The sequence below is a fragment of the Xenopus laevis genome, chromosome 1L (assembly GCF_017654675.1).
Source record: "Xenopus laevis strain J_2021 chromosome 1L, Xenopus_laevis_v10.1, whole genome shotgun sequence".
In the NCBI taxonomy this organism is placed as follows: domain Eukaryota; kingdom Metazoa; phylum Chordata; class Amphibia; order Anura; family Pipidae; genus Xenopus; species Xenopus laevis.
The window spans coordinates 18,744,560-18,805,011 of NC_054371.1; the positions used below are offsets into that span (position 1 = coordinate 18,744,560).

General features: G+C 39.7%; 3 protein-coding genes across 5 annotated transcripts in view; all 3 read left to right on the forward strand.

Moving 5' to 3' along the window:
* The first annotated feature begins 307 nt into the window (after positions 1–307).
* On the forward strand, positions 308–35,980 carry rnf103.L (ring finger protein 103 L homeolog). 2 transcript variants are annotated; one of them, XM_041571981.1, is made up of 7 exons: positions 308–2,355; positions 7,173–7,312; positions 25,985–26,045; positions 28,306–28,485; positions 29,894–30,015; positions 30,640–30,754; positions 35,720–35,980. In XM_041571981.1, exons 1-7 carry the CDS (start codon positions 2,130–2,132, stop codon positions 35,857–35,859), a joined length of 984 nt encoding a protein of 327 aa, XP_041427915.1. In that variant the 5' UTR covers positions 308–2,129; the 3' UTR covers positions 35,860–35,980.
* LOC121402011 (charged multivesicular body protein 3-like) lies at positions 23,908–35,980 on the forward strand. Its single transcript, XM_041587490.1, has 6 exons — positions 23,908–24,064; positions 25,985–26,045; positions 28,306–28,485; positions 29,894–30,015; positions 30,640–30,754; positions 35,720–35,980. Exons 1-6 carry the CDS (start codon positions 24,020–24,022, stop codon positions 35,857–35,859), a joined length of 663 nt encoding a protein of 220 aa, XP_041443424.1. The 5' UTR covers positions 23,908–24,019; the 3' UTR covers positions 35,860–35,980.
* A 24,329-nt stretch (positions 35,981–60,309) lies between these two features.
* Positions 60,310–60,452, forward strand: part of kdm3a.L (lysine (K)-specific demethylase 3A L homeolog) — a 38,619-nt gene continuing 38,476 nt past the window's right edge. The window contains exon 1 of one of the 2 annotated variants that reach the window (XM_041579697.1): positions 60,310–60,452. This exon is cut by the window's right edge and continues 398 nt beyond it. The gene's annotated coding sequence lies outside the window, so the exon portion shown is untranslated. The other variant, XM_041579694.1, reaches the window with a different exon arrangement.

Here is a 60,452-nt window from a genome sequence, read left to right on the forward strand (position 1 = left end):
CCACAGCAACCAATCAGTGATGAGCTTTCTTTAGACAGCTACATGAAGTAAAGTAAAAATGTCATTGGCTGTCATATCATATTGCGTCTGCACTATGGGAAAGATTTGCTCGCTGTAAATAAATAAACCCTTTATCCACAGCCCAGTCTATACCGCTGCCCCGTGAGCTTGCTTACACCATATATATAGCCAGTCATCTCTATGATTTCCTAGTTCTGTCTATCCCTCTTTCTCTCTATGACCTACTTAGTCTTCCGCGTTGCCCTGTCTATTCCACGCCCCTCTCTATGGTCACACCCCCAACCTATTGGCAACACACACATCTGGGATCAGAGCTCAGGTGACGTCACTGCCGCCCTGTTGCACAGCTGATCGCTCCCCGGTAATCAGGACAGTGCCGCTCAGCGCATCCGACATTGTTTGGGGCGAGGCAGAGCCGTAAAGCAGGGCCGGGAATGGAGACAGACCCAACTTGTCTGGGTGAAAGCGGAACGTCACAGGCCCTGGCGGGACTCCCCTGTCTCTGTCACCCGGAGAAGGCAGGTTGGGGGGAGCCCCCGAGGTGTTAGAGGGGTCCCTGTTGTTGTGTCACTCCCGGATCTCTCTGTGTCATTAGAGTATTAGGGTTACAATCATTTCCCTATTCAGATACATAAAGGTTTCCCTAGGCAACCACACAGGACTCCCTGCAACACTTTCCCCTATACATTTCTACACTCAGTGCCCCAGTACTTCCCCCCTATACATTTCTATAGTCAGTGACCCAAGTACTTTCCCCTATACATTTCTATAGTCACTGTCAGTGACCCCAGTACTTTCCTCTATACATTTCTATAGTCAGTGACCCCAGCACTTTCCCATATACATTTCTATAGTCAGTGACCCCAGCGCATTCCTCTATACATTGTTTTAGTCTGTGACCCCAGCACTTTCACCTATAGAACAGCCAGTCACCCCAGCACTTTCCCCTACACATTACTATAAAACAAGCCAGTGACCCCAGCACTTAACCCTATAGAACAGCCAGTCACTCCAGCACTTTCCCCTACACATTACTATAAAACAAGCCAGTGACCCCAGCACTTAACCCTATAGAACAGCCAGTGACCCCAGCACTTTCCCCTACACATTACTATAAAACAAGCCAGTGACCCCAGCACTTTCCTCTATACATTACTATAAAACAAGCCAGTGACCCCAGCACGTTCCCCTATAGAACAGCCAGTGACCCCAGCACTTTCCCCTATACATTTCTAAAGTCAGTGACCCCAGCACTTCCCCTATAGAACAGCCAGTGACCCCAGCACTTTCCCCTACACATTACTATAAAACAAGCCAGTGACCCCAGCACTTTCCCATATAGAACAGTCAGTGACCCCAGCACTTCCCCCTATACATTTTATAGAGCAAACCAGTGACCCCAGCACTTTCCCTGTACAGTTGTATTGGACTTCTAGTTCTACCGTTACCTTTGGCCCTTTTCAATACTCCCTGAGATCTGCAGTACTGTCCCCATTTAACTATTCTTCCAGTACTTCAGTATAAACACTCTCCCATGTGTAACTAGTAAAAACTTATGTAAACGGTACTTTCTTTTTATATCTCTACCACTTCTCTCCCCTATATGTCTCGGGCACCCAGTTATTCTAGAACATTGTGTACTAATCCATAACGAGAGCCCAAGTTTCTCTGAGCAACTTCAACATCCAGTTAATTCTGTTCTTTCCTTGTAAATCAACACTGGATCCCTCAGTTCCACAGATAATCTATTGAGGCCAGTATATTTCCATTTCTCTCTAATACCTCATACCTGCTCATAAGAGATCTACTTCTATGGACAATACAAAAGCAGTTGCCTAAATGCCCTTCTGTGTGGTTTCTGTGTGTGACTACCATGTTCTTCGTCGCTTCCTTTCATATGAAACAATCCGCTTAATGATAAGTTTCAATAAGTGTCTGGAAACATGAGAGACTGAGAAAAAAAAGAAACAAACCGATATTTGAAACCCTTGAACACTGTTTATACAGGTCCGTTCATTTTGCTCAGGGATCCTGCTTGAGGTTACACCCATCTCTGCCTTGGCAGGGGAAGCATTGAAAAGAACCTTTTCCTCAACACAGCGGGGAAGATGTGGCTGAAGCTGTTTTTCCTCCTGCTGTACTTCTCAATCCTGTTTGTCCTGGCGAGATTCTTTGAGACGATTGTGTGGTACGAAACGGGCATCTTTGCCAGCCAGCTGGTGGACCCTGTGACTCTGAGCTTTCACCAGCTGAAGACTATATTGGAATGCAGGGGTCTGGGATACTCGGGATTGCCGGAGAAGAAAGATGTCAGGGAGCTGGTGGAAAAATCAGGTAATAAAGGGAGATTTTTGGTGGGGGGAGTTTGCTTTGTGTTAATATGTTTGTGTAACATGCTAAGTTACTTTCTATGAAGATGTCAGTGCCGTATAAAAGGAATTGTTCACCTTTGCTTTATCTTTTAGTATGATGTAGAGAACATCTGGATAGAGTTCTGTTTTAAGGGGGTTGTTCACCTTAAATTAACTGTTAGTATGATGTAGAGAGTGATATTCGGAGACAATTTGCAATTGATTTTCATTTTTTATTATTTGTGGCGTTTGAGTTATTTAGCTTTTTATTCAGCAGCTTTCCAGTTTGCAATGTCAGCAATCTGATGGCTAGGGTCCAAAATTCCCCTAACAACCATGCATAGATTTGAATAAGAGACTGGAATAGGAGAGGCCTGAATAGAAAGATGAGTTATAACAAGTAGCAATAACAATACATTTGTAGCCTTTGTTGCCACCTTTTCTGGGATAAAAATACCGGCCTTCCTATATTTTCTTATTAATAAGATTGGCATCAAGCATCATCATTTTTACCGCCAGGTGGCAACCCTACTTACAGAGCATTTGTTTTTTAGATGGGATGAGGTGACCCCCCCCCCCATTTGAAAGTTGGAAAGAGTCAAAAGAAAAAGGCAAATAATAATAAAAAAAAAAAAACTATAAAAAAATAAATCACGAAGACCAGTTGAAAAGTTGCTTAGTATTGGCCATTCTATAACATGCTAAAAGTTAACTTAAAGGTGAACCACCCCGTAAAGGATTAGAAGGATAATTGATCTTGATAACATTACATGACTGCATATTTTTTAAACCTCTGATCTGTTTTTTGATGGCTCACTTGAGTTACCAAACGTGGATCTGTCAAGTGGTGATTGTATGTAATTTGCCCCATGCATATGTGTATATAAATCAATATATTTTATATCAATATATTTTGTATATATATCAATATATTTTAATACAATGTATTCTAACTTTAGCATCTGCGTGTGTTTGCATGTAAGGGCCATACAGAATTTTTTTTTTTTTTTTGGTTAGGGGTCTGTCACTGCTCTGTGTCCCAGACATAACACTTTCCATTGAATAACATTAGAATTGGTGACAGGTGGGCAAGGTGTTTCACTGCAGCTCTTGTTTACTGTATGGCAGCCATAACCAGGAGTATAATGAAGGGTTTATCTGGCTGGGGTATTTTAGCTTGGCTGTGCCACCACAAGGTTCCTGTCTTTCACCCCAGGGCAGATTAATTATGGGTCGAATTGAAAATTCTTACAGACGAGCATTTATAGCTACGCTCCCCTGCATTCCGTTTTAATGCGTTCAGCCGCAGGGGGAGCGCAGGAGTAGATGCACTGAAATCTTTTCAATGGGGCTGTACTCACACAGATGCATGGAAGCGCCGAACGCAGGTTGGGATGCAACATGTTGCATTTTTCCTGCATTCTGCGCTTTCAGTGCGTCTACTCTTGCGCTTCCCTGCGGCTGAACGCATGAAACCTGAACTCAGGGGATCACAGCTAAAAACACGCGTCTGTAAGAGCCCTTACTCGAATTTTCAATTCTTTTTTTTATGGTCAAAACTCTCAAATTCGAATTGTGAAGTATCCACACTTGATTCAAGTTTTAATTCAAATTTGAATTTTGAGATTTATCATACTCTAGCCCTTTAAGAGCTCAAATTCAACTAGTCGCCACCTAAAACTGGGCGAGTTCATGTATAAGTCAATGGGAGAGGTCCAGGGACCAATTAGGACATGTTGGTAATCTTCCTAACATTCGAGTTTTTTTTCGGAGAAATTTAGTCTAATTCAATTCGAGTTTTTGAGTCTGTAAAATTTGTGCGAGTTTTAGATTATTTTATTAAATATTGAATTTCGAGTTTATTCAAATTTATTCAAATTTAAAGAGATTAAAAAAAAAACTCACATGAATTCAAAATTCGACCTTTGATAAATGAGCCTCAGGAAGTTTCTCTACTGCCTGAAATGCGCCGGCAGACAAGCGTTAAATGGACTTTATAAATGCCTAAGCCAGGGAGCTTGCAATCAGCAGAAGAGTTGAGTAACCCTGTAAGTAGCAGAAATCTTGAAGGGGAGATTAGTGCTGGTAGTCAGAATTTACAGAGATAAGCGACTGTTCTGCTGAAGGGAGATTGCTGTTAGTCGGAACTGACTTGCCTGGTTTGCAAACTGTTCTGGTACCTCCAAGTTGTAATAAACAAGCATAACATATATACACACATGCTGAATCCACAATTTATTTTTAATACAGGTATGGAATCCATTATCAGGTAACCTGTTTTACAGAACGCTCCGAATTACAGAAAGGCCTTCTCCCATAGACTCCATTTTATCCAAATAATCCAAATTTTTTTTATATAATTTCCTTTTTCTCATTAATAATAAAACAGTAGCTTGTACTTGATCCCAACTAAGATATAATTAATCCTTATTGGAAGCAAAACCAGCCTATTGGGTTTATTTAAAGAGATTGTTCACCTTCCAACACTTTTTTCAGTTCAGTTGGTTTCAGATAGATCACCAGAAATAAAGACTTTTTCCAATTGCTTTCTATTTTCTATGTGTGACTGTTTTTCTAATATTAAAGTGTAAAGTTTAATTTCTCGCCTTTTACAGGGTCACCGACCCTGTAAACTGTTCTAAATTGATACATTTAATTGATACATTTCTTATCTTTGTCCCTGCTGAGCAGAATCTCTGGGTTTCATTAAAGGCAGCTGTTAAGCTGGCCATAGACTCCAAGATCCGCTCGTTTGGCGACATCGCCAAACGAGCGGATCTTTCCCCGATATGCCACTAAACAGCGTGGCTATATCGGGGGTAATTCGAACGTTCGGCCGCATGGCCGAACGATCGAATTACGATGCACCAAGCGGCTCAGACGGGTCGGTCGGGTAAAAATCGTGTCCAGATATCGATCGGGAAGACCCGTCGGAAGCCCCCATACACGGGCAGATAAGCTGTCAAATCGGTCCAAACGACCGATATCGGCAGCTTTATCTGCCCGTGAATGGCCACCTTTAGACTTGATACAATCTTCACTATTCCTCTCTCAGCATCTGTTTCTCTTCATTCTCTCTTCATGCAGCAGTTGGGTGTCAGATATTCATTGACAGTTAGATCCAATATATCTTATAGGGGGGCTTCCTTTGCCTAGAAGATGTATTAGAGGTCACTCTATTAAAATCATCAGACATCATGTCTCTCTACATGCAGAATTTGTGCAAAAGGCAGGTATTTTGTTAGATTTTGTTTGTACTGAAATCAGTTATTTGAGTGAGCTCTAATACATCTGCTAGGAAAGGGAGCTCCCCCTATAAGATATATTGGATCTAACTGTCAATGAATTTTATAGACCGGGTCAGTGACCCCCCTCCCCATTTGAAAACTGGAAAGAGTTAGAAGAAAAGGTAAATAATTAAAAAACTATAAAAAATAGATGAAAACCAATTGAAAATTTGGTTAGAATTGGCCATTTTATACTAAAAGTTAAACTAAAGGGGAACTACCCCTTTAGGGCTTTAGCACACGGGCAGATTCGGGGAGATTTAGTTGCCTGGCAACTAATCGCACCTTCTTCGGGGCAACACTCTCCCTGAACTGCCTTCCGCCTGCTAAAATTAAAAATCGCCTGCAGCAATGCACTTGCGGCGCTTCGATTTCCGAAGTCGCCCAAAGTTTCCTTGTAAGTGAATTATCACAAACCAGTTTTTTTTAACACTATTGGGTGCCATGAAATTTGCCCTAGCTACTCCCCGGGAAAGCATGGGTTACACTCTGACACCTGTCCATGTTTGCTTGTTATCAGGGCAAGGCTCTTTGTGTTTGTTTAGTTCACTGCACTGCCCTTTGGCCTCTGTTTGCAATTGAATTGGACTCTTCATTGTGTCAGGTTACAGTGAATGGGATTATATGTATATGGGGTCATGGCAGAAAAGAAAGAAAAAACATTGCCTTTTGGATTTTTATCTCCCCTCCCCCGTGAGTCACGTTGCTAACACAGCTATAGATTGCACGTTAAAAGCATAATTTACATACAGTTTGTGTAGCCCAGGGGTGGCCAAATCATGTGGCATCTGATGGTAGCACCCAGGAAGATAATGTAATGGACTGTGGTCTTAACTACAGCCCTTTAGCAGTAAAGATCTGGGTCTCCAAAGATGCCCCAGTAGCTCCCCATCTTCTTTTCTGTTGATTCACTGCACATGCTCTGTGCTGCTGTCACTTACTGAGCTTAGGGACCCACTCACAATATACAGTACACATAGAATAGAAATGTCACAATATAAGGCTGATTAGTAATTAATACAGATAATTACTACATGGCAGCACAGAAACCAGTGCAATTAGCATCAGAATTTAATAATCAGCAAACCTGTAGCATCAGCTTATATTACAGGGGAAGCTCATTTTCTGCTGGATAATTAGTGACGAGCCCTAAGCTTAGCTTCTCAACAGCCAATCAGAGCCCACTGAGCATGTGAGTGTCACAGACACTTTCCAAGATGGTGACCCCCTGTGACAAGTTTGAAGTCCTGGATCATTGCTGCTATTGACAAGCTGAAACTTTAGCCTTGTGCAATACAGCATTATATAAAATATGGCATTTTTAACCATATTCAGTTTTAGGGTTTAGTTCTCCTTTAATTGTTGCAGAGCATTAAACAGGAGTGTAGGCAGCATACATGGTGGGGCGGATAAGTGGGCTCTGTGTTGATGAGCAGTTGAATGGATTTCAGTTATGGAGACTGTCTTGCGATTAAATGCAGACGCCTAATGACTTTATCATCCCAATTGGCAGGTGACCTGATGGAAGGGGAATTGTATTCTGCCATGAAGGAAGAAGAAGCCTCAGAGACTGTGTCCAGCACTAACTTCAGTGGGGAAATGCACTTTTATGAACTGGTGGAAGACACAAAAGATGGCATCTGGTTGGTGCAGGTAGGCATTTCTTGACTTCCATTTCTCCATGGCGAGGATCTTCATTCACTCTCTCTCTCTCTCCCATAGCCGCTTCAATGGGAAATACACCCTTTAGCCTTTTGTGGTCTTGTATTTTTAATATTGCCTTTTATACCTAAAATTAAAAAAATGCTTTTAGGTTGCTAGGGTGACGAGTCTCTCACCTTAGCAACTATAAAGCATATTTTTTATCTTGTCCTTTAGAGCATATGAAAGGTTATACTTTCCCTTTAATTCCAACTCCCAGCATCCTCCAACAGCCATTGCCACTGGTTACAGGTTTTTGTTTTGAGGTATTTATTGTGGGGTCACCCAGTGCACAATGGCCGACTGCATCTGACCAGGGCCGGAACTAGGGGTAGGCAGAGTAGGCACATGCCTAGGGCGCAAAGCTGTAGGGCACCAGGCACGTACCTCCTCTGTCGCCTACCCCAAGTCTGGTTCCCTTCTCTGCCCGACTCTCTGCGTTTCTTCGAGCTTCTACGCATGCTGCGAACTTCAATTCACGCATGCGCACTATATCGCGCATGCGCACGCGAGTGCGAATTCGCGCATGCACATGCTAAACAGACATCGCGACTGCCAGGCCTGCCTAGAGCGCCTGCCCAGCGTGGCACTGCATCTGACGCATTACTACATAAATCCAACTCTGTCTTTTCAGGATCAGCCACAAATGAAACCTCCTATAACTGAATGGAAGAAGTTGTTCCTAACAATGTGTTTGTGTGGCACCAACTAGTACAGAGTCAGACTCGTGTAGTTAAAGGGATACTGTCCTGGAAAAACATGTTTTTTTTTAAACGCATCAGTTAATAGTGCTGCTCCAGCAGAATTCTGCACTGAAATCCATTTCTCAAAAGAGCAAGCAGTTTTTTTATATTTAATTTTGAAAACTTACATGGGGCTTGACATTTTGTCACTTTACCAGGTGCCCCCAGTCATATGACTTGTGCTCTGATAAACTTCAGTCACTCTTTACTGCTGTACTGCAAGTGATGTCACCCCCCTCCCTTCCCCCCCAGCAGCCCATCATCAGAACAATGGGCAGGTAACCAGATAGCAGCTCCCTAACACAAGATAACAGCTGCCTGGTAGATCTAAGAACAACACTTAATAGTAAAATCCAGGTCCCACTGTGACACATTCAGTTACATTGAGTGTGCAGAACTTTTAACTGCGTGTGTTTTTCCTAATGTTTTCCTGTGACAGATTATTTTTAATCTTCTATCAAACACAGCGTTACATGGGTCTAACACTTCCTTGTCTTCTGTAGATTGTTCCAAGGAAGCAAACGCTAGTGGGTACAGGGTGCGAGTCATAGTCAGGGGGTGTTGCCAGTTAGTGAGCCCCCGCGCCATCAATTCTGAGTTCCTTGGAAGCCACGATAATGTCTACAAAGAAAATCTTACCTGCCCTGGAATGTAGCTCTTGTTTAAAAAAAAAATTGGTCATTTTAAGTTGCATTTTAATCAGGGTGGGTGAGTTTTCCAAGGGTGCAGGTTTTTCTGTCCTGTGTTCTTCGACCATATATAGTATTAAATCTGATTACTAGGCATAATACTTCTGTAGCGGTGTATGGCATCTGCTAAACAATAAACCAAATGTAAACAAGAAGACAATACAGAACTACTTTATGAGGGACACCCACGTGTTTAATATTTAAGTGATATTGTGCATATTCCGGTGTCTGTGCTGGGACTTGAATAATAAAGAGCAAACTTTACAGCAACGTGTATGGCCTGCGGCAGTTACAGTGTATTTACCCAGAACCGGTCTGTCTAGTTCCGGCACGGTGACGGCAGTTTGCGCCTTAGGAACCAAATCACAAAGCCCTGAAGTGAAAGGCTTGTCCCACATTTTCACGTAAACACACATTCGTTTATTCACTTTGATTTGCTTATGAATTGAATATGAAGCCAAAATAATGAGACTTTCTCCTCTCACAGGTAATTGCAAACGAACGAAGTCCCCTTGTAAGTAGAACCCACTGGGAAAAGATGGTCAAAAAAGTGACAAAATTCGGCATTCGCACCGGGACCTTTAACTGCTCCAGTGATCCCAGGTGGGTAAGACTGCGGTACTGGCACCACAATGGCATATTATTAGGGATTACGCCTTGTTTCGCTGTGAAAATGACCCCATAGACTTGTATGGTGACGTGCATCAAAAAAAAATGACGCGCGTCAAAAAAATTCACCACCAAACAAAAAATTTTTGATGTCCATAGACTTTAATGGCGACATTTCGCTGACGGTGAATTTTTGGCCAAACAGGTCAAATTCACCCAACCCTACATATTATCAGTCTGAAACTCTACTAACTAAATAATGAGGAGTGCTGGGGTTAATGGGGATAGATTTGACTCTTCTCTGCACTCATCCCTAACTTTCTGTGGTACAATTCTTATGCAGTTTAATAAAGAATTACATGAAGGCAGCAGCATGTTCATTAGAAAAGCTGTAATTGGAATGTTTGCATATAAGGGGGTGATAGTTAGGCAACCCCTAACTGGGTATTTAAAGGAAAAACAAACCCTTTACCAAAAAAACCCTACCCCCCACCCCATGTAGACCCTCCTCCCCACCAGCATATCTGCTCCCCGGGGGAAATGCCCCTAACTTTATACTTACCCCTCAGTGCAGAGTCAGAGCAACGCAGTTCGCGGCAGCCATCTTTCGGGTCTTCCATAAGATGAGACAGAGACCGGCAAATTGGCACATGCGCAGTTGGAGCAATTTCCCGGTTTGCGACAACTGCGCATGCGCCAAAATGGATGGAAATTGCCGAAGCCCTGCAGAAGGCAAACATGGGGGATTTCAGTGCAAAAATGCAAACACTAGCATTTCGGTACTGAAGTATGGCACGTATGCCCGCACCTGGGCCGACACAATAGTTCTGGATGCATGTAAAGAAGAAAGTTAATGTAAGCATTGGGTCTGATTTTGGACTGCACCTTCCAGCAAGCCGAGATTAGCCCTGTGTGGCATTGGCTTAAAGGAGAACTAAAGCCTAACTAAAGAAGTAGCTAGAAATGTTGTAGATGATGTTTTGTGCTTCTGTACCAGCCCAAGGCAACTACAGTCCTTTAGCAGTAAAGATCTGTGTCTCCAAAGATGCCCCAGTAGCTCCCCATCTTCTTTTCTGCTGATTCACTGCACATGCTCTGTGCTGCTGTCACTTACTGAGCTTAGGGACCCACTCACAATATACAGTACACATAGAATAGAAATGTCACAATATAAGGCTGATTAGTAATTAATACAGATAATTATTACATGGCAGCACAGAAACCAGTGCAATTAGCATCAGAATTTAATAATCGGCAAACCTGTAGCATCAGCTTATATTACAGACCAACCTCATTTTCTGCTGGATAATTAGTGACGAGCCCTAAGCTTAGCTTCTCAACAGCCAATCAGAGCCCACTGAGCATGTGAGTGTCACAGACACTTTCCAAGATGGTGACCCCCTGTGACAAGTTTGAAGTCCTGGATCATTGCTGCTATTGACAAGCTGAAACTTTAGCCTCGTGCAATAAGTTCTGTATATAAAATATGGCATTTTTAGCCATATTCATTTTTAGGGTTTAGTTCTCCTTTACGGCTGAGAGCAAATGGAGCATCGGCTCCGCTGCTCTTAGACTGCATTTTTATTTTCATGAATGAGAGAAGTGGATCAGCTCCCTTCTGTAGTTCCATTTATCTGAGCTGAAGTACAACTTCTACATGAGTTCAGGTACATGGAGTAGAGGTGCAGACACAGGCATTGTGGGGTCGATCTCCACCATGTACACCAGCACTCAAGTGGAAGCTGTAACCGTGCAATGAAGTGCACTAAAAGCATATTTACAGTCAACAAATGTGATTTTTTTTAAAAAAAAAATTCGTATAACTATTGATATTTTTATTTAAACATATGTATAATTTTTCTTATGAAGCAGGAGCAGGTTGTGAGATTTTCATTAGGCACTAAATGGAGCATCTGTGGGAGAAAGGCAGTGGGATTGTGAACGTGGGGCTGCATTTATTACAGGGGTCTTGCACTTCAGAACTCTCTGGTGCTTACGCTGGTGGCGTTTTCTTTACTGCTCCAGGGGCAGACACAAGTACAAGTTACAGGTATATGCTGGCACCTCCCACTCAGTGATTCTATATACTTAATTAAAAAAAGAAGCCGAATATAGTACTATAGCACGTAAATTTGTGCTATAGGATCCCTTATGCAGAAAGCTCAGAATTTCAGGAAGGCAATCTTAATTAAATAATTCAAATTTGTGAAAATTCTTTCCTTTTTCTCTGTAATAATAAACCAGTACCTTGTACAGGTATGGGATACATTATCCGGAAACTCTTATCCAGAAAGCTCTACATTACTGAAAGGCCGTCTCCCATAGACTCCATTTTATCCAAATAATCCAATTTTTTCTCTGTAATAATAAAGCAGTAACTTGTACAGGTATGGCGTCTGTTATCTGGAAATCCATTATCTAGAAAGCTCCAAATTATGGAATGGTCGTCTCCCATGGACTCCATTATAATGAAATATTCAAAAAATTTTAAAAATAATTCTTGTTTCTCTATAATAATAAAACAGTAACTTGTACTTGATCCCAACTAAGATATAATTAATCCTTATTGGAGGCAAAACCAGCCTATTGGGTTTATTTAATGTTTATATGATTTTCTAGTAGACTCAAGGTATGGAGATCCGAATTCTGGAAAGAAACGTTATCCGGTAAACTCCAGGTCCAGATCAGTCTGGATAACAGGTCCCATACCTGTACTTGGTCCAAATATAGACATAATTAATCCTTATTGGAAGCAAAACCAGCCTATTAGGTTTATTTAATGTTTAAATTATTTTCTAATAGACTTAAGGTATGAAGATCCAAATTATAGAAAGATATGTTATCCGGAAAACCCCAGGTCCCAAGCATTCTGGATGTCCGGTCCCATACCTGTACTTGATCCCAACTAAGATATAATTAATCCTTGTTGGAGGCAAAACAATCCTATTGGGTTTATTTAATGTTTAAATGATTTTGAACAGATTAAGGGATGGTTATTCTCCTGATTCAACCTGATATTTTATAACACATTTATGGAAATCGTTATAATTGCAGCATTGCTGGACATGGGTCTTGCGCATTTTTGTATTAGAAGCCACAAGCTATGGGTCTTGTACAATATATAAGAAGCCAGTGCACTCACATCCCTCTAATTTGTATCTCATGTATCTTTGCTCCCAGGTACTGCAGAAAGAGAGGGTGGATGAGATCAACGCTTATCATATCCGTGCCTCAGACCAGCACTTCTAAAGGCAAAGTGATGCTGAAGGAGTACAGTGGGCGCAAGATAGAAACCGAGCACATTTTCAAGTGGATAACCGCACACGCTGCCTCGCGGATTAAAACCATATACAATTCTGAGCACCTGAAAGACGAATGGAACAACAGCGACCAATACGGGGTCAAGCTTTACCTTTTCGCCGACCTCGATCAGCCTCCAGCTTTTTTCTCTGCGCTCAGCGTTAAGTTTACAGGGAGGGTCGAGTTCATATTTGTTAATGTTGGCGACTGGGATAACACAAGTTGCATGGCGGAAATTGGCGTCTTCACGAACCCTTCTTATGTTTTGAAAACCCCAGAGGGAATTTACAAGTATGGAAATAATACCGGGGAATATATATCCCTGAGAGCCATGGATGCGTTTTTACGTTCACTGCAGCCGGAAGTGAACGACTTGTTTGTGTTGAGCTTAGTTTTAGTTAATCTCATGGCATGGATGGACTTGTTCATCACACAAGGGGCCACCATCAAACGATTTGTTGTCCTAATAAGCACTTTAGGGACGTACAACTCCCTGCTGATCATCTCTTGGTTGCCTGTACTGGGATTTCTGCAACTTCCTTATCTTGACAGTTTCTATGATTATAGTTTAAAGCTTCTTCGCTACTCTAATTCAACCACCCTGGCCTCGTGGGTCAGGGCCGATTGGATGTTCTACTCCTCGCACCCTGCGCTGTTTCTCGGTACTTACCTTGGTCACGGGCTGCTCATCGATTACTTTGAGAAGAAAAGGCGACGTAACAGCAATGCAGAAGAAGTGAATGCCAACAATCTGGAGTGGTTGTCCAGCCTTTGGGACTGGTATAGCAGCTACCTGTTCCACCCCATCGCTTCGATCAACCATTTTCCCATGGACTCCGATTGGGATGAAGACCCAGACCTGTTTCTCGAGAGGTTAGCGTTTCCCGATTTATGGCTTCGTCCTCTGATCCCAACAGATTACATAAAAAATCTACCAACATGGCAGTTCCAATGTCATTCAGATGAAGAAACCTCAGAAGGATCCCAGGAGAGCGACTGCGACTCGGAACTGGAAAACAATGGTGATAAACACTTATGTGAACAGGATGCTCCTGCCACGTTCCACCAGGCAGATTCTGCAGTAGAATGCGCCGATCACAGTTGCTCGTGTGCCTGTAACACACCAAAATCCAGCCCAAATGGTAGCAAAACCAGGTTGTCCTATGGATCCAGATGCACTAAGAACTACATGGAGCCTAACTGGGCCACGTGGCCTGGGAACATGTTGCATTGCACAGAGTGTGTTGTTTGCTTAGAGAATTTTGAAAATCGCTCTTTGCTTATGGGTTTGCCCTGCGGTCACGTATTTCATCAAAATTGCATTGTGATGTGGCTGGCTGGAGGGAGACACTGCTGCCCAGTTTGCCGCTGGGCATCCTATAAAAAGAAACATTTTGCACGTCCTCAGTCTTCTACCAGTGAAACCCCTTCCTAGCACCATATGTGACCGCCCGTGCGCTTCCTTTGGTTGTAGCTGCTTCCGTATCAGTTAGAAACGTCATCAAATCGGCGTTTTAGTAAAGTGGCCATATGCACATTGCATCTGTTGAGAGAATCCATGTCGTCGCCTTGTGTGTTACGTGTCGTTGCCTGTGTAAGCAGAAAAAAAAACATTTTTGGGTTTCCATTTTGAGTCTATTGCTATTCGAGTGTATATTTCTCAGATCGGTTACTTCTAAATAAGAATTTCGTTCACATTTTCAAATGTTAATTTTTAACACCTAAACTTTAGATATACTGTAGACCTTACAGTATTCTGAGACGTGTGGGAAGGTACGTTTGTTTAATTGGACTGAAACCTATATGAAGGAATTAATGCAAATGATAGTTGTTCAGTTTGTTTTTATTGTTATTTTCTAATGGGCCTTCTGCTAAATGTGCAAAAAAAAAAAAAAAAATACCCTTCTACTACTATCCCCCTTCCCAATCAAAGATTCTTCTCAAATTACAATCCTTGCTTATTGGGTGTATCCTTTATCCAGCTCTATGGGAATGCACCTCTAGAAGTTCAAGTGTCCTACATGTTTTGCCCTGGCCCCTCTACTACTCTGTACACATATAATATGGCACACATGTACTGACACCCAATATATCATGTATTATTTGCCATTAATGGGGACCTGGGACTAACCAGATTAAATTGGTAGGATTAGAGGGCCATATCCAAATATAAACATAAGGATGTTGTTCCCCTTGTACACAGATATTGTTACACATTGCCCCGTTTAAGGACAAATCTAGTATAGAAGTGTTGTCTAACTGTGACTTACCACACCTTCCTTTTGTACCACCTGATTCAGTGCTAATCGATACTCCAGAAAAAGAATAAAAATATGCACCAATCTCATTCAAGATGACCTTTCATGTCTGCTCTGATAGGATCAGCACATTTGGAAAGCTGCAGTTTGTTTGTATTCAAAACTACAGGAACGAAGCCAAGTTCTTTTCCTAAACAGAACAGCTCAAGTTCATTGGAGCATTCCGTTTGTGCTTTATGATTATGTATTTACCTTCTCATTTCTTTAGGGCTGGAGCAAAATTCAGATGTTAAATATTTCCCTCAGCCTGCAACTGTAGGGTGGCCATACATAGGCCAACTATGAGGCTTTTTAAACAATGGGCCCGCAGACTAAATGCTCATATGTAGCCTAGATTTTCTATCCAAGCCCAAAAGCCTGAATGAGTGGATTTGAAAGGAACTGGGAAAGAACCGTGTCCCTTTCACTTCCAAAGCAATCCCTTCTGCCATCTGAGGTGCAGAGCCTGCCCCCCTACTTCTCCCAAACCCAATAGCTGTCCTTTTTGCTTGTGTTCTTAGGGTTTCAGGAATCTCTAGTGAAGGGATGGTTGCTGAGCTCTCCTACACTAGAGGAACCAAAGGGGGAGTTTGCTGTGTAGGAACAGAGGTGACTGCATGTTAGCCCTCCACCTCCCCAGCAAGACTTCTATGTATGCGGAGGTTCTTGCCTCACCCCATGACAATAACAGCCCTGAGACGTAGAACGGGGGTCCCCCAACCTTTTTGTAATGTGAGCCATATTCAAATGTAAAAAGAGTTGGGGAGCAACACCAGTCCCTGGGTGCCAAAAAAAGAGCTGTGATTGCCTATTTAGTAGCCCCTATGTGGAATGACAGCCTACAGGAGGTTCTGTTTGGCAGTACACTTGGTTTATATGCAACCAAAACTTGCCTGGAATTCAAAAATAAGCACCTGCTTTGAGGCCAATGGGAGCAACATCCAAGGGGTCGGTGAACAACTTGTTCCTCATGAGCCACTGGTTGGGGATCGTTAAAGTAGAAGCTTCAGCCTGGCAGTGTTCCCGACACGGAGACGTTATTTTTCTCCCTGCCAAAAATAAATAAAAAGAAAAGGAGGGGGAAGCATTATTAAAGTGCAGCCAAATGAAACATTTACAATTGTCAAGTGTAGGTTGCACTGCCCCAGAGTAACACATTGATCAGTTCCATGGACAATGGCAACAGAATAAAAAGAGCACACTACTGTATTTCCTCCTATTATCAGCTGTTCATGCTCCTTTCTAAGCAATGTTTATGGGGTTGGTGTGGGTGTTTCACCTTGTCCACATAGTTGGCTGTTCTCAAGTTGTATCAATATTGAGCTGTATGTTCGTTCCAAGCACTCCTATCCAGATATATGCAGCATCATTAATAGACTCTATGCACATAGCTAAAATAGAAACAACTGCGCTCACCCAGGACTCCCTTACATAAACATACCTATGTCTAACTGAGGCTTTCTTTGAATTTTAATAAGCTGTCAACGCTTCCCATAGAGTAGCATGAGACTTGCTCTGTCTATGGTAAACACTGGTAGTGAGATCACTTAGAATCTCATACTTCTTTATGGGAAGCAGTGCCAATGCATTAAGGGTATTCTAATTGTCACAGTCTAAAGGCACAGCAGAGGCTCCAACACCACTTTTGCCGTAGCTCTAACACCTCCATAGGAAATAAGGGCTTGGAAATAAACCAGTTATACTCCCAACACCTTGATATTTCCGTTAGACGAAGGATAAATAAAAACAAAAGTATAGAGAACCTTTTAACCCTTTATCTCCCACAGTTCCAACACTGTTGATTCAGCATTTCCAGGTGGCCTTTTGATCTATGTTGTGCCACGTGCTTAGTGCCAGATTGAAAGGCGTCGTCATGCAAAGGAATAAAGTATTTTCCTAATTATAGTATGCATTTCACTGGAATTTGCTTTCAGCTAAAAACTCAACTGAAACTAAAGCAAAAGGAACAGTAACATCAAAAAATTAAATTGTTTAAAGCTGGCCATAGACGCAAAGATCCAATCGTACGAATCCTCGGTATCCCGACATTTTTCTTCCCATGGAGATCGGTTGTTTGGACGATCGGACAGGTTAAAAGATTTCTGTCGGCTGCCGATAATATCTGCCTGTATTTCTGATCGTACGATTTTCAATGGGAGACTGTCATTAGCTTTTGTCAGACATAACTTTAGTACGATTGCTGTCAGGGGCAGAACATCGGCTGATCTGTTCTTTTACTACTTTATTTAAACTGACAGGTCGGGTGATGGGGAAGTCCGATCATTCGAGGATTCAAACGATCGGATCTTTGCGTCTATGGCCAGCATAAGTCTTACAAATATAATGCAGTGTTGCCCTGCACTGGTAAAACTGGTGTATTTGCTTCAGAAACACTACTATTGTTTATATAAATAAGCTGCTGTGTAGCAATGGGGGCAGCCATTTAAATCTGAAAAGGCTCAGGTTACACACATGTAGAACATAATGGTGTTATCTGTTATCCACTATTTAACCTGTGCCATATAGACTTTTATCAATTTCTGCCATGGCTACACAGCAGCTTGTTTATATAAACTATAGTAGTACTTATCTGTTATCTACTGTGTATCCTGTGCTTGAATGGCTGCCACCATGGCTACACAGCAGCTTGTTTATATAAACTATAGTAGTACTTATCTGTTATCTACTGTGTATCCTGTGCTTGAATGGCTGCCCCCATGGCTACACAGCAGCTTGTTTATATAAACTATAGTAGTACTTATCTGTTATCTACTGTGTATCCTGTGCTTGAATGGCTGCCCCCATGGCTACACAGCAGCTTGTTTATATAAACTATAGTAGTACTTATCTGTTATCTACTGTGTATCCTGTGATTGAATGGCTGCCCCCATAGCTACACAGCAGCTTGTTTATATAAACTATAGTAGTACTTATCTGTTATCTACTGTGTATCCTGTGATTGAATGGCTGCCCCCATTGCTACACAGCAGCTTGTTTATATGAACTATAGTAGTGTTTCTGAAGCAAACACACCAGTTGTACCAGTGCAGGGCAACACTGCATTATATTTTTATTGCTTTAAAACACTTTCATTATTTGGTGTTGCTGTTCCTAAGAAGATTTATCCTTAGCTATATTTTCTAACTGAATGCATCACTCTGTACAAGCCATAACCCAGATCCCAAATAACAGGAAACCTCATCGATGTGATTGTGAATAAACAATACCCGGTGTTCCTATTGTTTCCATTAACTCTGTGTCAGCAGCGAGGACGAAACATTAAAATATCTTCTATAACATTTCATATGTATATTTGTGTTCAATCATTTTTAATTTAAAGCGATTTAATGTAAACACAATTTAGATTTTTGACTAAACTTTTTACTACAGTTTATATTTTAACAAACCACAGTAGAAAGTGGCACTTACCAACAGTACCGCGTTTAGGGAACGTCTTCACATGCCGTTGTGTTGGGTCTTTTACTTTTTTTTTTCTCCTTTCTACCAATCCATGAGTTTTTGCAATGTGAAATGTAATTAAATAAAAAGAGATCTGCTGTATAGTTTATTGCCGTAGAGTCTTTCTTCCACCATTCGCATAATGTGAATCATATTGCAATGCTGCGTCCCCAGTAGTCCCTGAACTGGCCACACAGCCCCACGGCATGATGGGACCTCCACCAAATGTGACAGTAGGTAGCAGGTGTTTTTCTTGGAATGGGGTGTTCTTCTTCCGCCATGCAAAGCGCTTTTTGTTATGATCAAACAATTAAATTTTTGTCTCATCAGTCCAAACAGTTTGTTCCAAAATGACTGTGACTTGTCTAAATGAGCTTTTGCATACAACAAGCGACTGTGTTTGTGGCGAGTGCAGAAACGGCTTATTTTCTCATCACCCTGCCATACAGATGTTCTTTGTGCAAATTGAGCTGAGTTGTAGAACGATGTACAGATACACCATCTGCAGCAAGATGTTCTTGCAGGTCTTTGGAGGTGATCTTTGGGTTGTCTGTAACCATTCTCACAATCCTTCGCATATGCCGCTCCTGTATTTTTCTTGGCCTGCCAGACCTGGGTTTTACAGCAACTGTGCCTGTGACCTTCCATTTCCCGATTACATTCCTTACAGTTGAAACTGACAGTTTAAACCTCTGACATTTCTATTCTATGTGTACTGTATATTGTGAGTGGGTCCCTAAGCTCAGTAAGTGACAGCAGCACAGAGCATGTGCAGTGAATCAGCAGAAAAGAAGATGGGGAGCTACTGGGGCATCTTTGGAGACACAGATCTTTACTGCTAAAGGGCTGTGTTGCCTTGGGCTGGTACAGAAGCACAAAACATAATGTACAACATTTCAAGCCATTTCTTTATTTAAGCTTTAGTTGTCCTTTAAAGGTGAGCCATCCCTTTAAGAGTAGTCTCTTCTAAAACTATGCATGGAATGAATAAGTCCTATGAGTCCTTCCGAATTTATCTACTTTCTTGTGTTATGAGCTGCACCCAGGCCAACTCTAACCAGTATATGTGAGTACCTACATGTACTTTGTTTATACAGATACAGTGGAGGCTTGTGTGGTGTACTATGCGGCAGTGGGTAGTAGAGAGAGATATGGATACAGTGTAGGACTATGTGATGCATTATAGTGCTAATGACACTAGTGGGTATATGGATTCAGTGTAGGACAGTGTCATATACTATAATGCAATTAGAATTAAAGTACAGTTGGCACACAGGAGTAGGATAGTGTGTTTCACTATAAGACTGTGTGTTATTGAGAGGCTGTGTGGGTGCTCCAGGCTGTTTTCTGAGCAATGTACTTGGGGAATTCAAGTGTTGGGGAGAGGCAGGAAAGCAATTAGCAGACTGGACAGAGGACAAAATGAAGATGGAGTAAAATGTGAAAGAGTAGAGATGCCTGTAAACAAAAAATGGGGAGAATTAGGGAAGATCTTGTTTAGTGATTCACTAAATCCCTCATTTTTGGATCCAGGCATATACCAAATCCTACGCAATAATTTATGGGAGCACTTACCAGCAAGGATTAGTCTGTCTGTGCTAAATGTGGGCTGCGATCCCCAACAGTTGCCTTCCATACAGTATACTTGAATAATGCAGCACCAAAGAGGACAGCCGTTGAATAAAAATCACACTTTATTTCTAAGCATTAAAAACATCTCTGCATACAGGACATTTGGCCAAATTAATGTTTGGAAATAAAGTGTGATTTTTATTCAACGGATGTCCTCTTCAGTGCTCCGTGATACCAAATCCTCCAGTGCATCATATTTAGACAAATACTTCTTTACTGTATGAGCCAGAGCTTTAAAGTCACATGACAAGGGTTCTGCCAAATCTGAACAATGGAACATTTTCTGGGATTTTGGATTTGGTACAACTCTAACAGGGTTTATAGCCCTTGCCTCTCAGGATGACAATTTAAGCCTTCAATCAGGCCCGGACTGGCAATCTGTGGGTTCTGGCAAATGCCAGAGGGGCTGCTATAAAGTGCCATAGAAAGTCACTATTTAGTGGGCTGGTGGGGGCTGTTTGGGCCTCTGTGTACCTGAAATGCCAGGGCCTATTTTAATTCTCAGTCCGGACCTGCCTTCAATATAGGTGCCCCCCAGAGATGGGAGAAATAAAATTTATTTCTAGAAGTAAATCAAACTGGCAAAACCCCAATAGCAAAAGTTATTCAGTTATTGCATGATACCTTATGAAAAAAGGCTGAACTTTTTATCCACCTGCAACACCCCTTCTAGTGAAGAATCACAGTAGCACAAAGACCTGCAAACACACAAAAACGTGACACATTACCACATTCTATAATAAGCTAAGCACAGAGGTCATATGTGAAGTGCATTCCCTTATGGTTCCCTGCCAGGGGCCACAATGGGTATATTCAAATTTGACTTGTGTTTCTGCAATTAACTTAAATTCAAATATTATTATACTAAGTATGTGCCTTATTGGTAGCGAATGCTGCATGCAGTGACCTAACTGAAATTTACTGGCTCCACAGCAAGATCTGGTTAGGTGAATGTTAGGTCACTACTGGGCCCTGGGTCTACTGGCCCTATTGTTATTGCCCTGGCCACCAGTCTGCTTTGCTAAAACTACATAAAATGCACAGTATATATTCCAATAGTCAGAACCTCAGTGGACCCCGCACTACACACAAGCTGCACATGGCTTCAGTAAATTTACACAGCACAATATTTTCGTATGTACAGCCATTTAAAAGACTTGAGCAAACTCATTGGGTTTATTGTCTCCTTTATGGACCAGCATTTGATCACAAAAAATTCACGTATAACAAGGTCCCAGGCATTTCATATTCAAAGCACCCTACTTTTGTTACTTTAACCGATGAGGAATTTTGGTGGTTATATTGGGATTTGTTTGCCCTGTTCAGTCTATCTCACAAGTTCCTCCTAAACACTGATTTTGCAGAGGTTTGTCACTGAAAGAGAATAAAATTCTGTGTATGCAGATTCTCCATGAATCCCCACTGACTTGGATGGATTTTGTTCTCAAGCTAGCCTTGGTCACCACTACCCTGGCCTTGAGGGCCACCTGTTTGGCTGCAAGAGTAGTTCTTTGTTTTGCTGTGCTGTGAAGAGATTTCGCTTGCTGGTAACTCCCTTTTTTATAAGTGTATAAAAGCCCTGTGATCTCTTTCTTCAGGGTTCTGTCTCTTTGTGAGTGCAAAATCCACAGAGCTTGTGTCAAATACACTTTGTCGGCTCAAGTAGGCTCAGGTTCTTGAAATTCCATGACAGCGCCTTTTGTGGAAAAAATACCAGCCTGCCTATATTTCTATTTTGTTCCTCATCGAGTATAAGTTTTGCTGGCTAAGCAAATAAAATACATGCCTGGTTGCCACTACTACTAGTGGCATTGGGCCCTACTGACTGAAGGAAGTCTTTGGTTTTCAGTCTGGGAATTGGGGGGGGGAAGCATTAGTACAGGTATGTGCAGCCCGTAACTTTCCAGCTGTACTACAATTCCTAGTCCCACACCTCAAACTGCCTAGTTGTTTTTATATATATATATATATATATATATATATATAGATATATATATATATATATATATAGATATATATATATATATATATATATATATATATATATATATATATATATATATATATACAGTATACATATATATATATATAAAAGAACCATGAATACTCTGAAAATTATAGCCTTCTTATTGGTGCTTAGTGATTTCATTTCTGTCACATGACTCATTCATCATTAATTCATCATCATCGTCTTTATTTATATAGTGCCGACAAGATACGCAGTGCTTTACTCTAGTTTATAACAAACAGGGAATAAATGGTAAATAACAAACAAGGGTTTACAGAGTATAATAGGATTAGAGGGCCCTATACGTGTGAGTTTACAAACTAAAGGGTAGGGAAAATCGAGACATGCGGAGCGCAGCGAGGGTACAAGATTTTATAAATAAATACTTTAGCAGCGCTACTCATTTTTGCTCTCTCATGATGTTCGTGCTGCCAGTAATGAACTGTTTAGTAATGATCGCTACATCATTAGTGGGGGTCAAGGGTTTTTTTCGCACATGCGCAAGAGGCAGAGGAAGCGTCAGTTACTTTACAAAGATGGCGGATGAGTGACTGCAGATGCGAGCAGAACAGGAACACGGATTTTATGCAATAGGCTAGGCATTGATGAGTTACAGCTATAGCGATTTAGGAGATATTGAGCAGTACATTAGAGGGAGATAGGTTATGATTTATACCATTCCTTCTCATTTAAATAGGTGGGTAAGTGCAGGAGAGAGTGCATCAGAGATTGGATAAAGGAGGCGAGAGGGTATGGGGTCAGGGAGCAGGTTGTGGGTTTTGAGCAGGCTAGAAATTTGTTAACTGTTTCCAGTGTTGTGGGGCTGAAGGAGTGCAGGAATGTGGGTGGAGTGAACGTTGGTCTGAAGAATAATGTACCGCCTGTTGTAAAATATATTAGATATCAGAAGTCACCTCGGAGTTCTATGACATACATAGTTACAAATAGTCACATAGTTAAGTTGGGTTGAAAAAAGACCAAAGTCCATCAAGTTCAACCCCTCCAAATGAAACCCAGCTTTCACACACTCACCCCTCCAAACACTCTGACACCCAAATCCTGCATGATAGCTTTTGAGAAAGTGGCTCAAAGAGTCCACGAAACGCGTCAAGCGTGCTTTGGGATTCATGTCCTGCTCGTCTTTTAATGAAGAATCAATAAAATATGGATTTTAATGACAGCTGGTGCTCCGTGTTCAATATTTTCACCTGCATGAAGACAGAATGAAGAGAAACAGATGCTGAGAGACAAATAGTGAAGATAAAGTATGATGATGGCTTGCTTACATTAAATTATAATTTTTGCGATAGTTTCCCTTTACCAGTACATGCCTCCTTTAATACCTTGGAATAAAAAATAAACAAATAACGAATGTACATTGCAAAAGTGCTTAGAACAGCCCCCTCGTCAGTTTTACATTCACTTATTTTTAAGGTTTACTTATCCTTTAATAAACAAGATGAAGAGCAAAGGACCAAGGCCAGAGCCCTTCAATGTCGAGGTTTGGCCATGGAACACCCAGCTGACTTATTATAGAAGTCAATTTTCAATAGGGGGGTTCATTTTGCCTCAGATTTTCTCTTCAGCTCTGTCTGTGTGAGAAATTATAGGGAACATTAGCTGCTTGACAGGGCCTTGGCTTTGCTACAGGTGTGTCTGAGAGACAGGGAATCAGGCTACTGCTGGATATAAACAGCAACAACTTTCGTGTAATGTATGTGAATGAAACCACCTCCATTCAAGTTCTATATCAGGAAGTAACCATCGTAAGTACGGGCGGAAGTAGCGCTCTTGCAAAGCTACGCCATGACGCTCGCATTTTCGGTGACGTCAAAGGGCTGGCGGAAGTAAGGGGAGTTCTGGCACAGGAAGTGGTGGGGAAGTTTCAGGGAAGCTGTTTGGGTTGTTGACACTGAGTGAAAATGGGTCTGTTCGGCAAAACGCAGGAGAGGCCGCCCAAGGACCTGGTGAGTGAGTTGGCAAATAGCTGGGGATGTGCGAGTGAGCGCTGGGGTCCGTATAAATACAGCAGCGATTAAAGGGGAACTCCACCCAAACACTGCTTGCTGATCAATGAGAGAAATTGCAACTTTCTGCTCTGTATCAACTAATCACCCTCGTTGGTTTTATAGTCATTCCTAAATGCCATGGCTTTTGTTTGTCTTTGTTTCTCTTATTCTGACTCCAGAAACAATGTAGCAGAAGCCAGTAGTCCTGCAGGTGTGTGAGCTGCCTTCTGCTTGGTGCTTTCAGGAGTCAGAGCCAGCAGTGCAGCAATGTGTAAACCACTAGTCACGCGCTGCTTTACATACTATTGAAAATGTCTAATGAATGTATATTGGAAAAGTAGCTTTTAATTATGTTTTTGTTCATTCCTCTTTAACCCTGTGTGGTGCACATACTGCCTTCTATGTCCCTCAGTCTGCTCTCCTTGTATCACTGACACCCTTGCTTCCAATAATAACTTCTTTCCCCCATAGTTAACAGTGTACCCAATATCCATGGAAACGTCTTAGTTACCAGTGTAAGATTTTACTGTTTATGTTCTGCTATGAGTCTTAGGGTTTATCCTTTCCTTCACATAGGCAACTGTCATATGACAAAACTAGGGTTGCCACCTGGCCCGTATTTTACCTGCCTGGCCGGTAAAACTGAGGCTTGATGCCAATTTTATTAATAGGAAAAAATGGCAAGAATATAGGAATGCCGGTATTTTTTCCCATAAAAGGTGGCAACTCTACGACTAACCAATCCCCCCAATAGGCCTAGAAGCAATTCGCTTAATTAAAAACCATAGAAAGAGAAAAAAATGAAGGCCAATTGAAAAGTTGCTAAGACTTTGCCATTCTATAACATACTAAATGTTAGCTTAAAGGAGAACTAAACCCTAACAATGAATAGGGCTAAAAATTGCATATTTTATACACTGGACTTATTGCACGAGGCTAAAGTTTCAGCTTATCAATAGCAGCAATGATCCAGGACTTCAAACTTGTCACAGGGGGTCACCATCTTGGAAAGTGTCTGTGACACTCACATGCTCAGTGGGCTCTGATTGGCTGTTGAGAAGCTAAGCTTAGGGCTCGTCACTAATTATCCAGCAGAAAATGAGCTTCCCCTGTAATATAAGCTGATGCTACAGGTTTGCTGATTATTAAATTCTGATGCTAATTGCACTGGTTTCTGTGCTGCCATGTAGTAATTATGTGTATTAATTACTAATCAGCCTTATATTGTGACATTTCTATTCTATGGGTACTGTATATTGTGAGTGGGTCCCTAAGCTCAGTAAGTGACAGCAGCACAGAGCATGTGCAGTGAATCAGCAGAAAAGAAGATGGGGAGCTACTGGGGCATCTTTGGAGACACAGATCTTTAGGGCTGTGGTTGCCTTGGGCTGGTACAGAAGCACAAAACATAATGTACAACATTTCAAGCCATTTCTTTATTTAAGCTTTTGTTGTCCTTTAAAGGTGAACCATCCCTTTAAGAAATGGTTTGTTGTGAAATGCCACAACCCGGTGTAAATGCAGGTACCACAACTACATTGTCTGTCCAATGAGAAGACTTAATCCAAGATACGAGGCAAGGTTGCGCATTCACTAGGTACAAGGTTCCTCTATCCCCTCCTCAGATAGTTGTTTTGACTTTCCTCGCTATATATAACAATAAACAGTGTTGACAAGACTCTCTGCTGATTTAGTAGGAGGAATACTTGGCCCTCGCAGACATGCTATTCTATTTCTCGTTGTTATTCTAAAAGCCTTTCAGGACTGTCACTGTTCTAGAACCTTAGCAGCCCATTCTATCATTAGGGTCTGTGCCAACATCCATTCGTGCATTATGGGTAATGTGTTTTACTTGCTTTCTCTTCTATCCCTCACTAGGTCAATGAATGGTCACTTAAAATCCGGAAAGAAATGCGAGTGATTGACAGACAAATAAGAGGTGAGTTCAATATAAAGGAACAAGTCTTACTCTATGGCAATGTGATGTATAGTTTCTTGATGGAGACACTGAAAGGGTAAATATTGTGTTTGTTTATGGAAGGCAAACTTAGCACACTGACGCTGGCTACTCATTGGCTGACCCAGTTGTCAACTTATCGGGTCATGCATAGGGCTCTTGTGGTCCTGCCCAATTGATACCAGAAAAGTGACCAGATATTGATCGGATAGGCTTGAAAATTCCGTTGGGTGAGGACTGCATACGTGCATTGATGGGTCTCCATAGACTTCCATTTTGATCTGATCACTTACCTGGAGATCTAACAATTCGGCGGAGTTCTCATTGGCCCAAATATCCACTTTCCTGTGTGCTCAGTATTTACATTTATTGGGCACTTTATTCTGTGTGTATGAATTTAATATCACTGTTCTTTAGTTGCTTTTTATAAACATTATGCCACCCAAATAACAGGCCAAAATGTTTGTCTTGTCCTAAGACCTTTCTCAAGACCCTGCTGAAAGGTGTTCAGATGAGACTGATTGATATTAAAGTATTTATGAAGACATTTTAAAAAGTGAATTTCTTTTTTTATTATTGCAAAGGTTCCTGGGGTGCATCTCTCTATACAGAATTTATATATATATATATATATATATATATATATATATATATATATATATATATATATATATATATATATATATATATATATATATATATATATATATATATATATATATATACATACAAGTCTCATGGGTGTCCGCACTCTTTCCTCTTGGTTTGCTGAGGTGCACGTTCAAATGTTGTATTATATATATGATAAAGGATCAGCACACTCATTTGTAGATCAATCAAATGTGTTTTTATTCAACACAGCATTGTGTCCAACGTTTCGGTCCCACTTGGGGACCTTTATCAAGGATGCAGTGCTATACATTAGAAGTGTTTATATACCCTCCCCCACATGTGAAATTTGGCGCCTTGATGACGTCATCAGTCCATATACATGCACTTGGTTTCATCAAGGCGCCAAATTTCACATGTGGGGGAGGGTATATAAACACTTCTAATGTATAGCACTGCATCCTTGATAAAGGTCCCCAAGTGGGACCGAAACGTTGGACACAATGCTGTGTTGAATAAAAACACATTTGATTGATCTACAAATGAGTGTGCTGATCCTTTATCATATATATATATATATATATATATATATATATATATATATATATATCTGGAAACAGGCGAGCACACACAGGTCTTAATTGCAAAACAAAAGGTGTTTATTAAACAAAAAACTGACGTTTCGGCTAGCACTCTAGCCTTTCTCAAAGTGAGAAAGGCTAGAGTGCTAGCCGAAACGTCAGTTTTTTGTTTAATAAACACCTTTTGTTTTGCAATTAAGACCTGTGTGTGCTCGCCTGTTTCCAGATATACATTACTATTTTGCTGTTAGCACCCAGGCAACAAGACTTTTTAAACGAGCTGTGCTGGCTTTTTTTGCTCTTTATATATATATATATATATATATATATATATATATATATATATATATATATATATATATATATATATATATATATATATATATATATATATATATATATATATACGTATGTATGTGTATTTATGTATGTATATGAATACATCTCAGTCACAAGGTCAGGTAGGATTGGCAGAGCATATTGTGTCACACCTACGTCAGTGCAAATGACTTTCAATGACTAAAGATAAATGATAAAGTTGAGTTAATAATTTGTAAAATACATTCTACTGATTCCTACTCATTTCTTTAGCTCCTTTGCAGGTAGTCAGTGAGTAGTAGTAGTAGTAGTAGTAGTACAAACTTGGGATGCACCGAATCCAGGTTCAGTGTTCGGCCAGGATTCGGTAATTTTCAGCAGGACTCGGATTCGGCCAAAACATTATGCCTGGCCGAACTGAATCCAAATCCTTGAAATCATGTGACTTTTGATCATAAAACAAGGAAGTAAAAAAATTTTTCACTGCACACTCCATGAGCGACTCTTTTTTTCCCCCTCCCCTCGCTGATTTGCATATGCAAATTAGGGTTCGGTATTCACCCGAATCTTTCACGAAGGATTCGGGGGTTTGGCCGAATCCAAAATAGTGGATTTGGTGCATCCCTAGTACAAACTGGGTGTCATGCAGAGTTACAGACTAGCTCTGGGTGCCTTTGCTTTTGCCCAGGGCTTATTATCTGGGTGTTTCTCATTGCTGGCTGTGTTTGCTGCAGATATACAGAGGGAACAGGAGAAAGTCAAGAGGTCAATCAAAGAAACGGCCAAAAAAGGCAACAGGGAGGCCTGCATGATATTGGCCAAAGAGGTGGTGCAGTCCAAGAAAGCAGTCAACAAACTGTATGCCTCCAAGGCTCACATGAACTCTGTGCTGATGAGCATGAAGAACCAACTGGGTAAGGCTACACTCACCCCAAGTTATCTCACACTGGACTTTAACTGCTCTCATTGACATTTGCTTTATGTTCTAAGGAAAAACTAAGCCCCCTGAGGAAAAGCAAAAGTGACTTATTTCCCAAGGAAGCTAGCCTTAAGCCATATCATTTATCTCCAGGACCTTTAACTGAATTGTTCAGTGTAAAAATAAAAACTGGGTAAATAGATAGGCTGTGCAAATTAAAAAATGTTTCTAATATAGTTAGTTAGCCAAAAATGTAATGTATAAAGGCTGGAGTGACTGGATTTCTAACATAACAGAACACTACTACCTCTCTTGGTTTCCACTGATTGGTTACCAGGTAGTAACCAATCAGTGACTTGGGGGGGGGCACATGGGTCATAACTGTTGCATTTGAATCTGAGCTGAATGCTGAGGATCAGTTACAAACTCACTGAACAGTTATGTCCCATGTGGCCCCCCTTCACTGACTAACTCAGAGTTAGAGAGCTGAAAAGCAGTAAGTAGTGTTCTGTTATGTTAGACATCCAGTCACTTCAGCCTTTATACATTACATTTTTTGTCTATCTAACTTTATTAGAAACATTTTTTATTTTGCACAGCCTATTTACCCAGTTTTTATTTTCACACTGAACTGTTCCTTTAAAGGGATTCTGTCTTGATTACACTGTTTACACTGCAAATAATTCACTCTACAATATAAAATGTCATTCCTGAACCAGCAAGTGTATTTAGTTGTAATATTGGTGTGTAGGTGCATCTCAGGTCATTTTGCCTGGTCATGTGCTTTCAGAAAGAGCCAGCACTTTAGGATGGAACTGCTTTCTAACAGGCTGTTGTTTCTCCTACTCAATGTAACTGAATGTGTTGCAGTGAGACCTGGATTTTACTATTGAGTGTTGTTCTTAGATCTACCAGGCAGCTGTTATCTTGTGTTAGGGAGCTGCTATCTGTTTACCTTCCCATTGTTCTGTTGTTTGGCTGCTGGGGGGGGGGGGAGGGGGTGATATCACTCCAACTTTCAGTACAGCAGTAAAGAGTGACTGAAGTTTAAGGGCACAAATCACATGACTGGGGGCAGCTGGGAAACTGACAATATGTCTAGCCCCATGTCATATTTCAAAATTATATATAAAAAAATTTGCTCTTTTGAGAAATGGATTTCAGTGGAGAATTCCGCTGGAGCAGCACTATTAACTGATGCGTTTTGAATTTTTTTTCCCATGACAGTATACCTTTAAGTTGTCCATTATAACCATTTCCTAAAGGTGAGATTTTAGTGCCAAGAAGTGGTTACTGATCCCTTTTTCTCCTGCTGCATTGTAGTATTGATCTCCCTTATTGGAATGCACTACAGAGGAAGAGCACACAAAGTTATTCTTGCTCCGTGTGCTTTTTTTTTTTAGCTGTTCTCCGAGTCTCCGGATCGTTGCAGAAGAGCACAGAAGTCATGAAGGCCATGCAGAACCTGGTGAAAATACCAGAGATCCAGGCAACCATGAGAGAACTGTCCAAAGAAATGATGAAGGTGAGACAGTTTGGGGCACCACAGGGCATGTGTCTGTGAATAAAGGAATGTTGTATCTCTTAGTTGTCATTTTTCAGGCGTGTATTAAAGGGATGGTTCACCTTTAACTTAACTCTTAGTACGTTCTAGAATGGCCAATTCTAAGAAGCTTTTACATTGGGCTTCATTATTTATTTTTTACACGTTTTTAAATATGTGCCTTCTTCTGACTCATTCCAGCTTTCAAATGGGGGTCACTGACCCCATATAAAAAAAATGCTCTGTAAAGCTAAACATTTATTGTTATTTCTACTTTTGATTACTCATCTTTCTATTAAGGCCTCTCCTATTCATATTCCAGTCTTTTATTAAAATAATTGCATGGTTGCTATGGAAATTTGAACCCTAGCAACTAGCTGGCTGAAATTGCAAACTAGAGAGCTGCTGAATAAAAAGCTAAACCGTGCAAAATAATAAAAAATGGAAAGTAATGCATATTGTCTCAAACTATCACTCTCTACATCATACTTAAAGTTAATTTAAAGGTGAACAACCACTTTAAGGGTCAATGTGTAAAGCTTTACTGCATGATAATGAAGGAGGTGTAAAACCATTGCATTTCCATGATGTGAGCTGTTCCCTCAGGCAGGTATAATAGAAGAAATGCTGGAAGACACATTTGAAGGCATGGAAGACCAGGATGAGATGGAGGAACAGGCTGAGATGGAAATCGATAGGATCCTGTTTGAAATCACGGCAGGTAAGAGAGGCTTGGGGGCAAATTTACTAAAGGGCAAATTAACTAAAGGGCAAAGTTGCTAACGCTAGTGAAAATTCACCAGTGTGACGTCATTTCGTTACGTCGCTGATTTACTAACGGGTGCTGACGTAAATTCGCTAGGACCTACTCTGGCGCTTCTTCGCACCCTTACGCCAGGCGAAGTTGCGCTATTGCGAAGGGATGTAACTACACTAATTCACTAACTTGCGCATTTTACTGAACGTTACCTCTTGCGCCAGACTTGCCTTCGCCACCTCAGACCAGGTGAAGTGCAATAGCGTAGATAGGACTTGCTTCAAAAAAAGTTTAAATTTTTTCTAAGTCCCAAAAAACGCTGGCGTCTTTTACTTTTTTTAAGGGTGATAGGCTGAAAAAGATCGTACATTTTTTTGGGGGTACCCTTCGTCCCCCCTACATTTCCTAACATATGGCACCTAAACTATACAGTGGGCTCATGTGTAGGGCAATATAACAACTCTATTTTATTTTATTAAGCTTTCCCAGGCTTGTGTAATGTATTTGCTGCTACATATACGTCCATTGTACTTTAACTTGGTGCCGTATGCAAATTAGGCATCGCTAGCACAACTTCGCTTTGCTTGACGAATTAACGCTAGCGCAACTTCCCTACCTTTCGCCTCCCTGAGCGCAACTTTGGATTTTAGTGAATTAGCGGTGCCCTGGCGAAACTTCCCCTGGCGAAGTGCGGCAAAGGCGTTGCAAGCAAATTTTCGGCGCTTAGTGAATTTGCCCCTTGGGGTTTTCCTTAAAAAAATAAAATGATGCTGGGTGTAACTAATGTAACGTCTATATAATAAAGAGAGGGGAGAACAGGTTCCACTATAAACTACCATGGGGCATATTTAGCAAAGACTGAAAATATAGCCTGGCACAGCTCTCTGCACATTTGTGCAGGATTGATAAAAGGGTTGTTCACCTTTAAATGAACTTTTCGTATAATGCAGAGAGTGATATTCCGAGAAAATTTGCAATTCGTTTTCATTTTTTATTATTTGTGCTTTTTGAGTTCAGCAGCTCTCCAGTTTGCCATTTCAACAATCTGGTTGCTAGGGTCCAAATTACCCTAGCTACCATGCATTGATTTGAATAAGAGACTGGAATATGAATATGAGAGGGACTCAATAGAAAGATGAGTAATAAAAAGTAGCAATAACTATACTTGTAGCCTTACAGGGCATTTGTTTTTTTAGATGGGGTCAGTGACCCCAATTTGAAAGCTGCAAAGAGTCAGAAGGAGAAGGGAAATAATGCAAAAACTATATAACAAAAAAAAAATGTGAAAAGTTTTTTAGAATTGTCCATTCTATAACTATACTATACTATACTATACTATTAATTTAAAGGTGAACCACCCATTTAATTAAAGGACATGTAAAGCCTGCATTTTCCTACCATGAATATAAGTTGGGCATATCTCCCCCACCCAAATGGCATTATTTGTATTGTAAATACCCCCTCTGTTTGCCAGTGTTATTGCATTTACCTAAAACAAATAGAAGCTTTCACTCAGTGGCCATTTTCCCTCTGACACATCATCAATGCATTTATATCTGCCAACAGCGCATGTGCGATGTAAAGGTCATGCAATTGAAGAATGCAGGCGAACATGGGCAGAATTTACTATGATGACAATCACTGTTTGGATTGAACATTGTAATGGTTACTCTGAGCTCAGGAAAGGTGGTTAGGAGAAAAAAAATATAGGATCAGACAGCTGGAGTTTCTATGGGAACCAGCAATGCTATCTCTTCATTGGCTGTTAGACTGGAGTGTGTGTTTAGTAATCTGAGCTGAGAAGAACTGAGCATGCTCATGAGCCAACAGCCAAAGGGAATGGGGCTGAGTGGGTTAGAGGAGGAGAAGGAATTCTAAGTGATTAAGGAAATGCTGCAGCCTTACAATTAACATTTTAACAACCAGAGTGTCAGGTATTTAGAGAGAGAGAGGTTTCAAAGAGGCTTTTCACTGATTACATTTTTGCGTGGGGGGGGGGGTTTCATGTCCTTTAAGAGCAAATATATAACAAACTCAGCTTCAAGTATATGTTACACAGCTCTGCAGCATTAATCTGGCACACTTCCATTGCATGAGAGGCTGCCAAACGAGTGGATCTTTGTCCAGATTTCCCACCCGCATGATGGGCTAAACTGGGCTGGTGGGATCATTTGGGGGCCCCCTTGGCTGTTTGTCCATTCTCATGCTGTATGATTGAATTGAAATACAGTTATAAAGTGATAAAAGAAAATTGAGTGAAGGCTGCGCTGTTGCACAAATAGTCGGGTCGGGGAAAGCAGCACCAAAAAATAGTGGATCCACACTTCCACTGTGAGTAATAGAAGTCAGCAAGAGAGGTGCGCTATTAACCTTATAAATCCTTAAATACAGGCACCTAAAATGAAAAGAAACTACACATAGAGTAGTACGTTCGGCTCTTTCTAGAAATAACTTTGATGTTAGAACTACTCACAATCGTGATCCTCAAACAAGAGCGTGTAGAGTGTTCTTTTTTTAGCAGGGTATATACGATGTTGAAGCGTGCGATGTTTCTGAAGGAAAGAGACGCTACAGATGGTGAAGAATCGTTAGAGATCCGACTTAGACCCTGCGGGTCCTAAGGACTTACCGGACTGCCGTCAGAAGAGAGCGTTGGAAGACTCGCAAAGAGATCGCTCGATGCCGACGTGTTTCCCAGGCGCTGTTTGGACACCGTTCCCTGAGTTCAGGCAGCCTCGCTCACCCGCTGCGCGTCCGCAAACACTGCTGTTTCTCGTTCCACAGTCAGTCAGCTCGCCTCCGGTGCCGTGCAAAGGTTAAATAAGTGATTCGGAAGGGGATTAATTCTATAACAAACTTTTATTTCATTTAATACAAAGGCCCAACGCGTTTCATATCCTACGATACTTCCTCAGGGGCATCACGTGTGTAACATCACGTCCAAGATTATATAGGGTAGATCATTTCATTAGCCTAATTGGTAATTGGCTACAAGGTTTCGTTTCCACAATTAACACTTTCGTTTAAGAATACATCCATTATAATAAATTACATTAAAATAATTAATTTAAACATACTTAAATAGTAATAAAACATTATTAAGTTAAAAAGCACTTCAAATCAATTTCTATATTTAAACCTTTGGGAGCGAGTGTTTTAAGTTTATGTATCCAGTATGTTTCTTCTCTCGATATTATTTGTATAATATCACTTCCTCGCCAGTGATTTTTCTTTTGTACTATTCCCATGAATTTTAAAAGTGAGGGGTCTGAGTTGTGATGAGTTTTAAAATGGGCTGAGACACTATGTGTCAATAGTCCCTTTCTTATATTATTCATATGCTCCCTTATTCTGATCTTCAGAGTTCTATTTGTACGTCCAATATATTGGAGATTACAGGGACATTCTAATAAATAAATTACATTGTTGCTATTGCATGTTAACAGCGACTTAATAGTAAATTCTTCTTTTGTTACTTTTGAATCAAATGTTTTATAATTTCTATCATTGTTTGTACTTGTTTTACAGCCTTTACAGGTTCTGCATGTGAAAAATCCGTTTATTTTTTCTTTAGAGAAATGGTTACTTATTGATTTTTGATCTACAGGAGGTAGACAAGTGCTACCTCCTGTAGATCAAAAATCAATAAGTAACCATTTCTCTAAAGAAAAAATAAACGGATTTTTCACATGCAGAACCTGTAAAGGCTGTAAAACAAGTACAAACAATGATAGAAATTATAAAACATTTGATTCAAAAGTAACAAAAGAAGAATTTACTATTAAGTCGCTGTTAACATGCAATAGCAACAATGTAATTTATTTATTAGAATGTCCCTGTAATCTCCAATATATTGGACGTACAAATAGAACTCTGAAGATCAGAATAAGGGAGCATATGAATAATATAAGAAAGGGACTATTGACACATAGTGTCTCAGCCCATTTTAAAACTCATCACAACTCAGACCCCTCACTTTTAAAATTCATGGGAATAGTACAAAAGAAAAATCACTGGCGAGGAAGTGATATTATACAAATAATATCGAGAGAAGAAACATACTGGATACATAAACTTAAAACACTCGCTCCCAAAGGTTTAAATATAGAAATTGATTTGAAGTGCTTTTTAACTTAATAATGTTTTATTACTATTTAAGTATGTTTAAATTAATTATTTTAATGTAATTTATTATAATGGATGTATTCTTAAACGAAAGTGTTAATTGTGGAAACGAAACCTTGTAGCCAATTACCAATTAGGCTAATGAAATGATCTACCCTATATAATCTTGGACGTGATGTTACACACGTGATGCCCCTGAGGAAGTATCGTAGGATATGAAACGCGTTGGGCCTTTGTATTAAATGAAATAAAAGTTTGTTATAGAATTAATCCCCTTCCGAATCACTTATTTAACCTTTGCACGGCACCGGAGGCGAGCTGACTGACTGTGGAACGAGAAACAGCAGTGTTTGCGGACGCGCAGCGGGTGAGCGAGGCTGCCTGAACTCAGGGAACGGTGTCCAAACAGCGCCTGGGAAACACGTCGGCATCGAGCGATCTCTTTGCGAGTCTTCCAACGCTCTCTTCTGACGGCAGTCCGGTAAGTCCTTAGGACCCGCAGGGTCTAAGTCGGATCTCTAACGATTCTTCACCATCTGTAGCGTCTCTTTCCTTCAGAAACATCGCACGCTTCAACATCGTATATACCCTGCTAAAAAAAGAACACTCTACACGCTCTTGTTTGAGGATCACGATTGTGAGTAGTTCTAACATCAAAGTTATTTCTAGAAAGAGCCGAACGTACTACTCTATGTGTAGTTTCTTTTCATTTTAGGTGCCTGTATTTAAGGATTTATAAGGTTAATAGCGCACCTCTCTTGCTGACAGTTATAAAGTGATATCTGAGATCTCTCTCATTTTCAGGGGCGTTGGGGAAAGCTCCCAGCAAAGTCACCGATGCCTTACCGGAGCCTGAGATCACAGGGGCTATGGCTGCATCTGATGAAGAGGAAGAGGAGGACCTGGAGGCCATGCAGTCACGGCTAGCAGCTCTCAGGAGTTAAAGATATACTGTACATATTCTCATTCTTGGAGACGTCCCTGGTTTTTGACATGTTCACTTTCTTTTGTGAAAATATTTTGCTTTATATATATTTATATATATATTTATCTATATATCTCTCTTTACGGATGTGGCCTAACTTTCCTCCACTCATTTCCATCTCTCTGCCGGGGCCCTTCTGCTCTTCCTATTGGGAATGGCATGTTTTTGCACTGTGCTCCTCTCCCTGCTGCTTAAAGGAGAAGGAAAGCTATGGAAGCAGTTTATTGCCGATAGATTAGCCACAATAGTGCAAGCTATAACACTATATTTATTCTACAGAATGATTTACCATACCTGAGTAAACGGCTCTAGAAGCTCTTTCTGTTTAGGAGCTGCCATATTAGCTTGGTGTGACATCACTTCCTGCCTAAGTCTCTCCCTACTCACTTATAGCTCTGGGCTCAGATTACAGTAGGGAGAGGAGCAAACTGAGCATGCTCAAACCCTAGCCCTGGAGGTTTAATCTGAAAACAGGAAGTCTGATACAGAAGCCCATGAGTACACAATAGAAGGAGAGAAATGTGGTGTTTCTTTTGACAGAGGACTCAGAGCAGCAGAGGGTTTACTGTTGTATTTATACTTCTGATAAAGCTTACTTAGTTTTAGCATCTCCTTCTGCTTTAAAAGAGAACTAAAGCGTAACTAAAGAAGTAGCTAGAAATGTTGTACATTATGTTTTGCACTTCTGTACCAGCCCAAGGCAACCACATCCCTTTAGCAGTAAAGATCTGTGTCTCCAAAGATGCCACAGTAGCTCCCCATCTTCTTTCCTGCTGATTCACAATTAGCATCAGAATTTAATAATCAGCCCTGTAGCATCGTCTTATATTACAGGGGAAGCTCATTTTCTGCTGGATAATTAGTGACGAGCCCTAAGCTTAGCTTCTCAACAGCCAATCAGATCCCACTGAGCATGTGAGTGCCCCAGCAGCATCTCCCATCTGTGATCTTCAGCCACAACTCCCAGCATTCTCTGACAGCCTGCGAGAAGCTAGAAGTAATTTAACAGCCTCTTCTTGGAGAGAATGACACTCTTGTCTGTCTGAGGATGTCGGGAGGTGCAGTTCAGCAACAGGTTAATTTCCCCCTTTTTAAAATGATATTTCCTATTTTTCCTTTGGCTAGAAATGCATTAGCTCTGTGTAAATCTCTGTCCATAGCAGAGGGAAAGTTTCTCATGCAGTATAGAATGCCCATGTGTGTATGAGGCATTCTATTGGGCACATTGTCTGCTCTGTTAAAAGACCAGTAACATAAATTTAAAAAAAAAAAAATTGTAAGTATACAACAACAAAAAACACAAAGACAAATGAAACTTTGAAATCGCTAAGTTTTTATTAAGAAATAACTTACAGAAACTCCAGTTGCGCTCCTCTTCAGAAAAGGCGATCCATCGTGCGGCGCTCGAATACTCCCCCCTGCCTTCCTTATAGGCAGATAGCCAGGGAGGAGAAATCGATCGCCGCACAATGGATTGTCACCCTGTTGCCTTTTCTGAAGAGGAGCACATGCAGAGTTTCGGTAAGTTATTTCTTAATAAAGACTTAGCAATCTCAAAGTTTAATTTGTCTTTGTGGTTTTTTTTTTTCTTCGATGTACAGTATACTAACAATTTTTTTTAAAAAAAAACACTTGATGTTACTGGTCCTTTCATATACTTTCCCTATGCTTCTGTGGAAGGGAATGGCTTCATATTTAGCAGTAAACAATGTTACATATTTTGCATTGGGGGACCCCCAGGAAATAATGCAAATGCCAGTTTGCCCAGGAACCAGCTAAGTCTGCAGGTAAAGATTCCTATTGGTGCCAATTTTCACAAAACGATTTTCCGCTTTTAAGGGGCAGATTTATCAAGGGTCGAATAGTAAATTTGAATTTTTCGAGTTTCAAAATTCACACAATCGAATTTTAATCCCCCTAATTGAATGTATATTTGAATGTGAGATTTATCACAACTCGACCATAGAAACAGTCCTAATTCGAATATTCGCCACCTGAACCCTGCCGAGTTCATGTACAAGTCAATGGCAGAGATCAGTTGAGCCATTTGGAGATGTTAGTTGTCTTCCTGACATTCCTGACATTTTTTTTCAAGAGAAAAACTCGATTCGTACAAATCGAAAACAAATCCAATAGGATTTGAATTTTCAGGTCGGAACCATTCGATCAAATCTTAGACATTAACATGTTTTTTAAATAAAAATTGTGAGCATACCGGTATTTGAATTTAAAAAAAAAAAAAAATCACATGAATTTGAAATTCGACCTTCGATAAATGGCCCATTTATCAAAGGTCAAATTTCAAATTCAAGTGAGTTTTTTAGGGATGCACCGAATCCAGGATTCGGTTCGGCCTTCTTCAGCAGGATTCGTATTCGGCCAAATCCTTCTGTCCGGCCAAACCGAATCCTAATCATAATTTGCATATGCAATTTGCATATGCAAATTAGGGGCGGGGAGGGAAATCACATCACTTTTTTGTCACAAAACAAGAAAGTAAAAAATGTTCGGTATTTGGCTGAATCCTTCCTAAAGGATTTGGGGGTTCGTCTGAATCCAAAATAGTGGATTCGGTGCATCCCTAGAGTTTTTAAAAACTCCCCTAAATTCGAAATTTGACCAATTATAATTTATGAATGAAATCCAATTTTTGAAACACGGTTGAATTGAATCGACCCGAAAACTTAATTTGAAGAACTCGAATGTCAGGAAGGCTGCAAACAACTCCGAATTGATCCCTGGACTTCTCCCATTGACTTAAACAGTAATTCGGCAGATTTTAGGTGGCAAATAGTCAAATTAGAGTTCTTAAATGGCCAGCGTAGGATAAATCTTGAAAATCGAATTTGAATCGCATTTTAACAATTCCCTAGTTGAATTTGACAGTTTTGGCCATAAAAAAACTAGAAAATTAGAATTTTGAATTGGACCCTTGATAAAGCTGCCCTTATTGTAGCAGAGGGGGAGGCTGCTGCTATTGTTTCCTTCATCTCCATCTTGATGCACTTGAAACATTACAGAACACTATGAATCTCCATCTTGTCATTCAGGCTCAATCCAAGTGAATTTGTGGCTGATGGATCCCGTATGTGAGGGACCAGACAGTGACTGTAGGGCCGTGTGTGAGAGTCTGTATATGTGGAAGAATGACTGTATTTTTCTATGGGATGAAAACAGTGCGACCGTGTAAATTTATTAAAGGCTGTTTTTACTCCACGTCATGTAGTATATTTCCTCTGCTCACTCTGGCTACACAAATACCCACTCGGGGGAAATACGATGATTAGCAGTCATAAAAAACTCACTGGTCACGAGATGAGGTATTTAAAGGGGAACTACACACAAAACATAACAAGCTTTTTGAAAAGTAAAAATCATTTCAAGCAACTTTGCAATGTACATCAATTAAAAAATATACAGATTTTCATGATTTTTAATGGTTTATGACAGTTCCCTAAGCCTAGCCACCTGCTCTCCTGCTGATCTCTCTGACTAGAGTCCTGCGCGGAACCAATTTGTTAAACCAGACCCGCAACCTGCATACTTACCCACTTGGACCCGCTACGCGACCTGCTGGCCATCAAGAAACAGGAAGCGCTGTCGTAAACCGGAAGTGACATCATTAGAAGTAGGTGTGATCCGAATAAAAGGAGTAAAACAGGAAGTGCTGTCATTGTAACCCGGAAGTGACGTCATCGGAAGTAGGCGTGATCAGAAAAAAGGAGTAAAACGGGAAGTGCTGTCATTGTAAACCGGAAGTGACATCATCGGAAGTAGGCCTTAGAAAAAGTGTAAAAATCGCTATTGAGAACACCCGCAGAACCGCCGACCTGCGTCTATACCCGCACCCGGAACTTCTACCGTAGTGTACGGCTGGTTTTTCGGGTAACCCTGCATCCTCCAAACCCCACAATTCCCTGCACACGTGATTTTAATAAGGAACAGAACATCCCAGTGCAATGCATTGTGGGTTATGTAGTTCCGGCATGCTGTCTGTAAGCTGTTGAGTAGTTGTGACAATTTGTAACATCAGTGTTTAGTCCCTCCTTCCCTGCCAGGATTTGAAATGATGCAGAAAGATAAGAAGTGTTAAACAGCATAGAAAATAGCATTTATTCATACTTAAATGTGATGGGTATATTAGGGGTTTCTGTGTGATTATCAAATTTTGGTTTGGAAGCCGGAGTTCCCCTTTAAATGGAATGTTAGTTAGTAGAGTCTCCACAGGCAGGTTACACAGTAACTGCTTCAGGCCTGGGCTGGAGGGTGAAATGCCATATTTAAAGAGATCCTCTGCCCTCTTCGACACTCAAGGGCAGATTTATTAAGGGTAGAATTAAAAATTTGAATTTGAAATTCAATTTCTTCAAGTTATTTGATGGTCAAAACTGTTAAATTCGACTAGGGAGTTATTCAAATTCGTTTTGAGTTTTTCAAAAAATTAGATTTTCGAGATTTTTCATACTCTGGCCCTTTAGCAACTCGAATTTGACTATTCACCACCTAAAACCTGCCGAATTGCCGTTTAAGCAAATGGGAGTGGTCCATGGATCAATTTGGAGTTTTTTGCAGCCTCCCTGACATTCACGTTTTTTTTTTTCAGAGAAAAAACTCGTATCGAGTTTTCAAAATTTGAATCATATCCGAGTTTGATTCGAGTTTTCCGTCAATCCTATTCACCCCAGTTTAAAAAAAAATTGATTTTTATAATAAATTTAGATCAAAATTCATGTTCAAGGGAGTTTATGAGAGTTTTAAAAAACTCACATAAATTCGCAATTCGGCCTTTAGGGGCATATTTATCAAGGGTTCGAATTTCGAAGTGAAAAAATTTCAAAATTTTAATTCAAAAAGACCAACCGAAATTAAGTCGAAGTTTTTTTTGGTCTAATAGGTCAGTTTTTGGTCGAATAGGTCCATATGCGGCCGTATTCAAATCGTAAGAATCGACGCAGTCGATCAAATTCGATTCAAAGTTTTTCCCAAACTTAAAGTCCACCAATAGACTCCAAATAGGTTCTAGGAGGTCCCCCATAGGCTAAAACAGCAATTCAGCAGGTTTTAGATGGCGAATGGTCAATGTCAAATTTTTCAAGAGACTGTACATGATACATTTGAATATTCAAATTTTTTCAAATTCAAATCGAATTTGGACCTTTCCCTAGTCGAAGTACACATAAAATAGCTTGAAATTCAAATTTTTTTCATTTGAAAATTTACCACGACCTTTGATAAATCTATTGAGGCTAATGACACAAGTCATGAATGCAAATGAAAAAACACTTGTAGCCCGGTGACTTGTTGCACTCTTGTATATCATGGAATGTTTAAAGGCATGGAAATATGTGTGTCTGTAATTCAATATACTCTTCCTTATTGCAAGAATGGAATGACGCCATTCAATTAATCGATGCATGGTTGCTAAGGTAATTTGGACCCTAGCAACCAGATTGCTGACATTACAAACCGGAGAGCTGCTGAATAAAAAGCTAAATAACTCAAAAACCACAAGTAATAAAAAATGAAAACCAATTGCAAATTGTCTCATAATATCACTTTTCTTCAGGTCCCCGGCAGCACCACAAGAGAGAGATGGCCCCTCCTCCTAGGACAGGAAACAAGAACAAAACTCCCCCCCCTTCCTGCTATCCCCTGTGTTCTTGTTTCCTGTCCTCCGAGGACTAGGTAAGTATTAGGGGTCCAGCAGGATTCCTAAGGGGGGCTAAGCAACAATTTAACCACTCACCCCTAGCTGTGGGTTCCTGGTGCGTTCCCCTCCCTCTGTTATCCTCCTGCCAGCGTGTGGGAGAGGAGGCAGTCCGTGACTGTTGGAGGGGTTCGTGCGGCAGAAGGAAGGTCCGTGTCCTCCTTCTGAGCCGCAGGTTGCTTCCCTCCCTCCGTCGGGTTTTCTTCGAGTAGATGCGTCGGGGGTATTGGTTGCGCGTCCTTGCGCTGCTTGCACTTCCGGGTTGCGGGGGTCACGTGATCATCCGGCGCCAGTTTTAAAAAAAAACTCTTGCTGGCTGGAGTGCTTTCCTGCTTGCAGCTTCTGTGTTTGGGTGCTGTGTTCTGGTAAGGAGCATTACTACTGGTGTTTTTTGTATTGCTTAGGGGTTATTATTTAGTATTTGTTGTTTGTTTTTTTGTTCCTTGTAGCCATGTCCTCCCGCTCTGAAGGCAGGGATCAAGAAAGGGAAAGATCCAAAAGATGTGCCTTATGCAAGCTAAGACTTCCTCCGAATTTTCCGAAGAGGATTTGCCAAGATTGTTTGAAAGAGAATTTTCAGAGAATTATGCCCGAGGCTATGTCGGGGTTCATGTCGTGGTTTAAGGATAATATGCAGCAGACTCTTGAAGCCTTTAAGGTTAATGCTCAAGCCTAGCCTCAAGCAAGTACTTCGGGTGTTAGCCAGGTGGAGGCGACAGATATACATGAAGTGTTTGTGGATTCGTCTGACGAGGACATCAGAGAGGATACTTATGTGTTTTCAGTAGAGAATATTGACCATCTCGTAAAAGCTGTAAGATCCTCGATGGATTTAAAAGATGAAGATAAGCCACGCTCCAAACAGGATATGATGTTTCTAGGCCGTAGAAAGTCGCCCAGAGTTTTTCCAGTACATGAGATGATTTCAGGTATAATCTCTAAGGAGTGGTCGAAGCCTGAAAAGAAATTAGTTCTACCTAGAAAGTTGAAAGCTTTATTCCCATTTGACGAGAAGATAGCGGCAGCTTGGGATTGTCCACCTAAGGTAGATGTAGAAGTTGCCAGATTGGCGAAGAAAACGACTATTCCTGTGGAGGATGGAGCTAGTTTTAGGGACCCGATGGATCGGAAGGTGGATGCTGCTCTCAAGAAACTCTTTGAATCCTCTGCAGCAGCATTCAGACCTGGGGTTGCTACGGCTTGTGTCATTAGGTCTATTAGACTCTGGCTTAGTCAACTAGATCAAGATATGGAGGATAGAGTCTCCCGAGAGGACATGAAGTCTTCGTTGGAGATTATCAAGCTTGCCGCAGATTACTTGTGCGATGCTTCGGTGGAAACTATCAGAATGGCAGCTAGGTCTTCTGCTCTGGCTGTAGCAGGCAGGCGTGCACTATGGCTAAAACATTGGGCAGCAGATCTGGCATCAAAGAACAAGCTTTGCTCCATGCCCTTTGAGGGTCCTTTCCTTTTTGGTAAAGAGTTAGAGGCTCTGGTCTCTAAATTAGGTGAGACAAAGAAGTTGTTGCCTCAGGACAGACGTTTTTTTCCACAGAAGAAATTTTTTCATCCATCAGATCAATTCAAAGGATCTAGAAGTAAGAAAAAGCCCTTTTTTCGTCCCACCCGTGGCAGATCAGGTAAACCTCACTCAAAGGGGAACAGGTCAGAAGAATCTCGCAAGACAGATCAGTTCTGACGCCAACTTGTCCAGACCAGTAGGGGGAAGACTTCGTTATTTTTTTCACGGGTGGACCAGGATCACCAGCGATCCTTGGGTTCTGAGTATTATCCGAGAAGGGTACAGGCTCGAGCTAGCCTCTCACCCAGGACCTCGTTTTCTTTGTACAAGAGTTCCCAGAGAGTTTTCAAAGGAATTCAGGAATTTCTGCAATCCCGTGTTTTGATTCCTGTTCCTCGAGGCGAAGAGAGGAAAGGAGTTTATTCTTCAGTTTTTTTGGTCCCCAAACGGTCGGGCAAGTTTCGAATGATAATCAATTTAGTTTATCTAAATTCCTTCATGAAAAAAATTCATTTGAGGATGGAAGGTGTCAGGTCAGCAGTCTCAATTCTGAGAAAGGGGGACTTCATGGCGACGATCGACCTTCAAGATGCCTACCTCCACATCCCGATTTGGGAGGGACATCAACAATTCCTGAGAATTGCTATCAAGGATCGGCACAAGTTAAGTCATTTTCAGTTTGCAGCCCTGCCATTCGGCCTGTCTTCATCCCCTCGCATTTTCACCAAGGTTTTGGTGGTGGTGGTAGCTTTTCTGAGAATCCAGAACATTCCTATTGTGCCTTATCTGGACGATTGGCTATTGAAGGCGCCTTCCAGAGATCTGCTTCTCAGTCATCTGCAGAAAACAATTTCTTGACTGGAGACCTTGGGTTGGAAGATCAATTACCTGAAATCGGATCTCGTTCCTTCTCAGAGGAAACAGTTTTTGGGAGTCCTGTTGGATTCGGAACAGTGTCGTACCTACCTTCCTCAGCAGAGGAAGGTCAGCCTGTGCAGTTCCTTGACGAGTCTCTCTCAGCGAAGAGTAGTCTCGATCAGGCAGGCCATGTCAGCCCTGGGAGCAATGACGGCGACTATAGAAGCAGTGCAATTGGGCCAGACTGCACATGAGGCTTCTTCAGAGAACAATTTTGAGACGGTGGGATGGCACAGAGAGCACTCTGGAAAATCCTATAAAGCTACCTCCTCATGTGAGACATTCGCTCAGTAGGTGGAAGGGTCTGAACTTGTCCAGAGGAGTTCCTTGGGTCATTCAGCGGTGGCTCATTCTCACCACCGATGCCAGCAGGCAAGGGTGGGGAGCGACTCTAGAGCGGAATGTCTGGCAAGGCATATGGTCTCAGGAGGAGGCGTCTCTCTCTTCCAATCACCGGGAGCTCCTGGCTGTTTGGAGAGCGCTCAAAGTGTCGGCACATCTGACCAGAGGTCAGGCGATAAAAGTCAGAACAGACAACACCACAGTAGTGGCCTATCTGAACAGGCAAGGTGGGACCCGCAGCCGAAGTCTTCTGGATTTGACTCTGAAAATCCTTTGTTGGGCAGAAGTCCATCTGCAGACTCTGCAGGCGATATACATAAAGGGTTCAGACAACATCAGAGCGGATTTCCTAAGCCGCAGGCAAGTTGTGCCAGGGGAGTGGTCTCTCAGTCCATCAGTGTTTCAACGTCTTGTTCACCGGTGGGGTCTTCCGACCATAGATCTTATGGCTACAAGGGAAAATGCCAAACTGAACAAATTTTATTCCCAGTATTTCCAGGACAGACCGACAGCGATAGATGCCATGCTCCAGTGCTGGGGAGGCGGTCTGAATTACATCTTTCCTCCACTTCCGATGATAACCAGGGTTCTGAGGAAGATCAGGCTAGACAGAGCCAGAGTCATTTTAGTACTTCCATACTGGCCCAGGAGGGCATGGTTCTCTCTCCTGTTGGAAATGGCAGAGGAAGATCCACTAATTTTGGGTGTCAGCAGAACTCTCCTTCACCAGGGGCCAGTGTATCATCCGGACCCCAGCAGGCTAGCTCTATCAGCGTGGATCCTGAATGGCAGTCGTTAATCCAACAAGGATTATCCTCAGAAGTGATTGCAGTTATGATTCACAGCAGGAAAGCAGGAACTAATAAAATTTATTCGAGAGTTTGGAAGAGGTTTTCTTTCTGGTGCAGAGAGCATTCTATTGATCCACATGAGGCTTCGGTTCCCCAGATTCCTTTCTGATGGTTTTCGGTTAGGACTAAAACCAGCTACTCTCAGAGTTCAAGTGGCAGCTTTGGGGGCAGTGAGAGGTGTTTCACTAGGTGATAATCACCTTGTTAAGCAGTTTATTAAAGCAACAGGCAGATTGAAGCCAACCGTCAGAGATATCTGTCCACCATGGGATTTGAACCTTCTATTGTCTGTTCTGTCTGAGGATCCTTTTGAACCATTATCATCAATTTACATTAAGTTTCTGACCTTAAAGACTGTAATCTTAGTAGCCCTTACTTCGGCCAGAAGAGTGGGCGAAATACAGAGTCTTTCCATTGAAGAACCTTATCTTCAGATTTTTCCAGATAAAGTTGTAATGAGGCTTCCTCCCACCTTTGTTCCTAAAGTGGCTTCGACTTTTCATTCGTCTCAGGAAATTGTCCTTCCTTCATTTTATCCACATCCAGTGGGAAGTAAAGAATGCAAACTTCATAAACTAGATGTCAGACGCTGTCTGGTATTCTTTTTGTCTAGATCGACGCAATACAGAAGATCTAATAACCTTTTCATTAACTTTGCAGGCCCTTCTAAGGGGCTAACTGCTTCGAAACCAACGATTTCAAGATGGCTTAAGCAGGTTATCATTATGGCTTATGAGTTAAGAAGTCTGTCTCCTCCTGCCAGAATTAAACCACATTCTACAAGGGCAGTAGCTACAACGTGGGCGCAGAGAGCGGAGGCATCGGCAGAACAAATTTGTAAAGCTGCGACGTGGACCTCGATGCATACATTCTCTAAGCATTACAAGCTGGACATTTGTTCCTCAAGGGATGCTGCTTTTGGCCAGAAAGTTTTACAAGCGGCTTCTATTCCCTCCCCTTGATCTTTGCAAAATCTCTTGTGGTGTTGCCGGGGACCTGAAGAAAGGTTGAATTTTTACCTGTAAATTGTCTTTTCTTCAGGTCCCCTCAGGCAGCACCATTTATCCCTCCCCTTAATTAAAATTTCTGTTAAGCAGCCTGGTGTCTCTTGTTCTTGTAAACTAACACAGGGGATAGCAGGAAGGGGGGGGGAGTTTTGTTCTTGTTTCCTGTCCTAGGAGGAGGGGCCATCTCTCTCTTGTGGTGCTGCCTGAGGGGACCTGAAGAAAAGACAATTTACAGGTAAAAATTCAACCTTCTATATCATACTAAAACTTTACTCACAGGTGAACAACCCCTTTGATCAAGACAAACAAAATGGCCGCACATATGCTAAGTCCATCTATCTGGCTTGTGTGAGGCCCTGTGCTCACACACAAACATGCTAGCTTACATCAGCCAATGAATGAACGGACTCCCACGCTGCTTCCTGTTCCAGCCGAGCCCGACTCTTTCTCTCATGTGATAAGTGACGCACAGAACACAAAAAATGGTGGCTCAAGGCAAACAATGTAACTGATGTGCCTGTGCCACTTTGATAAGACTCTTTAATAATAGGTCACTTATTAGAATAGAAATTAGTCTGTGGTTAATTTGTTTTTAGATTTACTGCCCCTTTAAGAAGAACAGTTCACATACATGCATTGAAAATGGGCGGCACTGCAGGTAGGTAACGAGGGGGCGCTAAATGGCTCTATATTATGGCTTAGTAATGCTGGTATTGGCAAGGTCATGGTTTTTATCTTATTTAAACATTCATATATGAACTAGACAGAGTTATCCAGCGCTGTTGTTACTAAATGGCTGTAATAACAATGTAATGACACCAGATGGCAGTATCTTCTCACAACTGTTTGTGTCTTGTTGCTGGAGGGGTTTCATGCTTCTTGTGTAGAGATTCATTTAGTTGCCCTTTGATTTCATAGGTGATTTTTTACTAGTATTTATGTACATACACATTTTGTTGTGATCTACCCCTGTAACGCTTTAGGCTGGGGTGCATAGAATACTGACACTGAAGCTTTTAAGGGATGGTTCACCTTTTATGTTATACAATGGCAGACTCTAAGCAACTTTTCAGTTGGTCTTCATTACTTATTTATTTATTTATTATAGTTTTTTTTAATTATTTGCCTACTTCTTCTGATTCTTTGATGCTTTCAAATAGGGGTCACTGACCCCATCTAAAAAACAAATGCTCTGTAAGGCTACAATTGTAGGGAGTTATTTATCAAAGTCCGAATTTATCTCAATATTTTCTGCTACAAACTCCGATCAAATCTGCTCAGGTTTTTTTACGCTTATTTATTATTACATTTTCCTGAAAATTTGCTTTTCGCTGTGTTTTTTTCAAATTTTCCATCTGATTTTCACGTTTTTTTGGGATTTTTTCTCCCAAAAACTCAGATTTTTGCCTGAAAACTTCAGGGTATCGCACGAAACCGAGCCCACATCCAAAAATCATTGGGACTTCTCCCATTGACTTATATGCAACCTCGACAGGTCTGAGATGCCGGATTTTCTGATTCTGACTTTTCCATCCTCGAGGTTTAATAAGTTCCAAAAAATTTTGTGATTTTTGCATTCGAAGTTTAATAAATAACCCCCATATTGTTATTGCTACTTTTTATTACTCGTCTTTTCATTCAGGTCCTCTCCTATTCATTTTCCAGTCTCTCATTCAAATCAGTGCATGGTTGCTAGGGTCATTTGGACCCTAGCAACCAGACGGCTGAAACTGCCAACTGGAGAGCTACTGAATAAAAGGAATAACTCAAAAAACACAAATAATAAAAAATGAAAACCAAATGCAAATTGTCTCAGAATATCACTATCTACTGTATATCATACTAAAAGCTAGTTTAAAGGTGAACAACACCTTTGACACACACACCAAGGTTGGAGGAAGGAGGAGGGCAGGTAAACTGGAGGGGGCTGCCAGGCCAGAACTAGGGATAGGCAGAAGAGGCACATGCCTGGGGCACAATATGGGGGGGTGCTCAAGACATACCTTGTCTGTGATTGAAAGTGAGGGCTTGTCCAGCCCTGGTGGCACTCTTTCCCCCCTAGTTCTCAAGATACTAGCATTTTTTACATTGCTAATAAACAGAATGTGACACAAGAGCGCCACCAGCTGTTCATCTCAGTCAACTGGACAAAGTTCAGTGAAATTACAGAGGAAAGTAAAGTCTGAAAGTGGACCTGTCACCCAGACTTAAAAAGCTGTACAATAAAAACCTTTTTTTAAGTTAAACATGAAACCAAAATTCTTTTTTTTTACTATTATTAAAACACCCATAGCCGTTATAAACTCTCTTAAAATCTCAGCTGTCAATTATATATTGTCTGCCCCTCATCTATGCCTTAAGTATGAGTGGGGCAGGCAATTTGTTTCACTTTCCATTCTGCACTTCTTAGATGTCACTTCCCTCCTCACGTTTCCCCCCTTGGTTCCCCATTCTGGGGCATAAACAAGATTTAGGTGTGATGGAAAGCTTGTCTTAAAGGATAAGTAAACCGTAAAAATAAGTGAATGTAAAATTGATGAGGGGGCTATTCTAAGCACTTTTGTCATTTACATTCATTAATTATTTTATTTTAATGCCAAGATATTAAAGGATACATGTACTGTTATATTGAATGAATTTTATAACGGCAGCACCACCTGCTGGTCATTTCCTGACCAGTCTGACCACCAAGTAGTCAAGGAAGTTGTCAGGAGAAAGAAAGAGGCTGCTCTGATGTTCTTCTGCTTTGGAAAGATTTGAGAAAGGTTTCTATTTTTTTTCCTAAACAGAAGAACATCAGAGCAGCCTCTTTCTTTCTCCTGACAACTTCCTTGACTACTTGGTGGTCAGACTGGTGGGAAACTGACCAGCAGGTGGTGCTGTTGGAACAAAATTCATTCATATTAACAATACATGTATCCATTAATATCTTGGAATTAAAAATAAATAAATAACGAATGTACATTACAAAAGTACTTAGAATAGCCCCCCTCATCAATTTTACATTCACTTATCTTTAAGGTTTACTTATCCTTTAACATTAGAACCAAAAAAGTTCAAATATAAATTTAAAGAAATAAAAAAGCTTAAACTTAGACCAGGGCCTGGCTATTAACTAAATATTAATCTTTCAATATAACTGCTCTTGGAAGTGGTATTTCTTTAAGTATTTGTTATAATGCCAATGTTAATACAGTTTACCCTCTTGGTTTCAGTTTTTGTATCAAAAAATTTCCAGAGTCATCCATTAATAACATTTCAGCAATGTGATCTAAGTTTGTATCCTTTCACCGGTTTGAAAAGAAAATAATTTGAGAGTTAGTCTGTATTAATGATGTCATCAAATGATTAAACACATTTATAATTAGTGGCATGCCAAATTTAGTCTTCATTTCAGGATTTGGCTATTTACCAGCAAAATCTGGCTCAATCTTTACAGTTTAAACCGAGCAAGGTATAAAATCTGACAAAACCGTTTGCATTCCGTAAAAATGTCATGAGCTGCCATTTGTTTATCAATTTACTAAGTAAACAGAACATTGTTAATGTGAATATAAATTCTGAAGAGCATTTCAAACCATGAACCACGTTTGCTAACATAATAAAAAAAACAACTGCATATTACTTTCAATTTTATCTGCATGGTCTTGAATATGCATCATTAGAACCAAAAAAGTTTTAAACTTAAAGGAGAACTAAACCCCCTTTCTAATAAAAACCCCTAACCCTACCCTTCATAGTCCCCCCTCCCTGCTCCCCCCCGGCAAAGGAGTTAAAGGGGAAGTAAAGTCTAAAATAGAATAAGGCTAGAAATGCTGTATTTTGTATACTAAACATAAACATGAACTTACTGCACCACAAGCCTAATCAAACAAATGATTTATGCTTTAAAAGTTGGCTACAGGGGGTCACCATCTTGTGACTTTGTTAAACATCTTTGCAAGACCAAGACTGTGCACATGCTCAGTGTGGTCTGGGCTGCTTAGGGCTTGTCATAAATTATCAAAACAGCACAAGTCAAATAATATCTGCCAGAAGCCGATACAGCAAGAATGATTAATAATCAGAATATACATCCTGCACTGGGTCCTGTGTTGTCATGTAATCTAATGTGGATTTTATAGTTTTTGTATTGTTTAATACAAACTTTCTCCAACTCTGCAGAACCAGTGGCTGCAGCAAAATAATCCTCCAAATAGAATCCCAGTTTATCTGTTTAAATCTGGCTCCATGATCTTTGTCCCTGCAGCTGGAGTTGGAAACAGTAAAGGGGATGTAAAGGCAAAAATAAAATCCAATAGAAATCTCTACACAGTCGCCGACTGCTCTACAGGGAAAGAAACAAAGATGCTTGAGTTCTGCATGGCTGGGAAGTAAGGTGGGGGCTCCCCCTGCTGTTCATAAGTATGATTGTTTCCCTGCAGAGCAGTTAGGGACCGTCTGACAATTCCTATTCACAGCAGTAAATGAAGGGAGAATTTCACTGCATACAGTCAGGTTTCTTATAAAAACGGTACACATTTTTTAATTAAAGTATATTGGATTATAGAAATAAAAAATGGGATTTTATTTTTTTGCCTTTCCATGCCCTTTAACACAAGTAAATACCCCTAAGCCAGTAATTACCCCTTGTTGCAGAGTCAGGGCAGCAGAGCTCACGGAGGCCATCTTTAGCCGCTTTGGTAATCTCAGTAAGAAAGCTCCGTATCAGCGCATGTACAGTTGAAGCTTATTCCTGGTTCGCTACAACTGTGCATGCACCGAAAATTACCGAAGCTCCGGAAGACCCGAAGATTACCGAAGTGGCAGGTGTGCAGGACAGAGCAGGGAGGGGGGACTATGGAGGGTAGGGTTTTTTATTAGGGGGTTTTGTTTTCCTTTAAACCAGGGCCTGGCTATTAAATAAATATTAATCTTTAAATATAACTGTTCTTGGAAGTGGTATTTCTTTAACCATTTGATATAATGCCACTGTTAATATAGTTTACCTTCTTGGTTTCAGTTTTTGTATCAAAAACGTTTCCAGAGTCATCCATTAATAACATTTCAGCAATGTTCAAATAAATGTGAGCGATGATGAAATATAAATATTAATGATGAAAGGCATTTGAATTCATGAACCTGGTCATCTAATATATCTTCATTAAAGAGATTTAAACTAGTGATGTGCGGGTTGGGTTTTTCCCGATCCACGCCCGCCCTCAACCTGCGCTGACCCGATCACTAATCTAAACCCTAGTGAAAGAATATGCAATTCTAAGCAACATTCTAATATCATTTCTTTAACCTTTTCTTTGCTTTGATTCTAACCCTTAAAAACAATGAAGCAAAGGTCAGTTCTCCTTTAGGGGCAGACTTATCAAGTGTCGAAGTGAAAATTCAAAGTTAAATAATTCTAATTTTGAGCAACTTTTGTGTACTTCATCTATCGAATAGGCCAAAATTGATTCAAATTTGAAAAAAATTCGACCATTGGAATATCGAAATATGCATGTACTGTGGAAAGCTATTGATATTTTAATTATATAAAAAACATTTTTAGAGTGGAGATCTCCTTTATTTATAAAAGATTTTCTCCTGCTTTATCTATTATTATTAACATGTATTTATAGAGCGCCAACATATATTATGAAACATAACTCACTCAACTATTAATTAACGATTAACCACATAATGAATCCATGTATAAAAAGTTCAAAAACTTCCAGTCCATAAAATCTCAATTTTTTACCTGAGAGTTATGAAATAATTATTACAACAAAGTTAAATCATACATTGTCAATATAGGACTACCATGGTTGTGGTAAGATTGATTTTCATGGATATTTATTAAAGTAATCAAGCTTTAATGCTCTGTTCTGAATTCTAAGAAGTTGATTTGTTAACATTCAATTTTTTTAATTTTTAAAGTGATTACTTTTTTTTGTTCTAAATTAATTTGAATTACGGTGTACAAAACTCTAATCTTATAAATGTATTACGCACAAAAAAATTTAAAAACTCAAACATAAGACTTTGGCATCTAAAAACTTGAGTAGAATACAAATTCAATGCATTTGAGGTTTTTCTCGTGGTTTTATCCAATCAAGTTTTTTCAAGTTTGATAAAAATTTGGGGTTTATTTAAATTAAAAAAAAAATCTACAATTCACAAATTTAGAATTACTGTACAACACAAATACAAAATATTACTTATGGAAATATTGGTGAAATTGCAAGTCAATTATTAGGATCTTTTTGCAAGTGAATATGCCAAAAGTATTATCTATGTATAACATGGATCGAAAACACTTCTGGTACAGATATGGCATCTGTTATCAGGAAACCCAACTAAGATATAATAAATTGGAAGCAAAACCAGCCTATTCGGTTAATTTAATGTTTACCGTATATACCCGAGTATAAGCCGAGTTTTTCAGCATCCAAAATGTGCTGAAAAAGTCTACCTCGGCTTATACTCGGGTCAGAGGTACCCGACCCGAGTTGCTGAGATTGCAGTCACTTTTAATCATTCCTATACCAACAGTTCACTTGGGGAGAGACTGCAATATCCCACAATGCCCTCTGTTGGTTATATGAAAGATTAACAGTGACTGCAATATCACACAGCGCCATCTGTTGGTTGTATGAAAGAATAACAGGGACTGCAATATCACACAGCGCCATCTGTTGGTTGTATGAAAGAATAACAGGGACTGCAATATCACACAGCGCCATCTGTTGGTTGTATGAAAGAATAACAGTGACTGCAATATCACACAGCGCCCTCTGTTGGTTATACGAAAGATTAACAGTGATGGCAATATCAAACAGCACCCTGTGCACATTGTAGTGGGACAGTGGGACAATGCACATAGTAATCCGTTTGGCAATTCTCTGTCACCATCAGCTTTGCAAAGAAGTCCGGTTGATCGCTGGGGGGGTCGCTTTGGCAGAATGTGCGCTGCTGGGAGACAGGGCTGTAGTTGTATCTAGGCTTATACTAGAGTCAATAAGTTTTCCCAGTTTTCGTAGGTAAAATAAGGTACCTCGGCTTATACTCGGGTCGGCTTATACTCGAGTATATACGGTACATGATTTTCTAGTAGACTTAAGGTATGAAGATCCAAATTACGTAAAGATCCCTTATCCGGAAAACCCCACTTACCAAGTATTCTGGATAACAAATCCAATACCTGTACATGTAAATGGTGAGAGCTTGCATGCTTCCTTCATTAATTTGCAAAGTAAACAGTACAGTTAACATGTAAATTTAAATGTTAAATGGAATTTTTAAACTATGGGCTTGGTCATCAAATCTGGCCTCATGTTTTTATAAAATGTTATTTGCTAATTTGTATATAAGGGATGATATTAATACATTTTTATACAATATAATCATATTTTTATATATTCATCTTGATTTACATATTGCAGCAAATTAAATTTCTTATCCATTGTTAATATTAACAAGTTAATATTTCTGACACAAACATACAGTATTGAAGAACATTCAAAGTCACAAATTTAGTCATCTAGGGGCACATTTACTAAGCTTGAGTGAAGGATTCAAATGAAATGGCTACTTCGAGCTTCAACTACGACTTTGAATCGAACTAAAAATCGTTCGACTATTCGATAGTTGAAGTACTGTCTCTTTAAAAAAAACTTCCCTACCTACTTTGCCAACTAAAACCTACCGAGCATCAATGTTAGCCTATGGGGACCTTCCCCATAAGCTTTCTAACCTATTTCTGTTCAAAGGAAAATAGTTAGATCGATGGATTAAAATCCTTCGAATCGTGAGTTTTGAAGGATTTAATCGTTCGATCAAACGAATGCGGTAAATCCTTCGACTTCGATATCCGAAGTCGAAGGATTTTACTTCAATGGTGGAATATCCAGGGTTAATTAACCCTCGATATTCGACCAATAGTAAATGTGCCCCTAAATGTGTATTTTAACAATAATGCTTATATTTGTATGTTCTGCCTCATCATAATCTGTCAATATAATGAAACTACTTCAACTGTTACTTCTAGACTAAGAAAAATATTTAAAAACATTAAAATTATCAATACATTTATATATTTTACATTATAGATAAATATTTAGATAATTGAAGGTTATTATGTGTCAACTTTATATATTTCATTTAAAATTCTGTATTAAAATATTTCCAATAGAAAAATATAATATTTAATTACTTTGGGAGTTGACACCCTTATTTCATCACTGGAATGCAAATACAATTATATATGTTCAAAAAATATACCTTTTAATAATAATCTTTCTACAGAAGGGGGGCAGATTTATCAAGGGTCGAATAGTCAATTCGAATTTTCAAGTTTAAAAATTCACACATTCAAATTTTAATCCCCCCTATTCGCATGTAAACTTGAATGTGAGATTTATCATATCTCTAATATGGAAACAGTCCTAATTCAAATATTTGCCACCTAAAACCTGCCGAGTTCATTTACAAGTCAATGGCAGAGGTCCGCTGAGCCTTTTGGAGATGTTAGTAGCCTTCCTGACATTCAAGTATTTTTTCAGGAGAAAAATTTGGTTCCTACGAATCGAATACAATTTGAATTTTCGGATCGGAACCATTTCATCAAATATTAGCCATATGAATTTTTACTTAGATAACCTCCCAATAGAATTGTGAGTATATTTGAATCTTAAAAAAGCCCACATGAATTCAAAATTTGACCTTTGATAAATGGGCCTAAATATATATACTGTATATAAGCCTATTTCAAGAGTAACTTTAATATAACTATTTTATAAGCTATTTGTTAAAATCAATATTCTGTGTTTTATGTTAATTAATGTTGTGTTTATGGAAGACAGGAAACTAGGACATAAAGTAAAACCTCACTAAGTTAAGACTGTGGTCCAGGTACATCAGCCCAGACCCTGAACATAGCTATATGGAAACCCATCAGCAACATAGTGGATGGAGCACTCAGGAAATCTACAAAGGACACCAATGTAAAAAAATATATCTTTGTATCAACTAGATTTCTAAAGTTTTATCCATTTTGTACCTAGGGACACTTAGGGGCCCATTCACCAAGCTTGGGTGAATGAATAGAGGGAAAAAAGCTCGAATTTCGAGTAGTTTTTTGTGCTCCTCGACTATCGAATTGGTGTAAATTCGCCTGAGTAGAATGATTCAAATAGATCGAGCGCAAAAACGCTGCGACTATTCGCCCATTCGATAGTCAAAGTACTGGATCGAGCGCAAAAACGCTGCGACTATTCGCCCATTCGATAGTCGAAGTACTGTCTCTTTTATAAATACTTCGACTGCCTACTTCGCCACCTAAAACCCACCGAATTGCTTTAAAGGACATGTAAAGGCAAAAATATAAAACCCCATTTTTACTTTCTTTAATGAAAAAGAAATCTATCTCCAATATACTTTAATTAAAAGATGTCTACAGTTTTTATCATAAACCTGACTGTATGCAGTGCAATTCCCCCTTCTTTTACTGCTGTGGATAGGAATTGTCAGATGGTCCCCAACTGCTGTGCAGGTAAACGATCATACTTTCAAATGGCAGGGGGAGCCCCCCCCACCTTACTTCCCAGAACTCGAGCAGCATTGTTGGATTCCCTGTAGAGATTTGTATCCAGAGACGCAGTGCAGTCTCTATATTCTGATTATTAATCAGTCTTGCTGTATTGGCTTCTATGGCAGATATTATTTGACTTGTGCTGTTTTGATCATTTATGACGATCCCTAAGCTTAACCTCCCAACTGAAGCCCAGACCACACTGAGCATGTGCGAGTCTTGATGTTGCAGAAATGTCTAACAAAGTTACAAGATGACAGCCCCCTGCGCCAACTTTGAAAGCATAAATCATTTGTCTTATTAGGCTGCTGGTGCAGTAAGTTCATGTTTATATTTAGTATACATAATACAGCATTTCTAACATTATTCTATTTTAGACTTTAGTTGCCCTTTAAAAGCCTATGGGAAAGTCCCATAGGCTTGTTTTCCAAGTTTTTGATCGAATAAAAAGGCATTCGATTGAATGAAAATCCTTTGATCGAATATTCGGTCGTGCGCCTATTCGCCTGGTGAATATTCGCCCATTTGACTATTTGCCAACGCGTAAATTCGTCTGAATTGCCTATTCGATTCTATTCCCCAGTCGAATTTCGAGGGATGTAACCCCTCGAAATTCGACCCTTGATACATCTGCCCCTTAATGATAGACTGATCATAAAGCTATGTTAACATTATCAACTTGGATTAAAATATAATAAAAAATATATTTGTAATCCGTAAAAATATATATTACTTTAGACAAAATGGATACATTCCAGTGACTATGGATGAGATACAAGTACTTAATATAAGATGCTCTACTTTAATAAATCTAAAATCTAAAATTTCACTGGATCAGCTGATTGATAAACATGGATAATTCCAAAATATAAAATATCTTTTTCACATATTAGGTAGGAGTCTACATCCTTTTGTTATTATTAGTGTGTAATAATATAAGAATAATAAGAAATCAGACATCAAATTTTAGACTGTAAATACTTGTTTTTGGTAGTTTCTCCCAATAAAGAACTTAACATATTTCTTATTCTCATAAAATTATTAATCATCGTTCCATATTTGATGACAATTAATTTAAATGCCAACATTGCAATTGAGCTTAATATGTATTTAAAAAAAATGTAATCCATAAAAATAAAATGTTGATATCCTCTATTCTTCATTAGTACCTAAAAGGAAATGAATAACATAAATGAGTTCTACCTCAACATTATTAATGTTGGTAATTCATTTATTGTCATCATGATCAAGTTGCATAAAGAAATATATAAAATTAATAAATTAATTTCCAATCCACATGAGTAACAGGCAAAAAAATAGATCCGTACGAATCAAATATAATTCAGATTTTTGGGTGTGAACCATTCGATCGAATATTAGCCAGTTGAATTTTTCTTAAATAGCCCCCCAATTGAATTATATATATATATATATATATATATATATATATATATATATATATATATATATATATATATATATATATATATATATATATAGGTATATATACCTATTTCAACAGTTACTTTTATTGAACTATTTCAATAGTTATAATTAATGTTGTGTTTATGGAAGACAGGAAACCAGGTCATAAAGTAAAACCGCACTAAGTTAGGACTTTGGTCCAGGTGCATCAGACCCTCAACATAGGTATACGTAAACCCAGCAGCAACAGAAATATGAGTGGATGGGGCACTCAGGAAATCGACAAAAGACACCAATGTTAAAACTTTAAAAATATTTCTTTGTATCAACTGTATTTCTAAAGTCTTATCCATTTTTTACCTAGGGGCACTTAATGATAGATTGATCGTAAAGCTATGTTAACATTATCAACTTGGATTAAAATATAATAAAAAATACATTTGTAATCCACAAAATATATATTACTTTAGTTAAAATGGATACATTCCAGTGACTATGGATGAGATACAAGTACTGGATAGGGTGGCTCAGCCCTCCTCTTAATATAAGATGCTCTACTTTAATAAATATAAAATCTAAAATTTCACTGGATCAGCTGATTGATAAACATGGATAATTCCAATATATAAAATATATTTTCCACGTATTAGGTAGGAGTCTACATCCTTTTTTTTATATATTTTTTTTTATCATTAGTGCCTAATAGAATATTTCCCATACAGAAATCAACATTGGACATCAAATTTTAGCCTGTAAATACTTATTTTTTTGGTCGTTTCTCACAATATAGAACTTAACATATTTCTTATTCTCATAAAATTATTAATCATCATTCCAGATTTAATGGCAATTCTTTAAATGACTACATTACAAATGAGCTTAATATGTATTTAAAAAATAATAATTTGAATCCATAAAAATAAAAAGTTGATATCCTCCATTGTTCATTAGGACCTACAAGGAAATGAATAAAATAAATGAGTTCTACCTCAACATTATTAATGTTGGTAATTCATTTATTGTCAACATGATCAAGTTGCATAAAGAAATATAAACATTAATTTCCAATCCATAAGAGTAACGGATGAAAAATTAGATTCGTACGAATCAAATACAATTCAAATTGTCGGGTCGGAACCATTCTATCGAATATTAGCCATTTGAAATTTATTTTAAATAACCCCCCAATCGAATTGTGAGAATTTTCAAATTATAGGCCTTTTTCAACAGTTACTTTTATAGAACTATTTCAATAGTTATTTGTTAAAATAATCAATATTCTGTTTTTTATGTTAATAATGTGTTTAAAACCTCACTAAGTTAGGACTTTGGTCCAGGTGCATCAGCCCAGACCCTCAAAATAGACATACGGAAACCCATCAGCAACAGAAAGATGAGTGGATGGGGCACTCAGGAAATCTGCAAAAGACACCAATGTTAAAACGTGTAAAAAATATATCTTTGTATCAACTTGATTTCTAAAGTCTTATCCATTTTGTACCTAGGGGCACTTAATGATAGAATGATCGTAAAGCTATGTTAACATTATCAACTTGGATTAAAATGTAATAAAAAATATATTTGTAATTCATAAAAATATATATTGCTTTAGTCAAAATGGATCAATTACAGTGACTATGGATGAGATGCAAGTACTGGATAGGGTGGCCCAGCCCTCGTCTTAATATAAGATGCTCTACTTTAATAAATATAAAATCTAAAATTTCACTGGATCAGCTGATTGATAAACATGGATAATTCCAATATATAGTGAATAAAGTACCCCCTCTTGTAAAATATAAGGATATTATAAGTTACCGAGGAGTTTCATGACCATATAAAAACACGAGGCCGAAGGCTGAGTGTTTTTATACAGGTCATGGAACTCCGAGGTAACTTCTAATATCCTCATATTTTGCAACTGGGGGTACTTTATTTATTATAAAACACAAGTTTCAGTGAGTCATGTGACAGAAATGACATCAGAACTCACCGTTTATAACTGATGACATCAGAACTCACCGTTTATAAGGATATAATTTACAGGATATTCATGGCTTTTGTGTATTATATAAAATATATTATCCACGTATTAGGTAGGAGTCTACATCATTTTTTTAAGGGAATATTTCCCATACAGTAATCAACATCGGACATCAAATTTTAGCCTGTAAATCCTTATTTTTTTTTGTTGTTTCTCCCAATATAGAACTTAACCTATTTCTTATTCTCATAAAATTATTAATCATCGTTCTATATTTTATGGCAATTCATGTAAATGCCAACGTGACAAATGAGCTTAAAAATTTATTTATCAAAAGAAAATCCTTTGAATCCATAAAAAATAAAAAGTTGATATCCTCCAATCTTCATCAGGACCTAAAAGTGAATGAATCAAATAAATGAGTTCTACCTCAGCTTTATTAACGTTGGTAATTCATTTATTGTCAACATGATCAAGTTGTACAAAGAAACATATAAAATGAATTCCCAGTCCATAAGAGTAACATTGCCCTAGTTAGGATTCAGTTGACTTCCTTCCTTCTTTCATCATGAGAACCTATGAGACTATGGAGAAATTCCATTGGAATAACCAACATCCAATGAGATTGCATGGAAGACAGGGGCTTGACCAAGTCAATCCTCCATTACAGGGGCAAGAGAACCTGCACACAAAATGGCCGCCAAGCCCTTGCTTATCCCAGACGCTTCCTGTTGGGGCACGTCCCTCACTAAAACTAACAACACGGTACTCAGTTGTTGGCTACACCCAAGCGTCTCTGTTCAAGGACACTGAATAATTTTCTCCTCAAACATTCATGATCAACCAAGCCATTAGCCTTTGTTCCACCCTTCGCTAAACCTTCAAACAAGATGGCAGCCAAATAGAAATCGGACGCCTCGTTCTGGTGCAGACTAATCCCACCCATCGCCAGCTGCCACCCTACCCATCCCCCTACTCTAAACTCTTCCCCCGCTGCGGACGCTTTGAGCTGCACGTATACCAAACCCTATTACAGACGACAGATTCCTCCGCGTTCTGTGACTCCTTTCCGATTCGCTAGTTCCCGAAATGTGATGCAGAAACCGACCTGAGTCTCTATTATTCGCTCGGTAGTGCATAATAAAAAAGGATTTCTGCCTTACATATACACCTGTGTAGATATAACACGGCTTGTGACTACATTTTCTATGAAACGCGTTGCCCAATGTTAGTT

Coding starts and splice junctions, on each gene's coding strand:
- rnf103.L (XM_041571981.1), top strand. CDS start 2,130: ATGTGGCTGAAGCTGTTTTTCCTCCTGCTGTACTTCTCAATCCTGTTT. Junction 2,356..7,172: donor GGAGCTGGTGGAAAAATCAG/GTAATAAAGGGA, acceptor CCCAATTGGCAG/GTGACCTGATGGAAGGGGAA. Junction 30,755..35,719: donor CCTGTTTGAAATCACGGCAG/GTAAGAGAGGCT, acceptor TCTCATTTTCAG/GGGCGTTGGGGAAAGCTCCC.
- LOC121402011 (XM_041587490.1), top strand. CDS start 24,020: ATGGGTCTGTTCGGCAAAACGCAGGAGAGGCCGCCCAAGGACCTG. Junction 26,046..28,305: donor GATTGACAGACAAATAAGAG/GTGAGTTCAATA, acceptor TGTTTGCTGCAG/ATATACAGAGGGAACAGGAG. Junction 30,755..35,719: donor CCTGTTTGAAATCACGGCAG/GTAAGAGAGGCT, acceptor TCTCATTTTCAG/GGGCGTTGGGGAAAGCTCCC.